This window comes from Camellia sinensis, chromosome 4 (assembly GCF_055761805.1).
Source record: "Camellia sinensis isolate YWXY chromosome 4, ASM5576180v1, whole genome shotgun sequence".
Lineage (NCBI taxonomy): Eukaryota > Viridiplantae > Streptophyta > Magnoliopsida > Ericales > Theaceae > Camellia > Camellia sinensis.
The window spans coordinates 38,055,247-38,127,335 of NC_138964.1; the positions used below are offsets into that span (position 1 = coordinate 38,055,247).

At 34.8% G+C, this 72,089-nt stretch overlaps 2 protein-coding genes across 3 annotated transcripts; one reads left to right on the forward strand and one right to left on the reverse strand.

The window, feature by feature from the left end:
* The first annotated feature begins 883 nt into the window (after window positions 1–883).
* Window positions 884–17,211, forward strand: LOC114292360 (uncharacterized). Of its 2 annotated transcripts, none has more exons than XM_082924638.1 (8): window positions 884–1,112; window positions 1,844–2,036; window positions 4,919–5,004; window positions 6,318–6,383; window positions 11,480–11,659; window positions 13,092–13,206; window positions 13,473–13,585; window positions 16,831–17,211. In XM_082924638.1, exons 2-7 carry the CDS (start codon window positions 1,961–1,963, stop codon window positions 13,568–13,570), a joined length of 621 nt encoding a protein of 206 aa, XP_082780764.1. In that variant the 5' UTR covers window positions 884–1,112; window positions 1,844–1,960; the 3' UTR covers window positions 13,571–13,585; window positions 16,831–17,211. The 2 variants fall into 2 exon arrangements, with proteins under 2 accessions (XP_082780764.1, XP_082780763.1); XM_082924637.1 differs by having other exon boundaries at window positions 952–1,112; window positions 1,864–2,036.
* Window positions 17,212–19,198: 1,987 nt separating this feature from the next.
* Window positions 19,199–25,326, reverse strand: LOC114292362 (uncharacterized). The gene is made up of 14 exons (XM_082923203.1): window positions 25,164–25,326; window positions 24,995–25,074; window positions 23,766–23,866; window positions 23,470–23,592; window positions 23,227–23,296; window positions 22,721–22,807; window positions 22,536–22,601; window positions 22,332–22,424; window positions 22,170–22,226; window positions 21,919–22,047; window positions 21,359–21,453; window positions 20,784–20,868; window positions 20,389–20,579; window positions 19,199–19,439 (listed from the first exon to the last, which is right to left on the reverse strand). Exons 1-14 carry the CDS (start codon window positions 25,324–25,326, stop codon window positions 19,349–19,351), a joined length of 1,431 nt encoding a protein of 476 aa, XP_082779329.1. The 3' UTR covers window positions 19,199–19,348.
* Between the last annotated feature and the right edge of the window lie 46,763 nt (window positions 25,327–72,089).

The window sequence follows — 72,089 nt, forward strand, 5'->3', positions numbered from 1 at the left end:
ACTGTTTGATGTGTAGAGTTTATCGAGTTCTTGATTCTTGTAAAAAAAATCATGATGATCAGATATCAATAGCCACTTGATCAGATCACATTTGTGCAAATAATTTATTTTTAAAATCATACTTAATATTGACACAAATTTAATTTGATTAAGTGACTATCGATATCTGATCAATATAATTTTTTTTAGTGATGGAATACTCGATGAACCCCATACATTGAACAGTTCGAAATATCAATATAAACTTCGAGATAAATCCACAAAAACCCAACAACCATGCTTTAGTTTGATTTCAAACAACAAAAACAGTTGAGCCCTTAAAAAAAAATAAAACTAACATACATATCACAAAATTCATACTCCTAACAACTTGTTAATGTGGTAGGTTCTAATAATAGGTGTTAAAATGTATATTCATAGAGCCCCTTAAATTACACTAGTTGGACCATCTCTAATGGTTCATCAATTCTGTTATCAAATTTGAATTTGATAAAAAAATAATATTTTTTCTACTCTAATGATTTTATCAAATGAGTATCAAATCGAGAATATCAAAAATCTTTCACTAAATTGAGGACACCTAGGATCTTTCATCAAATCATTGTTCATAGGCGTTGGATTTTTACTATTGGATGTCCCCCGGATATCTCCAAATGACCACCTTTAAGCAAAAATTTATGAAAAAAATATACCGGTCAACTGATATTTTGATAAAAGTTAAAATCTTCCGTTAGAGTACTTAATATTGAATAGAATTTTTATTCAAATTTAATTAAAAAAAAGAATGCTCTTATATACCAATTGGATATCATTAAAAACCGTTATAGGAATACCTTCTTCATGATTAGGGATTATATGACCTCGCAGCCAAACGGACACTGACGATCGAAGTCTTTTCCCTTTCTCTCTTTCCCCCAATTTCTCCTTCTGCGTCGTTCTTTCTGAGATTCTGTTCGAGTAGCTTTGTACTACTATACGTATATATATATAGAGAGAGATAGAGAGAGAGAGAGGGGGGGAGATCAGAGATGGCGAATCAAGGGGCGAAGAAGTGAAAGGAAGAGAACAGTCGTCGCCTGAAGAACCTCCTTGGCTTCATCATCTTTTCCAATGTTAGATTCTCTCACCTTCTTATCATTTCTCCATATTTCACTCTTCAATTAACTCCTCTTTATCATCAATTTCTTGTTGCTTTTCAATTACTAGAAATATTATGGGTCTATCATGATTGGATTGTTGCTGTAGTCAAAATTTCATCCCCAGCACATTAACAATCAATTTTCAATTTGTTTTTCCCTTTACACTTTCTCAGCTACCAAACGGAGCTCTGTGCTTTTTTAACTAGATTAAAACTGAAATCAGGGATTAATATGATAGTATTTGAGAAGTAAAATCGAAGAACTCTATTCAACCCATATGAAGATTTAATTTTTTTAAGTACTTTTCCTTTGTCCTGCCTTTTTTCAGCAATCAAACAAACCTCCAACTTTGTTTTTCCTTTTCTTTTTCTGCAAGTGAAAAGATACTGAATTACAACCATGGGATGGACTACTAAAGAAAAAATAGTTACAACTTCAAGTCATCAAGACTGAATTTTTAAGTTATGATAGTGCTATGTACATGAATAGTGTCTCACTTCTTGACTTGTTACTTTTTGGTTTCCTTGAACTTTGATGTTTGTCACTCGGCCTTGTTTTTTGAATCTTGATTTTGTTTTGTGACTGTTTTTAGTTAGATTTTTTATTCCATGAAATTGATTTACTGGTTAATTGTGCCTGTTGTCAATATAGTCTATTTTAAAATCAATGCACTTTGTTCTCAATCAAAAGTTGTGCTTATCTAGGTTTTTTATCTTGTGGTGAGGGCGGGGATCTTCCATTCTACTTTCAAGTGGAAGCATTGGGTTGGCTTCTTGTTGACTTTTTTCACCTACGTTATCCCCTATCAACAACTTGCCACGATGGCAAAACCTACATATTCTGAAAGTGGGGAGCTTGAAGATGGTGGGTTTGATTTGACTACTGATGGAGTTTGCGGGAATGTTTCCCTAATGTTATTTCTGCTTTTGTTTCTTCCAGGTTTCATATTTAATCTTCTCTGGTTTGTTGATATTTTGGTTCCATTTTTGTATTTGAACCAAAACCCTTTTGCTTATTTGTAAAATGAAGTTTTTGAAAAGTGCAATGAGTGCAAATCTAAGAATTTGAGTAGTGGAGAAGTTGCAATGCTTAGAATAGAAACGATGGTTGAATTGTGGAAGTGATGTTGATCTATCCTACACGGGCTTCTACAAATGAGGATGGAGGAAGAGAATAGAGAAAAGGGAAACAAGAAAGAGGAATGAGAAGTAATTAAGTAGGAGAACCTACCCACAAAAAAAAAAAAAAGAATGTAGGAGAAGAGTCCTGGGAGGGAGAAGAGTTGGACGAAGAAAGAGTTTTGAGAGATGAGGGTTAAGAGGAAGAGGAAGGTAAGAGAGGATAAGGGAGAAAGAATGAACAAGAGAGATAAGTGAGGGTAGGGTTATGTAGGTTGAGAGAAGCAGAGCATGCACACGTACGCGTGTGCAAGAACAGGCACACACAAAGAGAGAAGCTCATTCATATTTTTAGTTTTGGTATCTTTGTTCTTTCATATCTTTTTCTTCAAGCTTTAGAAAACCTAAATCTTTAAGGATAATGACGCAATCAAATATACACGGGAATTGGATATTGTTCTAGTAGAAGAAAGGGGCACTCAAATCCATGAGGAAGACATAATCTCAAATACACTAGCAAGAGAAATTTTTGTAATATTATTGATAAATGTTGTCTTTGCCTCAAGGCTTATGTAGATATTTATATGAACATCAACTAGGGAATCTAATATTTATAATTTATTCCATGCCAAATTGCCAGATTTCTAATAAAATAATAATTCCAAAATACTAAAATTAAAATATAGAAACTCCGAAAATCTTGTCCTACATCGTACTCTCCCTCTATTTATTTATTTATTTTTAAAAAAAAAACCCCTCATCCTTGAGTTCAATTGTTTGAAGTAATTTGATATGCTTACACTTGTCGCATTAGATTTGTATTCGAGATTAATCTTTTCCTAACTTGATATTTATGTGACAATCTTCCAAAACTAGTACAATATTAATTGGATAAATTACAAATATATCCCTTGAGGTTTGCTTAAAATACAAATTGTTCCCTATGGTTTGTACTACATCTTTTGATGTGTAAATTGATTCTCTTGTGTTTGTCCCATTTGTGGACTTGTAACATAATCTTTTGTTGCATGTGTTATTGAGGCATTTGGGGTGCTAACTGGCGAGACATTAGTTGTTTGAACTACTTTAAAACTTGTTGATTATCGTCATTAGTAAACTTCCTTACTTTCTTCTCAATCAAATAGATTTCAATGACCTCTTTTTTCATTGTGTATTTATCTAGATCTTCGTATTTTTTTAAATTTGGGAATGCGCGTAACACTTTTTTCTTCAATATTAGGCTGATCATGACAATTTTGTTGACCTTCAAAGCTCGATTAACTCAAACACGACGGACCTGCTATTTTTTTTTCTCGAATAATGTGTGTCCACAATGTATAATTGTTATGAAATTTTGAAAAATATTGGCAAAGTTGCACAAAACAGATACGTGACACAACACAGACACGCTGACATGAAGATTTTAAAAAATGGAAGGCATCGTATGTCTTGGACACGTTAACAATTTATATTTTTATAAATTTATTTTATGTCACATACATCAATAGTTTTTTTTTTTGTAATGAAAAAAAATAACATAATACTACTTTAAATTTATAACATGTATATGTATGCCGTATGTATGAGTGCCTTTGTGTAGTTACCTTTTCCAGTCTCTACTGATCAATAAAGATTTGAGTTGGCATTAGTTATTTAATGATACCTAAATTCTTGATATCTCAGTGTTAAATCCGATTAGAGAGCTGTGTCCAGACTTGTCACTGAGGAAACAATCAGGATACTTTGGTTGTCTACTGGTATTATGTGTGTTACTTTTTGGTCATACGACAGTCACTAATGTTGGCAAATGTATTTTTAGTGGCCTGATTTTGAGATCATTGTAAAAGTATTGAGTGAACCCATGTTCTTCCATTCAAAACTGATATATATCATGTCTTGACACTTGAGGACTTCAGTAAATTTTATGTTAGTTTCATTCATATTGTAGATGTATTTTTTGGAATCAGTATAGGCATTTATTTTTGGTGCTATTGCTAATACTAACAAAAATTATAATGTCTTTACTTCCTCAACGATGCTTCCTGAAGAGCATATATGCAGACTTCTTGTTCCTTCTACCTAAAATTAACATTTATGAATATCAATTGTTGGGTGAGGTTGGGGATTATAGAAGCTTTTCACCTTTGATGTTATGTTGAAGTAACACACATACACTTCAGTTTTGGATGATATTTGCAGTTTGGTGGTATTGTCCATTTTGAGTAAGTTTTAGAGTAAAGAAAATGTTTAATATTTTTCAATCTTACTTGTTCCATCTTACTCCACCTGGAAGTCTAGAGCAGAAAAGAGTTCCTTATTGCAAGTCAGTGGTTTTGTAAGTTATGAATTGATAATAAATGATAATCTTTGTTGTTAAAATAAATGGTTTTTAGTTTTGTGGTCATAACCTTTTGGAAGAATATCACTTCTTGGTTTGAAATGTGAAATTTGTAGTACTTTATGACCCTTTTTTAGGGTTTCCTATTTGATATGAGTTACAAGATTTGTTTACATTGTAGGGAGATATACATCATTCTCTAGTACATGCATATCGTCTTTCATATTTATAAGATGCTTTGTAGCTACAATTGAATTAACATGTATTTTTTGTTTATAAATGTGATAAAAAGAGTTTTACCTAACCAATGGTTTTATATTGCAGATATTTGCATGATGTAATCTACATTACTGGCTTTGTGCAGCTCACGACTATCATCTCTGAAAAATTTTGGTACATTTATTTAGTGGTAAGATCCATTTCCTGAATTGGTTTGCTACCTGCATTAGCTGACTTATTTTATAGTGTTGTCAGGCTTTTGAGTTACTGATTAACAAAAGAGGCCAGCTTGTGGTTGCCTGGCGTTTATATATATATAAGTATGCAAGTTAAGATTTGGGATTCTAATAAGGAAATGCCCACACTATCACAAGGAAAGGATCAACTTATATGTTTTTGCAGCTTATTCATTCAAAGAAAAATCACTAAATTAATGGATTGACTTGAAACTATGTTCTTCATCTACTTAATATGGTGGCTCTTGAGGACTTGGATTCCCTAATGAGCTACCTCATCTTACCACTAAATGAAGAGTAATGCTAGGGATCATTAAAAAAAATCATGAAGATCATGAAAAATTTTCCACCCTTAGATTACACATATAATAAAATACACTAATCAAAGGATGAAAAATCTTCATGAAGCATTTGATGATATTTTTTTCATGATTCCTAGTATTATTCCTAAATGAATTTGTTATTATTTGTACCACTGTTTTTGTTTTTATTGTTACTATTCAATATTATGTATTGTATTGCACTGCTTGTGTGAGGACCTTGCTATGCTTGCTTCTTGTGTTTCCATCATTTTTATTTGTTGCCATTGAAATTTTGAGAGGGTTTTTGATGAATACATCTAACTGCAAGATGGTGATGAATAACTGCATCTAGAAACATTTTGGGACATTGTAAGGCATATGATAATTAAAATTCTCATTCATTCAAGAATTTGGCTTGAAAGGGTTTAGGCTAGCACACAAGGTTTGATTTTGGAAGTCTGCCAAGCTTTTTGAATAATTTGTTTTATTCCCTAGCTCTTTGAAGGTCACAATCTCAAGAAGAGATTGGTTAGCATGCGATTACCAGTTGAGGTGGTCATAGGTACAAAAGTGCATGATGAAGTCTGCATCAGTATGAAATTAGAGAAAGGTTGCACTACTTTCAGTGAAACTGTCATGTGTGGTGAAAAGAATAAAAAATAATTAGGATTTATTACATTGCTGGAATGATCGTTTGACCAAATAAAGTAACGGAGAACATTATTATTGAATGTGTTTCCTTTTAAACAGATGTTGCTTGGACCTGTACAATGCGTAAGTTAATCTTTTTTTGGAGTCTACACATGATATATTTGAAAGATTTTACATTGACTTGATATTTACATTATAAATTGACTAGGTTGTTGCTTTTATAGTGAGGATTATTTAGGTCTGTATTGGTGAAAGAACCCAATATTGTTGAAGCGAATACCTAAACCAGATTCTCTTCTGCTTTTGCTTTCCAGATACCAGCGTTTGCAACATACAAACTCCTTGGTTTTGTGAAAGGATTTATGTCACTTGGTTCAGAGGTATTCTTTCCACCAGATATATGTTATATCTTTGTAAGCAATACAAAGCATCTGTAAGAGTTGGTGTGATAAGTTGTTCTCACTAGTATGGAAATAATGTTCAATAGGGACCTGAAGAGGATGAAAAGTCGAGAAAAAAGAGAGAGAAGATGGAGAGGAAAGTTTCAAGACCCAAATTTGCACGGACAAGAAATTGATTGTGCTCTTTTGAAATGATAGACTAGCTCTTGGTTAGATCTTAATGTCTCTCTTGAGTATGACAGACTGCTTTGTTATCTCCAAGTAATGTGAAATCAAGTTCGGCTGTCTGGTTTTGGATGGGAAGAACTTTAATGTGCTTGTCATTTTGGATGAAAGGAACTTTATGTTCTTGTCATGGATGCGTATTCTCGATCTAATGTGTTTTCATTGTCATCTTTAAGTATTTTTATTGATGTACTTAATTTTCCTGAACTAAATGAATCTTTTTTGGTTTATCCTAATGTCGTGTTTGGTCTCAGAATTATGGAGAGATTTATTGATAGAAATAAAAAGGATTTGTTGAAAAATGATAACATTTTTAATATTTCCATGATTTTTTTCCCTAGAAATTTAAAATCTGAAAATCCAAAATGAAAAGGGAAGAATGAAAACACACGAAATTGCACCTCAACATCATATGAGGAATTCTGATTCCTATTTTGAGGAAGTTATGAAATCAAACTCTATATGTCATTCAACGGCTAACCAGAAGCACAAAACAAATAGTGGATGATCACTAAAATTACACATTTAAAATTTTATTCAAAAATATCAATGCATGGTCTAGTTTTAATCTATGCATGAGTGTCATGATACATTATTTTGAATCTCAACCCTTCACTTTTAAAAGGAATGGGTGCCCTGTAAGTATTTCTGAATGATTTGTATATTCAACTTGTACATGTTACAAACTAGTCATCAGTTTATATAGCCCTAAGCTATGGCTGAACAAGGAAAGATTAAAAAAGGAAATGCGCCTATATGCCTAATTTACACCTAATTCCTAATATATACAATGCCATATATACGCACAATGCACGATATACTTTCACACCCCCACTCAAACTCAAAGTGTTTTAGCAGAAAACACGAAGAGTTTGCTAAGAAGAAATTGAAACCGAGCGGTAGTGTGAGCCTTGGTGAAGAAGTCCGCAAATTGCAAAGCCGAGGAGACGAAAGGAAGTGAGATAGAGCCAGACTGTAGATGTTGTCGGACAAAATGACAATCAATCTCAATGTGTTTCGTCCGTTCATGGAAGACAATATTGTGGGCAATCTGAATAACACTGCGGTTGTCACAATAGAGACATGTCGAAGAAAACTGTGGGACATCTAAATCAGAGAGAAGATAGCGAAGCCAAACAAGCTTAGCAGTAGCATGAGCCATAGTATGGTACTCAGCTTCAGCAGTAGAGCGAGTAACAACAGTTTGTTTCTTGCTTTTCCAAGAGAGCAAGGAATCGCCAAGAAACATACAAAAAGTAGAGGTGGACTTGCGATCATTACCATCACCAGCCCAATTAGAATCAGCATAGGCCACCAACTCTAAAGAGGAAGTAGAGGACAACAGTAAGCCCTGAAAGATAGTTCCTCGGAGATAGCGAAGAATCCGAATCAAGGCAGCCCAATGTGGAGAGCGAGGAGCAGAAACAAACTGGTTAACCACATGCACAGCATAGGCAAGATCAGGACTGTCAGATAAACTAAGCAACCCACAAGCTCGCGATATAAAGTGGGATCATCCAGTGGGACACCATCAGTAGAGTTGAGCTTCACATTAAGCTCAGTAGGTGTATCAGAAACCTTAGTATCCGTAAGACCAGCACGGTGAATGACCTCATTAGCATACTTAGCCTGAGACAGAAAATAGCCTTTTGGAGAATAAGCAACTTCAATACCAAGAAAATACCGCAAAGGACCAAGATCCTTCATCTCAAAAGTGCGGAAGAGATGTTGCTTGACCTCAAAGATAGCAGAAGAGTCAGAGCCAGTGATGATCATATCATCTACATACAGTAATAAGGCAACAAATCCGACTGAGGTGTGGAGAAGAAATAAAGCAGAGTCTTGGGCACAAGGATGAAACCCAATCTCAGTAACTTAAAAGGCTCATCAACAAACCATCAAAAAATAAAATAAAATTTTCTAACAAGCCATAATCAATAAAATTCATGTTGTATTTGTATAATGTTCCATACATGTAACCCATGAGCAAATTGCTAGTCTATATATATATATATATATGAAAAAATAAACAGAAAACAGAGAAATTTTCAGGGTCTTTGGTTTGTCTAATCAGAGTGTAATTCATTTTGGATCAATCAAGACAAAGATTTTTCTTAATTACTGAATTGGAATTATCTTAAGAAACATTATGATTTATGAAAGCCTAGTAATAATCTGTATAACAATATTTGTATTCTTTTCGAGTTTTGGCTCTGAGGGCAACTAGGGTCTAACAAGTAAAAAACATTCATAAAAATTTGGAAAAACTACATGAGACTACAATTCTATGAAGCTCCAAGATATACAAATTCTTTTCCTCAAACCAAAATACCATCGTCTGGCTTACTGTAAGCATATCCACCATCTGTTTCATCTAGTAAATAGAGATATAAATCTCCTTAATTTGACTAACCAAATGGCCTTTGATAGAGACGAGTGGAGAAGAAGGATTCATATAGCTGACCCCATTTGATGGGACTTAAGGTTTGGTTTAGTTTGGTTTATTTTCTTCTGATTGGCTATATATATTCAACACAAGAAGTTTTGAAAGGTCATTGATAAGAATTCAAAAATTGACAGACAATTGTGGTAGAAGATATTAATGCCACAAGGAACCCATTATTGAAATCAATGGAATTGAGAAGTTAATGTTCTTGTTAAAAAAAAATAAAAATAAATAGTAGATTTGAAACTAGAATTTCACTGATGAAGTCCATTGGAAAGAGAGAGTTCTAAGTTTTTTGCTTTTACTGTATATTCTAGAAGGGATGGGTGTTTAGAGAGGCTAGTTGGAATTTGAGGATTGCTTGTTACAACATCCTAATGGAAGAAATGTGGTAGTGCAAGATTAGGCTCTCTTGCTTCCTTTTGTGCTAACAATATAGATATAGATACTATGTGTATATTCCTTACTGGGGGTAGCAAGGCCTATCTTGTAGAACAATTACTTCTGAAATGCATCAAACTCATGTTTTATGCCATGGTAATGTATAAAATATACTTGCACAGATACATGTCGCCATGAATGTGCATCATACAATATTTTAGCCGCTTGAAGAAAATACAAACTGATAGCTATGGCATGGTGCATACCTAGGGATGTTTGAGGAAAAAAAGAAAAAAAAAATGGTTTTTTTATTTAAACCGATGGAATCAAATTATGATGGTAGTTTGGCCACCTTACTTGTGCCACACTTGGTACTTATTGCCCTATCATTTACGATGTAGTCATGCAGTCATTTCCCCATTTCTTGTCACTCTTCTTCCTTGCAAGATACAGATTTCACAGGAAACACTTGCTATCGTTCTAGTATACTGTTCTGTTTGAGGATACTCCAACAAATAATATTGACATCATATTTTTTTTACCATCTCATGTGTCAATACTTCATTGGTTTAATGAGGTCCACCACTCATCTTTGTTATCAATGCAGTGGTGACACATGACATGGTAAATAAAATATGGTAAGAAAAAGTGGTCATTATAATGTTATTGCAGAAGTATCCTCAAACAAAACAATTATTTGTTTATAATGTAGTAGTGACGCATGAGATGATAAACAGAATATGGTAAGAAAATATGGTAATTATAGCATTATTGTACTTCTTCACAGCTAACATAGATTTCATTTTACTTGGAGGCAGAGTTGTAAGATGAAGAAATCTAGTCCAGTTGCTTGAGACCATTGATACATAAACGAGCTGAGCTAAGTTCCACTGTGAAGTTGATTGATTTTTTAGTAAAGCTCGAATATAACTTGATTAGTTTTTGGCAATTGGAGTTTTATGTGAAACAATAGAACCAGTTCAATTGAGAGCCATACAATTGTGCTGAATATTGAATTGGTTTGCAAGTGTGAATGAATTTTATGTCTGTTTTTCTTTATCCAAAGAAACCATGCCGTCGACTTCAATCCAAAAAGCCCTATGTGGAATACTTCTTCCTTTTCTTTTCTACTTTTTCCCCCTTTTTCAAAGATGCTCGTGAACTTGTTAAAGTGTTTGGGTTCAAGATAAACCATTTTGCAAACTTCTATAAAAATTTTTTTTTAAAAAAAGTCCATGCTACAGGATAAACTAAGCTACTGCTGCATTCAAGAAATTATTGAACCAAGCTCAACAATTTATTTCTTGACCTGCCTACAAACCTTCTCCCTGCTTGTTCACAACCCTAGTCAGCCTGTCTGGATTTGACAATTGCCATGTCAAAACGTGGGCATGCAAGAAGGCACTTGTGAAAGATGGTCATTGTTTCGAAGCAATAGAACTTGTTATGCCACCAGGGGAAGCTTTCTATAATAAATTTAAAAGTTGAGGCAAGAGATCTTTAATTTGAAATTCTCATTTTTATATTGATTGCAATGATTTTCTAACTTTTGCATTTTTTTATTTTTATTTTTATTTTATTGGATGTAAAGTAGGAATGCCCACCTGGACGTTTCCAAACTCAGTTAAGAACGGTGATGACATTTAAGCATGCTTGTTTACAAGTATACATTTACAGGTCTATGCTGCTTTATTTTATTTATTTGTTTGTTTATTTTTGCTGATAAGTATATCTACAGGTCTATGCTTGGGAATCTGATTGGACTGCTGATTTGTTTGTTGATATTTCTTGATAAATAGATGTTTAAATCATGGAATTATTGTTCTTCTTTCGATCCTATTTCATAGATAATGATTAAACCATGAGTTTTTAATATTTGAGATGTTTGCTTACCTTTTTTGATCTTGATATATGTCTTTTCAATGGATTGTGGTTAGTGAAGCAGCTGGTCTATCGTGCATTGTTCTGTGTAGCATTATAAGGTTAAACTTATGAATCTTTTCTTTTCTTGTTTGTGAAGCAGAAAGCGTTGGTTGAAGCAAATGATGCAAAATTGGATGGTAATAGACTATTTGGAGATGGGCAGTATGAAGAGGCATTGGTGCGGTATGAAGTTGCTTTACAAGTTGCACCAGAGATGCCCTCATCTGTTGAAATACGTTCAATATGCCATGCAAACTGTGCAATATGTTTCTTCAAACTAGTATGTTCTCTGGTCATGGATAATCATTATGCTATGGATTATTTTACAAAATCAATTTTTCAATTGAGTTTTCTGTTTTAGATATGTAGGATACCGCCTCTAGGTACTGCTAATGAGTATGTTAGACACCTGACATAATGCAATAGTCACATATTTTTATTTTTACTTCAGAATAACCTTTTTCTTCTTTAAGAAGGAAACAATAAATAGTTTTTAGTCAAAGGCAAAGGAAGGATGAAAAGACAAAGAGTAACATTTTTCTTTTCTCTCTCTCTTCTTTCTTTCTTTCTTTCTTTCTTTCTTTCTTTTAATTTTAAATAAGTAAAAAAAGGTAAACAGGGACATTGAATTTTTCAATCTGAATCCTGAAGGAAAGGAAAGAGATCAATCTCCACCACCTTGAAAATACCTAATAATCCTAGAAACACCAGCAATTGGAGAAAATGGATCAACAATATTCTAACTCAATTATGAGGGCTTGTCAGTGGTGGTTTCTTTAATGTCCAACGCCCCTTTTGACCCTGTAGAGTTCAAATTTGATGTTTGTTATTGTGGAAGTTTGGATCAACTCGGTATTGGTGTCTTCTGATGGACAAATGATTATATTCTTCTTAAAATTCAATGAGGAAGCTGATAAAGTTGAAGAGCAATTCGGTTTGCTTGAAGAAGATAAAAACGCTGAGCTGTGCTAAGATGTTTAAAATTAGCCTAGCTCATCGGGGTTGCTAAATGCTAACAGCTGTTTTTCTAGCCTAAAAAGCCTACCTTGCGTGAAAATAGTTGAATTTTGTAATTAAGGCAATAAGGTTGAATATGGAGAGAAAATAGAGACAGGAAAGAGAAAAGAAAGAACACAAAGTTTTAACATGGTTCGGTCAAAATTGGCCTACATCCACACACAAAGCCCTACGAGGATACATCTTTCATTCACTCGACTTTAATACTCTTGTTTACATGATACACCATATGTATAGAGTGGGAGATACAATCAAATCCCTTTAATTAAGGAATTGAAATAAATCAAAGATACTAAAAATCATAGTAAGCACAAACATGGGATCTCTATGTATTCTGATATCTTCCTTATCTTCTGATATCTTTGACAATATAATTTTTTTCTCCAATAAAAATGGCATTATATGTTTACAATAGTTATCCTTTGAATTGTTTGTGTTGTTCCTTTAAATTCTGGGGCTGAAACTTTGTTTCCCATATTTTATTTTTTTTAATTTTTTTTTCTTTTTTTTTTAAGGGAGAAAAGAAACTGTTTTTAATTCTTTCAAATCCATATCTGTTGCAATTGCTGTTTCTTCTATTATTGCTTTCTTTTGTTTGTTCAGTCCAGGTTGTTTGTCAGGGCATTTGTTGGTTTTCTGTCTAAGATTGTTTCTAATTTTTTTGGGTGTGTGACTTATCTCGGGAAAAAATTGAGGACACAATAAAGGAATGCACAAAAGCATTAGAACTGAATCCTAATTATGTGAAAGCTCTACGTAGAAGAGGAGAGGCTCATGAAAAACTTCAACACTTTGAAGAGGCCATTGCTGGTAAATTTAAGTTCAATACTTGTGCACTATTATCAATATTTAAATTTTAAATGATAGCTACCTGCAGGTTGCCTTCACTTTAAATCTGACATTTACAGTGTCATTCTCTCTCTCTCTCTCTCTCACACACACACACACACTGAATAACTAACTACACATGCTTGCTATAGTGACAGAATATTGGAGCCATTTTCTTATATTCCTATTCCTTGGTATTTCTTTTTTACCATTTCATTTTATGTTTTTCCCCCCTTATTGTCCTACAGATATGAAGAAAATCTTCGAACTGGATCAATCAGATGTCCAAGCTAGGAGAACCATTCAACGTTTGGAGCCATTAGCTGCAGAAAAACGTGAAAGATGAAACAAGAGATGATTGGTGAGTTCAAAAAATAATTTGTGTAGTAGGTTTTTCATTTTTGCTTCTCATGTTCATGTGCTTTGATTGATAGAGTCTGTTAGTTCTTTTGTTTTTTCCTCCCTATTTCCTCTTCCTGATTTTAGAAAAACAACTGCTGGAACTAATAGAAGTAAGATGAATTCCTTCATGGAACAGAAGGGCAGGTCAAAATGGATTAGAATCATACCATCCAAACTAACATGAGCTCCTTTTCGCTTTTTAAGTTGGCTATCTATCCTCCGTGGGCTTAGCTCTGTTAATAAGCAAATGAAACAAAGTTTTCTTCTAAAAGTCTAACAAGCACGAACGCTACTAAGAAGGTGGTGTATCCGTGTCGGACATTGTTGATATTCATTGGACACTTCCCGACACACGTCAAACACACGTCAAAGCATGTACCATTATTTTTTGTTTTTTATATTTGACCCGAACACATTTCGGCCAATTTGGGGACACACTTGTCCACTTGAGCACACATGAAACACATTACAAGTATGAACAAAAATAACTTACAATTCAATGATAAAAGAAAAACTCCGTAGATTTATGATAAATAGTGTTACGTTGTATTTTTTTCTTAATTATCTTTGAATGAAATATTTATATATATATATATATATATATGAAACTATATATTTTGTGTGCGTCCCTCACATGTCATGTCCTACATTGTTTAAACGTTGTTATGCCCGTGCCATGTGCTTGTGTTCGTATCCATGTGTCTATGTTCGTGCTTATTGGCTTGGTTCCAATATTAATGAAATAGGAGCTTTCAAATCCCATCGTTCTTTTAAAAGAAGGAAAAATGTTATGTATTATTGCATAGGCAAGATGAATATGTACAGATGGGAGTATATCGTTTGCAAAGTCCTCTTGGTAGTATAGTAGACACTTAAATGTTGTGAGACCTCTAGAGGTGGATGGTAAGAACTAAGGCGCTCATAAAGGGATCAAGAGATCAAGTGGCAAGGGATCTGTGCTCAGTATGACATGCTGGCAAGGGATCAAATGGCTCACCCTCCCTAGGTTTACAATTCGGAGGTAGAAGACTACTATTGGTAGTGGCTCCAAAATTCTCAGAGGTTGCAGAGGTAGTTGAGCATGCTCCAAGTATAGGCAAGTATGTAGTGCACAACATGTCCTTGTCTACACTTGGAGAATGTCTTCTAGTGAAGATCTTTGTCTTTGTAATGCTGGTGTGGATGCTCAACTCTAGCCGCCAAGCCACATATCATTGGAGGTCTTGTGTATGGGGTCAATCGAGCACCCCATGGTTGTGTCACCAACGTTGAGGGGTTTCCTTGACCCTACCCCAACTTAGACTTCCGTGAGATCATTTGTGTGTCTTTTGGAGCAAACATTGGAGATAAGGGACTGAGGCATAGAAGAGACATGCTCGGGGAGAATGACCGAGTTAGGGGTATTGAGTGTGTCTTAATGTGCAGGGGAAGTGGCGCACTAGAGAGGAAGTTAGCTCAGCCAACCCGAGGGGGTGCCTTTAGCTTGTCTAGGCAAGTGGACAAGTTCTTCTGGATAATTGTCACTGAGTGTTTAGGCTTGAGGTATGTTAACCTCAGCAAGCGCGGCTTGACTCCGGAGGGGGAGAGCATGTGGACATATGTGATTGGTCTAGGTATCACTTTACAAGGCTGACATGAGGGTTTCTAGTTTGTGGAGATGATGATATGACAGTGGCATACTGTTGACATAATGTGCAACCTTGGAGACACATGTACCACAATAGCATGGCTAGCTCTTTTATAACACTACTTTAGAAGGCTGCTAAAGTGAGTGAGTAAATATGCGTGATCACTTTTGCTTCATAATCTGCATAGGCCATGAAGCGGGGAGTTGGGATCAAACCAAGTGAAGTAGGTTGCCAGGCCAGTGTCGCAGAGGTGATGATTTTCCACACAGAAATGATTAACATTTGCCAAACTAGTAAAATATTGAGTAAATTACATTGACACCCCTTGAGGTTTGGTTCAATTATTACCCACCCCTGACGTTTTGAAAATTACATTTCCACCCCCTATAGTTAATAGTCTTATTTCAAAAACCCCATTCCTTATATAAAAGGTAATAACTCCTAGTAGAAAAACGGAAGAAATTACATCAAAAAAAAAAAAAAAAAAAGTAGAGGAAAGGGAAAAAAAAAGAGAAAGTAAAGCAAAGCCAAGCAAAAAAAGACAGAGTATATGAGTTCAATGTTGTCATTCCGTCTAAATAATTACAATGACAAGGGGGTTAGTGTAATTTCTCAAACGTTAGGGGGTGTAAGTGTAATTTACCCTAAAATATTAAAAAAACAACACTGCCTTCCTGTTCTCCAAAATAATTCTCAAACTGATGCTCTTGTTTACTTTCAACACGTATTCTCTTGCTGAAGTTCTCCTTAAAACTTATGGGCTATTATTTGCATCACTTTCTCATCTTCACATGATTGCAAGAATGAAAAGGAACGAACAGATAATTCTGATGTTTCAAAAACTGGTATTCGTAAGTCTATTTTCTGAAAACAGTTTTGAGAATGACAAACCAAACAAAAATGCTTTGATCCTCACTCACCTTTTTTATTGTCCTGGAAAATGATGAAATGACTTTGTCAATAATGTGCTCCAAATCATTTCACCCTTCTGTTTTTCCAGCATGCTTGTATCTTGCACATAGAAGACCTCATACTCTTTTCGGTTAAGTACTTGTAAGTTTTGGTCTCCAAGGTTGCATGCACTTCCCACAATTGCATTTTCAAATTTTGTACTTTTCTCTAATTAATTACTCTGGTGTTTTGATGTCTGTTAAAAAACACACACAATGTTTGCCTTCTCCTTGGGAAAAATATATCTTAATTATTTGCTCATGAGCCATTTGGAATCATTGATAGGTTCAAGAATATTTTCTTTTGGTGTTTTCTTTTTCTTTTCCGTGTAGCTGGAGATGAAGTTTTCACTATAATTTGATGATGCTACCCTTACAAACTTGTGTATGATAGAATGGTACTGTTATATTCCATTCTACACACATTTATAGTCAATGTTAAAAGTTAAGCTTGGGCAAGTCTTTACAGCTTCTGGTTTTTTGTTTCACTGTTTATTATTTTTGCTCGGGTTGGGAACTGCAAGTCTTTGATGAAGACAACATTTTGCTCCTCCACATGACATTTTGCAATTCTACAGTTTCTCTTTATCTAAAAAAGCTAACTTACGAAGTTTTATGTGGAGCAGATGAGTTGAAAGAAATGGGAAACTCTGTTTTGGGCCGGTTTGGGATGAGCATCGACAACGTCAAAGCCATTCAAGATCCAAATACTGGTTCCTATTCGATTTCGTTCCAACGCTAGTTATGGTCTGTTTGTGTTCATCTCAATACACGCTTGTCATTGGAAGAAACACTACAAGGAATGTGGAGGTGTTTGACATGATGATACAAATATGCAGTGCTTGTATTTGCAGGAATTTAGTTAAAACTGCAGATGCATTTTAGGGTTCCACACTTCAATGTTTACATGGCTTGGTGTTTTAAGGTGGATTAACAAAAACTCCTCATTATTTTTTGATTGGTTGCAAGTATTTATATGATGGAATGGCAAATATACTCTTCACGTATAATTGTTTTTGATTGGTCAAGTATTTCGAATTGGCTTGATAACAACACCATTCAAATTATTTTTGATAATATTGACGAAAGTGAAACTTATACACTTGACCAAAAAAAAAAAAAAAAAATTACTAATTGATCTTAATAGTTGGATTTAATTTTTGCCAAGTACTTTCATTTGCAAACATATTATTTTAGTAATTTTTTGACTTTAAGTAGAGAGAGTGATGTGAAAATTTATAGTGAATTTTTAGCTTTTTGGTTAAAATATTTCTCCAGACGTGGAAGTCCCAGTAAAATCGTCGTTAACAATAATTTTTTGTAACGATGATTTGCATGACTATAAAAATTAACAATTAATGATTTTTTTTTATCGCGATTTTTATAAATTGTCGTTAAAATTTACAATTAGTGATGTTTTTCTATGGCGAATTTTTTAAACTATTGTCAAAATTTATAATTAGTGACATTTTTTACACTGTCATTAAAAATTAACAATTAGTGACTTTTAATAGTGTTTAATGGCACTATTCATTAAACACTATTAAAAGTCACTAATTGTTAATTTTTAAGTCTCCCAAAAATTAACACCAATGCTACAAATCCCAAAAAAAATACGATAAATTACTAGAAGATTCTAATAGTTAGATTTAATTCACATTAAGTCTTATCAATTCATTTTTGAAAATTGGTCCTAACAGAATCTTTGCTAAAAATTGATAATTAGTTACAATTTTTGTGATGTTTTTCTAAATCTGTCATTAAAAATTGACAATTATCGACACTTTTCTAAATTTGTTACTAAAAACTAACAATTAGCAATGTTATCCCTGTGATGAATTTTTTAAACAATTGCTAAAAACTAACAATTAATGACTTTTTTTATTTATTTATAAAGATAGCACTAATTATTACAGGACCTATTGAACAATAAATTCACCGATTAAAATCTGCACATAAAATCCCCCCCCCCCCCCCAAAAAAAAAAAAAAAAGAGAAATCTTCTCTCAAGTTTTAGATGGCTCTCCTACAGAAACTTTTGGTGTTTTAATTTTCATCTGATTGAATACTCATGGTTGGTTTTTTGGACCAAAGTGTTTGTCACTTTTTTTTTTTTTTTGTTTTTTGTATGACCATGTATTTCCTTTTCAAATTCACTCTCAAAACTTTTATTAACCCTTCAGAGCCTTCTCTTGCCCAACCTTCATCTCCTCTATTACCTCTCTCTGTTTCATTCAACGTTCCTATCATTCGCATACACTCAAACATCACTCTATTTGGTTGAGTTTTTATTAAAAAAATTATAATAAATATAATAATTTAAATTTTAAAAACTCGTTTGGTAAAGATATGAAAAAATTCAAAGACACTTCCATATTTTTGAGGTAGAAATATTTTTGAAGATTCAAAATTATATTTTTTAGTATTTATATCAAACTTGTTTTTAATTATGTAATATAACAACCAACTAGCATTTTTTTCATCCAAAATTAAATGGTACTTCATTTTTAAAGTAAATTGAGAAAAATTACAAATGGAAGAGTCAAAGTGACAAAAACAAAAAAAACTTTAAAAGCCAAACAGAGAAAATGGTGAAACTCAAAGGGCCAAAGCATAATTTATCTTTTTTATTACCACAAGCCATTTTTTGTTCAAAATTAGATAGATATTTGTTTTGGGAGTAAATTTGGGAAAAATTACTAACATTAAGGACTAAAGTAAAAAATAAAATAAAACCTTGAACCTCAAAGGACAAAGTGTAATATACCCTTTATAACAGTTACAACCCACTGCTCACAGCTAGTCCACGGTTATCATCCATTGATTTTTGCTTGGACAGTGAGTGTCATTGATGAAACAACTTGAACATCTCTTCTTTCTTTCTTTCTTCTTTTTTATTTATTTTTATTTTTATTTTTTTATTTTAATTATTTATTTATTTTTTGAGGAATTAACTTGTATTACATTTATTCAACAAACAAAATTATTAGAGCTTCAATTATATGAATATCCGGTTTGCCGCCAAAACCACTGAACCTCAAGCCATGTAACATACAATCTTACCGACAACAATGGTCTTACCGGTATTGGAACAATATTTAAGTTTCCTCTATATCATGCTTGCTCGGAAGGCGTTCTCATCAATCACAACATCGATATCTTCATGCCAGAGCTGCTTCTCAACTTAGCATGGCAGAATGCTGCAAAGTATTCTTTGCTATTCATATCTGTCAATCTGCAATATATAATAGTTACCATCATTAGTCAGAATGACAATATATGTGCATCTACTATCCCGATTTGACTACTCTTACAAACCCCAAAACTTCTTTTTTTCTTTCTTTTTTTGGGATCAGGAACTGAAAACAATACTAAATGGGCTCAAAGTAACCTATGTCAATTTTGTCTTTGCTATATTCGAAGTAGCTGGAATTAAACCGACGCTTGAGCAGTTAATGAATGAATCTTTATTGGTCATTCTAAGTAAGGCAGATAAAAATAAAAGAAGGATACAACAACAGAAAATTGAAATAAACCGGATTTTCCAAATGCAAGCCAATGTTCAAGGGCTCTCTGAATACATGGGGCAAATTCATTTTCTTCCAACTAAAAACTAGGAATCTATTTCAGATATGAGAAAGCAGAGAGTTTTCCAACTGTCTCCCAAATCTAAAGCTAGTTCTTTTTTAGAACTTTCTTACGTCTATCTCTTGAATAGCGTGCTCCCGATAACTACAGAGCTACTGGCTTAGGGTTCTGAAGTTTAGAAAGTAAGTTTCAAAATAATTATATTTCTTTTGAGCACATGTTTCGTTGCAAGGACATTTAAGAAGAACATAGTCATATTGTTAAAAACCCTTTTTTTTTTTGAACTATTGTTAAAAATCTTGTTAGATAAACAATTTCATCTATGTTAAAAATCTTGTTAGATAAACAATTTCATCTAATTTTTAACTGTTGTATCAAGCATTTCACCAATCAACCATCTTTTATGTCCTCCGACCCCAAATGAAGTAAATTGTTTTAAGAAATACAACTGCATTAAATCTATCAAAATTTCGGTTGGGGAGACCAAATAAATGGCTCAAAGTAAAGGCTATAGAACGGCCACAAGAAGGAATTCTATCTATATAAAAGTTATATGCTATATCCAAAAAGAAAAAAAATATTGCAAAACATCATACCTACTAATAGTGTGATCTTTTGCAAAGCCCAACTCATTGTCCACGCAAAGATCCAAATCATCATTTTTCCTCCATCTTGAAGAAGTTATGGGAGCCATTTGTTGAGCATCAGAGATTGTCACAATCTTCTCAAAAAGTTCAGGAGTCCCCTCAGCTGTACACATCAATCTGGCTTTGTTCTCATACATCACCTGTAAATATAAAAACACAGAAGCTAGTTGGAGATAAAAATATGCTTTTAACATTATAATATTCTGATTTTATGCTATGTCCCTTCCAAGAGGTGTAAGGTTTTGTGGAGATCTAGGGCATAAATGGAGCCCAAGTAACAAGTATTTACGTCTAAATTATTAAACTCATAAATAATCAAACAATTTGGAAGAAAGGAGACTAACATCAACTAGAATGACAAACTGATATGCTGCTGTCCTATTGTGGAGTCCGAAAATTGGTAAACCATCCAAAGCCAGCGTATGAAACCTCTCCGCCAGAAAGGAATACCATTGGATAATAATTTATTGTAACAGGAAAAAAAAAACAAGCATAATAACTGATAGGTACAGAGATTTTGCAATAAATGTAAAATCGCTTAAGTTTAGAAAGAGCATCATGGAAGCTATTAGCCTAGTACTTAGGAGACGTATTTGTTTCCTTCATCTTATTGTATTTTTTATTTTTTTATAATCAAGAACCCATCATAGGCAAGGCCCTTTAGACCCACGTCAGGAAGGTAAAGTTGGGGTTCAAAGGCCACCTTCTAAGCCAATGAACCGGGCAAACTGGAGGGGATTTGAACCCTCATCACTAACATGGGAAGCATACCCATTTTCAAAGTTCTATTGGACTTTATTCTTGATACTCAAACACTTAAGTAAACAAAATAGAGCTTCATCCCAACAATTTGGTTTGGGTATTGAATTTTAAGGAGAAGATGAATTTGAGGTTTGAACCGACTCAAGCTAGAAGTGACTTACAGAACAATCCAATATAGTCCGCAGCACCAAGTGGTTTGTCACACAGTTCTTCAAAAGGAAAATATGCGCATCCATTAGCACCCAATGGAACCTGACAGTGGAAGAAAAATAAAATAAAACAACTGCTCTCCCTGTCTTATGACTTCATAAACCAAGGGTGATGTAGAACGGGCACACACCGATTGTTGGTGAAGATTTTATTTTTAATTTTACAAATTGTAATATTTATGTTTATCTATTTTTTCTTCTTTAGGCTAATTAGAAATTTTATTGATATTTAGTATTCTATTTTTATTAGGTATTCGGATTCCTTTTTCTATTAGGGTTAAGTTTCCAAATAATATTAATAGTCAGTTTCCTATTTTAAATTAGGCCTTCTAGCCTACAAATATTAATTCATTGCATTGTAATAGTTAGCTTTGGATTATTGATATTGAGTAGTTAAGGTTGTGGCCATTTATGTTAGGATTGTGACCCCCTTCTTCTTCCTATCCCTTCTCTATTCTCTTTTCTATTTTCTGTAGTGTACTACATCAGAGGGATTTATATCAAATACCTGTAATGTCCTCCCCATTACAACTTCCACCTGCTGTGGATGTGCTGTGTGTTCCCCAACTAAATGTTGAAACTTTTGCTTAAGAAGGCCAGTTAACTCTTTCCCAACAAAGTAGAAACCTTGCGCAGCCTAAAGTTCAAGTGAAATATAACAAGAAGAATTTACATGAGAAGAAATTACAAGGTGAAAATTCAAACATGATGTTTTAACAAGTAAAAGAAAAAAAAGAAGAAGAGAGTTAATAACGTTACTGAAGTCATTTTCCGGTAATCTGTTGATGATCCAATCTCATGAACTACACATCTTTCCTACATCAAAATAAATTTCCAAGCTTAACTAAATAAAAAGTAAAATAAAAAAATTCAATAAAGACATGGTCAATAAGGCCTTAAGTTTCTCATCTACAGGCATACCTTCAACGTGGAAATGAATGGTAGAAAAAGATCTCTCTGCAATCCACCTTCATAAAGGTTGTCCGGAGAACGTTTTGAAGTAGCAACCAGAATCTATACTTGCAGCCATATGCAAGTTTTATTTCTCAGTCAAAAATCCACATGTCGAATGCATAGAGCCTAGAGGCTGAGAACATATAAAAATTAGTAGATTAAACTACTTACCACGCCATTGCTGAATAAATGTCCAAATAAACGGTTTAATATCAATGCATCAGCAACATCAGTCACCTATGAAAAAAACTTAGAAAAATGGAACTTAACAACAGGAACAGAGTAAAAGGCTAGTAGATACCATCCATGATGATAAAAAACAGAAATGATGCTGCTATTTTCAAGTTCCAACATACCATAAATTCGTCGAGGCATAACAAAATTGATTCATCAGATATCTCCCCTGCTACAACTTCAAGGGGATCCGGCACGCCCTTATGCTTCTGCAATTATACAATACTATAGCATTAAATTTATACTTCAGTACACACCACCTATTTCCAAGTAAAGCCGCCAAGAAGAAAATGAAAATTGGTCCAAAGGAAGATATTTTTGACTAATTTGAAAGTATTTTTCAGGATAGAGCCATAGTCCATGAACTCTAAGATTTAGCTATCTTGATCACCGATTCAATGAAATGAACGGCCAGAGAAGAAGATCATATATCCAAGATTTTTGTTGTATGACATTTAGATGGCAACTCATCTTGGAGACGCTCACTGGCTCATTAAAAACTCTGACCTAATTGTTAGTACTAGTGTCAATTACTTGTGGTGCAAATGACAAGCGGGAAACAAAATAGTCAATTTGTAACAAACTTTCTATCTTGTTTGCTGTTAGAAGAAATATGGATAATTCTTACTTGCAAGCGGCTGTGGACATCCAACATGAAATCATGAAAATGAATCCTCTTTTTCCTCCAGCTGCTAGGCCTGAAAGTATAAATACAAATTACGAGGAAAAAAAACAGTGAATAATATTTGCATAGTATTCCCTCAGCATTATGCTTATGATTTGCAATTGATGGTGGGTAGCTCATGTTCTCATATTCAAGTCAATTTTAAGGTCACCTATAGGGCAAATTAATTATGCACATCAAACATACAATTGATCAAAAAACAAGTCCATCAGCATGGTTTTTCCTGTGCCTACTCCTTCATAGAGATAGAGTCCTTTCACAGGTGAGTATGAAGACTGAGGAATGAAATGGGACCACAACCGCCTACTCCTGAAAATGAAAGAAACAGTGAATCAATGACAATGAAGTTATAAACTCTATTAAAAATTGACAACTCCAATTCATAAAAAATATATATATATATAGTAAAACTCAAACAACAAGATCATGATATGCCTTATGAGCAAGTGATTCGGGAATCCGGAAACCAAATGAACAATTACCTGCCAGCTTTCTCAGAAGCTGCATACCGATCTAACCAGCACGCTTCAGCTGACTTGGCAAGTTCATCATAGAGTCTCTGAAGTTCTCTTATGCTGCCTACCTACACAATCACCCAATGCATTTTAACCCCTCACGAAGCAAGGTGTATGTTTCAAGGCATCAAGGCGTAAGCATTTTTTAATTTTAAATTTTTATATAGTACATATAGAAAATATTTTACGATAGTAAAACAAAAATGTTAAAAATTAAATATAAAGGTGTGAATACATTTTTCTTCAATACATCGAACATTTCACTACAAATAAAGAAGCTTGCCCTCATCGAAGGTAAAAACAACATTCTTAGCTTTAGTTATCAAGCTTCTCAATTAAGCCTTAGCTTCATTTTTTTTTTTTTTTTTTTTATTGGTCATGTAATTGATGTTTTCCCCATGGAATATAATTACAAAAGAGGTTCACTTTTATGTTTAAACCATATATTAGATTAAGTCTAACAATAGCCCAAAACAAGTTCTCCTTATACGTACTCCTCACATGATTATAAGTAAAAGACATACCAGGCGTATGTGAAGTGTACGCCTCAAACTGTGATGTACAAGCCTTTGGGGAGTGTAGCCTATACATGACTCAATGCAACCTTCATAACACTTTTAAAAACTTTGATTCTCAAATAAAGGAAAACCAAACAAATTAGATAATACATGTGGATTAATAAATCACTCTCACAATTTAGACATCCTCTGTGTAACCATTTAAAAGTACTTTTTCACATCCAAGAACCAAAGTTGCATTAATTCTAGGTCTTAAAAGCAAATCAAATGATACCTAGAAAATGCACATTAATTCTAACTACTACCCCACCAACAACCAAACTAATTAATGCTAACAAATACAAGCCATCTAAGGGAGTGAGAGCATAATTTTTCAAACATTTACAAACTAAAGAAAATTTTGATCGAAGATGAGAAACTTAACCTTCTGGGCTGGAGAAAATTCGGAAGAGACAAACAAACTACTAGCTTTTCCTTAACTAATTAATGCTAACAAATACAAGCCATCTAAGGGAGTGAGAGCATAATTTTTCAAACATTTACAAACTAAAGAAAATTTTGATCGAAGATGAGAAACTTAACCTTCTGGGCTGGAGAAAATTCGGAAGAGACAAACAAACTACTAGCTTTTCCTTTGAAACTTATAATCAAACATGAAGAGTGAATTGATTGCAATACCTGACAATTATCCCCATCCACAAGATCACCCGCTTTAATTCTACGCTCATACTCAACCAGAGATCCTGCTTTGCTTACTTCTACAGCCAAATCAAATTAAAACCAAAATCGAAATGTGAACATCATGCTAAAGATTATTTAACAAAATTGAAAAGGATAAAAAGGCAACCTCCATTAGCTACTCTAGCAACATCAGCAAACAGAGCTCTTGAGATCATATATGGATATGAATACCTACAAATTTCAGCATTGTAGGGGAATCTGTAGACAGAGCAAGTACTAGCCAAATAATTTTGTTTTCTTGATAACCCACTGTAGATGTCCCCGAACATCCGGAGAAGGAAATCCCGTTTTGTTCATTTGGACTCACTACAGTTCAGAACTCAATGTCACGGTCCTGTATCTAATCTTGCAGAGTTCAATGCAAGACCGATGAATCACCAAAGAGTTCAAATTCGGCAAATCGTTTTTGAAAACTGATTTTTAAGAAAGAAGTGCCAAACATAGACTACTTTGCCAGATACAGAGTCGCCACCTAAATGTTTTATTTTGGAAAATTTAGGAAACCCTGACTCATTGCCTAAGGCCACGTGTCCATCATCACCAAAGTTGCCTCGGCTCGGGAACTTGGGTACGATTGGGGAAGGTCAACCATGATATCGAGTTTTGAAAACATATGTGTTCTTATTCCGGTTTAGCCTAGAATTACTATGTGATGCGCGCAGCATACAAATATAGACCGGATCGCCTGAATTGGAACAAAACATTTCATGTTTGTTTTTGAAAGCGGTTTACTACTCGCAAGTAGGCTTTAAATGCAGATTTTGCCACCCTTGGGTGGGCTTAGAAAACATGATTTTGCTGACTAGCCCTTGGCTATGGAGACCATCTGCCGACCACCATTTGTGGTGGAGACCAAAAAAGGTGGTCGGCCTGCCAAAAAGCTGGTCGGCCGACCACTTTCTGCCCCTGGATTTTGGTTTTTTTGCAACAAAGGCAAGAGAGAGAGAAGGCAAGGTATTTTCAACAAATGTGTGCATGACCACTCTCTCCATCATTGCACAAGCTCTAGAGAGTGTAGTCCTCAATCCTCGTGCCACCAATCACGCATCTCGATGCATGATGGCTGAGGAGTCGAATTGCACGACTTAATATGAAATGAATGCACATATAAACACAACAAGGCCTAAACTCCATCATGGGTAATCCAGAGTGTCGGCGGCTAGAAATTGAGACACGTTTCGTTACTTTGAGTACGAAACGCCTCTCGTTTCCCGTGTTTGGACTAACCTTACTCCAAACACAATGCAATGAGATGGCATACACAATGCGACTAACATGCAACCCTAAATGCAATGCAACCTAATCATGCTGGCATGCGAGGGATGATATGCACACATGCAACCTAGCATATGCAATACTATGGACTAAAATGGCATACACAATGCACATGAGCTATATGGCATACACAATGCACACATACGAAGATGGACATACACAAAGGCATAATCAAAGTATACACAATGCGATGGTCAAACATGCAACAACATGAACCAAATGGCATACACAATGCAAGGTGGACTTAAACCAATATGAGTGGACCTCAGCCACACTCAAATCAGTGGCCATATGATGAAAATGAGACAACCGAAATACATGCAAACATGCACGAATGTAAAGAACCGATCCTAAGGCACAACATGCAACTCTACCAAAGCATGGCAAAGGATGAAATATGGCATAGAATGGCACATGATCCTGCTTTGAAATATGATGCACAATGATCCCGAATCATGCAAACACTTCACACGATGCATGCTAGATGGCCTGAATACCGAAACTAGTGAAGTGCGTTACACTAGAGGTACACAAAGCAATGCACAAATGGAAAAACCAACCCAAAACAGACCCTAGGAAGGTCCAAGATAGTGGGAAATTGGTCTAAAACGATGACTCGGAATGCATTCAAATGAAGCCCATGCAATGGTCGGTAAATGAGGCATACAAGTCCGACTCTCTAATGCACTTAAAGAGTAGAAATCATGGGAATATGGCATGCATATAAACTCTGAAATATGATGTGCAATGGCCCCAAAACATGAAAACACCTCAGTATATGCATGCGATGGACCTCAAAACTCAAAGTTAAGCATGGATATTGAACTACAGGCATGCAAAACAAACATCATTCGACCATGAGACCCAAAAAACAGAGCTAAGGCAGTCCAAAACATGCACAAAATCAGTTTAAGGCATGGCCAAAATATGCTAGGAAAGGCGGCCAAAACATCATGCAAAACAAGTTAGTGAACCATGATTTTCACTACAACTATATGAAGCACATGAGAGATCACAAAAGCAACCAAAAACAGAAGTATGCCATGCCAAAATATGACTAAAAACCCACTGAAACTCAGTCAATGCATGCAAGAATGATATGTCCCTTTGAAAGGTCAATAAGAGGGTTATTCTACACATGTATAATGGACATACAAAATGGCAAAACCACCTTCGGAAAGAGGTTATGAGGGCCCTAAAACTCACTGAAAAGGGCCTAAAATGAGGCTAGGAAGCATGCAAATGAAGGTTCCTTTGAAAGGCCATGAAGAGGATTACTCTACACATGCAAGATTGACACCTAACATGGCAAAAACAACTTTGGAAAGAGTTCATGCAGGTCATAAAACTCACAAATAATGGCCTGAAACATGCTCAAGAAGTGTGAAAATATGGGCTCCTTTGTAAGGCCAATAATGCTAGAAAACAAGACAAGGGGTGAGAGGGTCACCCCTCTCTGATTTTGATGCTCAAAACACATAATAACCACTGAAAATCCACTGGATTTCAGTGGTCAAAAGGGCCAACAAATCTCAACACAAAGGCCCTAATGCATGGCTCAAAACAAAGAGAAATGAAGCATGCAAGGGGGTAGATGACCCCCAACAGAAAAAAGGTCTTAAACAAACATGTTAAGAAGCTTAAAACAAGACTTTTTTCAATTTATGACAAAGCCCAAATATGCTTGCAAACTAGGCTAAGATATGAAGCAAAACAATGCTAAAAAGGGGGAAAATCAGAGTTACCCTTGTAGTCAAAAGAGCCAGCAGCTTCTGGACCAAAACAGTAAGCCTTCAACCTCTGAAAACCAGCTCCAAGGTACTTAGAGTGATGGTGGAGGTGTAAGGATAGGAGGTGTAGTGCAATGGTGCAAGAACAATGGAGCTTTGGAGCTTGGATGTAGAGAGATAGAGAGATGTGTATGTATATGCCTTAGCCAAAATTTCCCAACCCTTGCAAGTGGAGAGGAGGGTCTCTCTTATAGAAGAAGAGGTCCAAAGCTTCTCTTAGAAGCTTAGAGCAAAGGGGCCAAGCTTCTTAAGGAAGCTAACCAAAAGGGTCAAGCTTCTTGAGGAAGCTAGACCAAAGGGGTCAAACTTCCTTAAGAAGCTAAGAAAAGGTCAAGCTTCTCTAAGAAGCTTAGAGCAAAGGGTCCAATTTCTTTAAGAAGCCAAAACAAGAGGGTCAATCCTCCATACACGTGCATGGAGGATGGAGCAAATGCCCCCCAGCTGGCACAGCTGGATAGCACTTAGTGAGACAAAAAAAGAGAAAGCTGGCCGACCAGTTCAGGTGGTCGGCCGACCCCTTTCCCTGGTCAACCGACCAGGTTCAAAAGGGTCAAGCTTGAAAGGTGGTCGGCCAGCCCATATTGGTGGTCTCCTAGGTGAATGCAACTCAGTGGTGGTATGGGAGACCAGAAATTATGGCCTAGAAGTGAGGGAGACCAGCTACCTGACAAGAAAACCGGCCGGCGGGAGAAAAGGTGGTCTCCCACCCTTGTACCACCTTCCAAACAATGAAACTAGGGTCCATGCCAAAATGAACCCACACCGATGCAAAACGAAGGTTCAGGGGCAAAAACGCGCAGTCGGGGGCCCCGAAAACTAACTGTTAAGCACCGGAAGTGGCGTGTGACCACAAAGGTGGTCTCCCGGGCCACAGTGTCCCTCTAAAGAGAAGAAACAAGGTGCGTGCCAAAAACCAGAGCAAACGGAGGTAGTTAAGCGGTCCCGAACCGAGGCGCACGGCCGACGGCTCCGAAAATCGGAAACTGGTCTCCAAACGGGAAAAGTGGCCTGCGACCACGAAACGTAACCTATGGCCATTGAGATATGGTCTACGAGACCTCTCCCTCCCTTCGGGAAGAGAAAACAGAGAAAACAAGACCTGGTTCGCAAACCGAGGCAAAGCACAAAAAGTCTCGAAGTCCGGAGACAAGGCTTTCAGCCGAGACTTCGTGACCTCAGGACGAGCACAACATGCGCGATCACCGAGCGCTCAATCGATGACATCTGAGTCTTAAGGTCGGTCAAAAATGGGGTGTCTACACCCACTTAATAAGCTTTAGCCAAATAATTTTGTATATCCTCGACGCCAAAACGCTGATTGAAATTGTCAAACAGATCGAACAATTGTTCTCATCTTCAATCAGAACGAACCAATCCAATGTTTAAGTGCTTCAAGAGTAATTCACAAGAACCTAAATGCAAAAAGGTTCTAAAACAAATAGGACTCAAATATTATATTTTGTTACCATATTAATAGAATATAATATATTCCTACAACTATACACAATTATTAGCCCTTTGGACAGTTTTGCAACACAAAAAAGAGCTACTAAAAAGTAATATCACACTAAAAAAAGGTGACAATTGTTAAAAAAATAAATAAATGTAAAACAGGGGATAGATAAGAATAAAAAATTACATAAGAAAAATAAATTAAATTTGAACATTCACGACACCAAAGAAGATAAAATAAAATAAAATAAAAAAACCTAGATTATAGCAATCTAAATTCAAGATTACAAAAACCCAATTGGAATTTCGAAAAATAACACACACACAAAATATCAAAGAATGATTATTGATTTTCTTTACTATTTCCAATCAAAAGTAAAACCAATATTTTCACTAGAAAATAAAGTATTTTTTAAAGAACTAATGAAATTTACAGTAATACAGGAATTGAGAGAAATGAACGTACAGATCTTTGCTTTAGCTGAATTAGGAGAAGAATCCTAAAAAATTGAAACACCCAGAACTGTGCTGAACTTGAAAAAAGAAAACAAACTAATCTTTCACAAATTGAACAATCCTATACCTATGAATGAATGAATTTATTGTACAGACATGGCTATATATTTATGTATATGTGTGCAATGGATTTGGAAGCAACAAAAATAGAGAAACCTAAATCGCGGGAGGTGACTCGATCAAAGAGGAGAGAGAGTGTGAGTGAGAGAGAGAAAATTACAGAGACTGTGGTGTGGGAAATAATTTGAAACTAAATCAAATAAATAAAAATAAATTACTTATACCAATAAAATTTCAAAACATTAAGTTGAGTGTGTGATACTTTATTTTTAAGACAGATTTGTCCCGTTATGTTACTTACGGATAAATGACGTCTATCTTGCAGGATATAATGATCTTCATAAATTGTAGTAACACTCCAAACAATTTGTACGATGAATCAAACCTGTGTTCTATACTCTCAAAGTATTCCCTAAAAATTAATATGAAGAATTATGCAAAGAAGGAACAAAACCGAGAAGGGAACTGATTTTTCGGATGTTTTTGATGCTCCAAAACTGCTGGAATTGGGTTTCTATTTATAGGCAACATGACAGACCCAAACAGGTAGGAAAACAAACCGAACATGTGCAAATTCAAACAGGACAGATTCAGTTTGAATTTCAAATAGATCTACAACAGTTTCAAATTTGAATCTGTCTGAAAAACTATTCGGAACTGCTGGGAACTGTTGGGCAGTTTCTGGCAGTTAAAATCTGTTAAAAACCAGTTTATTTGTCGGGAATTTTGGACTAGAAGTGGCACAATTATGGACAAAAAATTTAAATTCAAATTTGGTGCAAAATTTTGAATTAATTTTCCGCAATAATTTTTTAAAAAAATTCAAATGAATTTTGTCCAAAAAATTAACATTAGAACCGACTCAACCCACACCTGCGCCCAACTCGGCTAAGATGATCGGACGGCGGCGACGCCCGCGTGTAGTGGTTTGAGCCAAGGTTCCATTTGTTCCATAACTCCTCCCTTCTACAAACTTGGGCTGTCCCTTGGGGCCCAACATAAGTGTTGCTACCTAGAGCTTATATACATACACAAGCTCTCTTAAAGTTTTAATGCGGGATAAACCTTACAAGGAAACCCACATTGAGTTCTTTAATTGTCCATTCTACGAACCCGAAAACGACATCAAGTTCCTATTTACTCATAAATGGTTTTGACGAACAGTCTTCACCATGTGACTTGTCATGCGGCAGGGAACACGTCACCTCTTCGGACCTATCTCAAAAGACGTTTGGGACCCACTCAAATTTGGGCTCAAAATTGGCTCGAAAAAAGCCTATAAAAACCAATTTTCCAACAATCCCACACATGAATGGAATTTGATGGAGAGAAAATGCAACAACATGATCTAATTACAGAGAGTACATAAATTGAGAATATTTTGCAAAGGATAGGTAGCTTTTGGTTTTGAACTTTCCCTTGTGAGACGCTATTGGATTTACTAGCTAATCAGTGAAAATGATGTCTTGAACTGTTCAGCCATTTGTGTAAACTAAGACAATAGAACTCACACAGTATATTACTAGACACAGTTTAGTTCTCACTATTATGTTCATTTTGGCCTTGAACAACTTGGTCTTTCATGAGTGCTCTAGAGAATTGTAACCCTTCACAAATATCATAGAATCGGCCCAGTTCACACTCATATAGGTGATTCTTATGAAGAGTATCCTACCATACTCCACTAGATATATTTAAATATAAGAATCATTAAAAGTATTACTTAACCTAAAATGCTGCAGACATCACTATTTCATTATAGAAATGGATAGGAGTTTGACTCCCTAGTGATCCTTATGAGTCATACACAACTCAAATGTCCCTTTGAACCTAGATCTTGAGATCTCCAGTCAACTAGGTTGGGTTGCCGTTGTGGTAACTCTTATTTAATAGGCTTAAGTCCTATTCCTCTTGATGAATTCTCAGCTAACTCTCTTGCTAACCCTTTGGTTAGTGGGTCCGCTATGTTGTTTTTAGACTTCACATATTCAATGGAAATAATTCCATTAGAGAGTAATTGTTTCACGCTGTTATGTCGACGACGAATGTGTCATGACTTACCGTTATACATATGACTTTGTGCTCTACTAATTGCTGATTGACTATCACAATGTATGCATATAGTATGAGGCCCTAACTTTTTGTAATGTTCCCAAATGCTTAAAGTTGAAGAATTTCAATAAGAAACCTTATTTATCCATTTCTCGCAAATTAAACCCTAGAAATCAGAAACGACTGTGCGAGATAATCAACAAACCCTAATTGACTCTGAGAACTTAAGAAACATTTTAAAACCTTGAATTAATAATTTAGAAACCCTAGAATGAAAAATTATAAGAGAAAAACTATAGTTTTCAATAATCGCAGTTTTAGCCTGGTATCTTAGCTTTGGTTGCAAATCGGCGTCACGTGGCCCGAATTATTTTTCCTATCATTATTTTATTAATTATAGGGAAATTACAAACACCCCCCACGAGGTTTGGTAAAAATACAGATTCCCCCCTAAGGTTTGAGAAATTACAAATTGCCCCACGAGGGTCAAATTTTCATAACAAATTAGGGAAAATTAGGGAGAAATCTGTATGAAAATAAAAACCTCAGGGGGTAATTTGTTATGAAAATATAAACCTCAGGGGGCAGGATGTAATTTCTCAAACCTCAGGGGGGAATCTGTATTTTCACCAAACCTCGAGGGGGGTGTTTGTAATTTGCCCTTAATTATATGACTTAAACATATGTTTTATTTCAAAATTTTAGATTGTATCCTTTTCTTTCTTAATTATTGCATTTTGGCCCTAAAACTTTAATATTTTATTCAATAAAGGTACAACTAATATTTTATTAATTTATACAAAATATCCTCTATATTTTATTAACAAAAAAAAAATCAAATTTTCACATGGGTAAATAGGGTAGCCGATTGTGGGTGGTGAAAAGAACCTAGAATTGTATTTTTTATACGTAGCAAATCTTGTACAAATATGCAACAAATCTTTGACCAACATGGAGGAATGGAGGGCATTTATTGCTATATCTTTTTTGTCTCCCAATTAACTAGTAAATAGGATTACTTTCTCTTAATCAAGATTAATTAACACAAATCTTAATTGGATCAATTACAAACCAACCAAACGTGAATAGTTTCTATTGAAAACCAACCAAACCAAACCAACCCAACCCTTCTCTCTCCTCTTTGACCTAAAAATACAAGCCTTGCTAGCTATTTTATTTCACTCCATACACACACAACACATAGCTGAGAGAGGAGGAAGGGGAGAGCAAGTGAGCTTGAGAGAAAAAGAGAAGAAAAGAGAGCAACAAGTAGGAAAAAAAGATCTAGCAAACCAAGGTAAATCTCATATACCTCTTCTCTCAATGAATCATCATGTTTTTCCCCTTCATAATATATGCTTAAAATATATTTCCCATGATACTAAGAGTTACTACATTATTAGATGATGTATGGTTTGAAAATGAAATGTTCCTCTTCTTCTTTGCAATTTTCAGCAGCTTTTCTCAAGGTTTTTGATTTTATTTCCATAACAAACCTTCACCAACTCAAAATCTGTTTTAACGGGGTATTAATTGACATATATAGAGTACGTGAAAATTTTGGCTAAGACCATGGATGTGTTTTTATGACTCCTTTTATTTTTCTAAATACTTGGTGTAAGAATCTGTTTGAAATAAGGAATTTTAAGAAATTTTAGAAAATTATAGAAAAATGATCTCATGTTCATTTTGTATCAAAATCTTCTTCTGAAGGTTAGCTTTTAAACAAAATTTGTTTCAATAAAAATGAATGAGTATTTTAAGAGAAACATCAAATTTTGTAACATTTGTCAAATCTGTGTAGATCTGTGTATTTCTTAAATATCTAAAAATCAAAAAGGGCCACCCTACTTCCGTAAAATGATTCTAAAACTAGACTTGATTATCTACAAATTCTCAATAAGCCACCTTTCTGAAACCCTTAGAAAATATTTTTTCTATATTTATTTTTGAACCAGTACAGTGCGGAAAATCTGATAGTGTGGTTTTTGTTGTAGTTAGTGTTTTTGTGCTATCATAACATATTTGTTGTAATATATGTTATACTTGCATGCTTGAGTTTCACCTTGAATGGCCTTATTTTGCTCTTACTTGTGCTAACCACCAATGTGTACTGAACTTAATGTGAAAAGGGGAAAACTAAATGGGTTGGTAAAGAGGGTTGACGACCACACTAGTTATACATCATAAATGATGAGAATGTTAAGTTGATATTAGTAGTGGATTAAAATGAGCAAGTCTTACGCAACTGGTTGTTTCGGAACCCTTGAATGGAACAGTTGTATTCGGACCCTAGGTAGTTTGGTGTAAGGAGGGATTTGGGCTAGACCCATCATTACCGTCTCTTTTAGGCCCTTGGTTGGCGCTATGTGGTATATAATTGTTGGTAGGCATCCGAGGTAAGGTCTGTAACAAAGCAGCAAAAGAGGGGGCATACCGAATAATCTGCGTCCAATTCTTGATGTTAGGAGGACGTAATCTCTTTGGGGGATTTTTAGACTGCTGACAATTAACCATATAATTTGTGCTATGAACTTAAATGCCATGATCCTTTCCTCTGTCTTTTTGTAAATGTTGTTGTGTATTGGACTAGAAAAAAGGGTTGAGGTGTGTGTGTGTTTATTGGACACTAAAAACTCACAGCGTATCATGTTAGGTGCCAAAGAGGAGCTTACAGTAGAAGACGACGAGCCAGAAACCTTCGAAGACATTTGTCTATCTTAGAAAAGTTAGAAATTTCCTTTTGGGATGTAATGTTAATGGAACGAGCTTTTGTAATTAAGGATATTCGTAATTATTCTATTATTATGTACTTATATTCTAACACCAATATAACCCCTGACGTCACTTATAAGACCTTGTGTCAATGCCTCTTAAGATCTGTCAAAAGGGTAGTGCGCTACCTAAAAAAGCTGGACTTAGAAAGGAGGCTAATTTGACTCCTCCGGCGACCTGGGATCTTACTTGGTTATTAGCCATAGGACTCATTAGTGACTTTCCCTTGACTACAACCATTAGTGTAGATTTGGGGCGTCACATACAGCAGGCACCGGTTTTGGCCACATTGGAATATCTTCAAGGAAGTGACGAAGCCATTCTGCTTCTTCTCGAGCTTTATCTAAAGCTATAAACTCGGATTTCATAGTAGACCTACCTAGCAATGCAAGTCTGTTTGAAAGATTTCCAAGATACAGCCGCACCACCAAGAGTAAAGACATACCCACTAGTGGATTTTGAGTCTCTAGTATTCGATATCCAGTTTGTATCACAGTATCCTTCAAGTACTGCTGGATATCTAGTATAATTTAACCCAATAGTACGAATAAATCGGAGATATCTTAGAATCCTTATAATTGCTTTCCAGTGTTCTACTCTTAGATTACTCGTATATCTACTTAATTTACTTACTGCATAAGCTATATCTGGGCGAGTACAGTTCATCAAGTACATTAAGCTTCCAATAATTTGGGCATACTCTAATTGAGAAATACTTTCTTGTACATTCTTAGAAAGAAACAAATTAATATCCATAAGTGTTCTAGCAAGATGATCACCATCTTTGCTAAATTTGTCAAGTATTTTCTCAATGTAATGAGATTGTGACAAAGTATATCCTTCTGATGTTTTGGTAATTTTCATATTAAGAATTACATTAGCAATGCCTGTAACGCCCCAAATTTCTAACCCAAATGATAATACAACAATCATGGCTTTTTCAAGGAAAACCGAATATAAATCTCCAAACTTACGTTACATGATACAATAGTTCTTCATGCAACAATACATTAATCCAACAACAACTAAATAAACAAATAAATACCCCCAAGGGTTTACAAGTTTCCAAGGCTTGAGCCTGGTTACACAAAACGGTTATTCAAATCCACACACATATAACCCTTGACTTACACACAAAGTCACAGCAAAATGAGAGTCTTGTACTCTCAACACACATTTCCTCGCCTTTAGTTAGGCAGCATCATCACATCTTTTCCTGCACAAAAATCCCGTAGGGTGAGCATAAAATCCAGTAGGAAATCCTTAAGAAAGTATATACATTTTATACAAGTCTCAAGAGATGAAATGCACATGCTATGCTATGTCCTTTTTGAAGATAAATCACATTTTCATCTTTTAAAAATCATCATGCTCAATGATGTCATGCAATTTCAATTGTTCAAAACGTAACAATTTATTTCAAGGGCGGTAAATATGACTCTGGTAATTCCTAGGCTGGTGCTTGCAAGTAGCCTATACAAGTACTACCAATTTGTCATTTTTACCAGTATTAACTGGAAGGCTCGACATTTATCATTTATACCACATTTCAAGACTTACCACCGTATTTACCCCAAAACCATTCTATGAAAACTTGTTTCTCAACATTTTTTTCTCAATGCAAGTTTTCAAATCAACTTTCAAAGTTTAATGTAATCAAATGAATTGATATGTCAATTTCACAAGATGAATATAAATACTTTTATTCTAATTCATCATCCAAGGAATAACACAATTCCCTTTTCTCAAGTATCCTCAACAACTAGTCATTTCAAGACTATTTCAATGTTTTGAACAATAATTTCGAAAATGAACAACAATTCTCATATTCTAGGAAATTCATTATTTATATAAACATAAATAAGAAAATTTTCAAACATCCATTTATTTTGACACACAAAATAAATATAACAATATCATTCATGGATTTTCAATCTCTTTTAAAAATCCCCAATTTCTAGGTTTTCTCACCAAAACTGTACAATTCAAATCTTTTGAAAGAAAACTTTTCAAAATCATATTTTCTTCAATCAACGAAGATTAAAACCCATAAGATCATTTTAAAAGAACAAGAGACAAACCCACTTTCAAAATCGCTCAACTTCTTGAATCAATAATCAATTTTCAAAGCTATCGAAGGATGATTTCAAAAATCGCCTAGATCTTACAAATATATATATAACTCTAAGAAAATCCCTACCTCAAGTTTTGAAGAAGAAATGAGACGAAACCCCCAAAATCAACAGTGTCAAAACTCGATCTTCACCGCACACAACGAAGCCCTCGAGAAGTTAACCAACTTTGATGAAAAACCTATGGCAAAACTCTAATGAATCTTGAGAAATCAAGGTTCTGATCCAATTTGGCGTAGGAAAATATAGAGAGAAGGGAGAGGAAAGAGTTTTTAGAGAAAGAGATACACAAAGTGATCTGAAAATGTCAAATTCACGAATTGATATAACATGGTCTGCTCGAGCGTGGAAAGTCCTGCTCGAGCGTCAAATACACTTTCTTAGTACTTTTGTAGACAGGTCAAACTTCTGGAACAAAACATTCTCCGCTCGAGCACATAAAAGGCCGCTCGAACTGACAAGCAACTTCTAATGCATTTTGCATTTTTGCTTCGGGGGTGTTGCCCTTCAACCCCGCCAAGGGGCGTTGCCCCTTGAACCTCCACGAGCTGACCATGCAGCTCGATCCCCGCCAGGGCGCTGCCCTTGGATCCGCCAAGGGGCGCTACCCCTTGGACCCCCGTGAGCTGACCGGGCAGCTCGATCCCCGACATACTCAGCGAAGTGGCAAAACTAGAATCGCTACAGTATTTATCTAGATCTTCGAATTTTTTAAAACTTGGGAATGCTCGTAATACTTTTTTTTTTCTTCAATATTAGGTTGATCATGACAATTTTGTTGACCTGCAAAGCTTGATTAACTCAAACTCGACAAAACTGCTATTTTTTTCCGTTGAATAATATGTATACATAGTGTATAATTGTTATGAAATTCTGAAAAATATTGGCAAAGTAGCACAAAATGGATATGTGACACGACATAGACACGCTGAAACGAAGATTTTCAAAAAATGGAAGGCATTGTATGCCTTGGACACGTTAACAATTTATATTTTTATAAATTTATTTTATGTCAAATATATCAGTAGTTTATTTTTTTGTTATGAAAAGATAACATAATACTACTTTAAATTTATAACATGTATATGTATGTTGTATGTATGAGTGCCTTTGTGCAGTTACCTTTTCTAGTCTCTACTGATCAATAAAGATTGAGTTGACATTAGTTATTTAATGATACCTAAATTCTTGATATGTCAGTGTTGAGTGCAGTTAGAGAGCTGTGTCCCGACTTGTCACTGTGGAAACAATTAGTATATTTTGGTTGTCTGCTAGTATTTGTGTGTTACTTTTTGGTCATATGATAGTTAGTCACTAACGTTGGCAAATGTATTTTCAATATCCTGATATTGAGATCCCTGTAAAACTATTGAGTGAACCTGTGTTCTTCCATTCAAAAACTAATATATATCATGTCTCGACTCTTGAGGACTTCAGCAAATTTTATGTTAGTTTCATTCATATTGTAGATGTATTTTTTGGAATCAGTATAGGCATTTATTCTTGATGCTATTGCTGATACTAACAAAAATTATAATGTCTTTACTTCCTTAACGATGCTTCTTGAAGAGCATATATATAGACTTCTTGTTCCTTCTACCTAAAATTAACATTTATGAATACCAATCGTTGGGTGAGGTTGGGGATTATGGAAGCTTTTCGCCTTTGATGATTTGTTGAAGTAACATACATACGCTTCAGTTTTGGATGATATTTGCAGTTTGGTGGTATTGTTCATTTTGAGTAAGTTTTGAAGTAAAGAAAATGCTTGATATTTTTCAATTTTACTTGTTCAATCTTACTCCACTTGGAAATCTAGAGCAGAAAAGAGTTCCTTATTGCAAGTCAGTCGTTTTGTAAGTTGTGAATTGATAATAAATGATAATCTTTGTCATTAAAATAAATGGTTTCTAGTTTTGTGGTCATAACCGTTTCGAAGAATATCACTTCTTGGTTTGAAATGTGAAATTTGTAGTACTTTATGACCCTTCTGTAGGGTTTCCTATTTGATATGAGTTACGAGATTCGGTTACATTGTCGAGAGGTATACATAATTCTCTAGTACATGGATATCGTCTTTCATATTTATAAGATGCTTTGTAGCTACAATTAATTAACATGTATTTTTTGTTTATAAATGTAATAAAAAGAGATTTAACTAACCAATGGTTTTATATTGCAGATATTTGCATGATGTAATTTACATTACTGGCTTTGTGCATTACTGGCTTTGTACATTACTGGCTTTGTGCATTACTGGCTTTGTACATTACTGGCTTTGTGCACCTCACGACTATCATCTCTGAAAAATTTTGGTACATTTATTTAGTGGTAAGATCCATTTCCTGAATTGGTTTGCTACCTGCATTAGCTGACTTATTTTATAGTGTTGTTAGGCTTTTGAGTTACTGATTAACAAAAGCGGCCAGCTTGTGGTTGCTTGGTGTTTATATATATAAGTATGCAAGTTAAGATCTGGGATCCTAATGCAGTGGTTAATGTTAAGGAAATGCCCGAACTATCATAAGGATCAACTTACATGTTTTTGCTGCTTATTCATTCAAAGAAAAATCACTAAATGAATGGATTGAATTGAAACTATGTTCTTCATCTACTTAATATGGTGGTTCTTAAGGACTTGGATTCCCTAATGAACTACCTCATCTTACCACTAAATGAAGAGTAATGCTAGGGATCATGAAAAAAATATCATGAAGATCATGAACATTTTTCCACCCTTAGATTACACATATAATAAATTCCACACACTAATCAAAGGATGAAAAATCTTCATGAAGTATTTCATGATATTTTTTTTCATGAGCCCTAGTATTATTCCTAAATGAATTTGTTATTATTTGTGCTGTTGTTTTTTGTTTTTGTTATTACTATTCAATGTTATGTATTGTATGGCATTGCTTGTGTGAGGACCTTGCTTTGTGTGCTTCATGTGTTTCCATCATTTTTATTTGATGCCCTTGAGATTTTGAGAGCGTTTTTAATGAGTACATCTAACTGCAAGATGGTGATGAATAACTGTATCTAGAAAATCTTTTGGGACATTGTAACGTGGATGATGGAGTTTCATTACCTTTTTAGTTAAAATTCACTTTCATTCAAGAATTTGGCTTGAAAAGGTTTAGGCTAGCACACAAGGTTTGATTTTGGAAGTCTGCTAAGCTTTTTGAATAATTCATTTTATTCTGTAGCTCTTTGAAGGTCACAATCTCAAGAAGAGATTGGTTAGCATGCGATTACCAGTTGAGGTGGTCATAGGTATAAAAGTGCATAATGAAGTCTGTACAATGCTTAAGTTATCTTCTTTTGGAGTCTACACATGATATATTTGCAAGATTTTACATTGACTTGACATTTACATTATAAATTGATCAGGCTGTTGCTTATATAGTGAGGATTATTTTGGTCTGTATTGGTGAAAGAAGCAAATATTGTTGAAGCGAATACCTAAACTAGATTGTCTTCTGCTTTTGCTTTCCAGATACGAGCGTTTGCAGCATACAAACTCCTTGGTTTTGTGAAAGGATTTATGTCACTTGGTTCAGAGGTATTCTTTCCACCAGATATATGTTATATCTTTGTAAGCAATACAAAGCATCTGTAAGAGGTGGTGTGATAAGTTGTTCTTACTAGTATCAAAATAATGTTCAACAGGGACTTGAAGAGGATGAAAAATCGAGAAAAAAGAGAGAGAAGATTGAGAGGAAAGCTTCAAGACCCAAATTTGCGCGGACAAGAAATTGATTGTGCACTTCTGAAATGATAGACTAGCTCTTGGTTAGATCTTAATGTCTCTCTTGAATTTGACAGATTGCTCTGTTATCTCCAAGTAATGTGAAATCAAGTTCGACTGTCTGGTTTTGGATGGGAAGAACTTTAATGTGCTTGTCATTTTGGATGGGAGGAACTTTATATTCTAGTAATGAATGCGTATGCTCAATCTAATGTGTTTTCATTGTCATCTTTAAGTATTTTTATCGATGTACTTTATTTTCCTGAACTACATTAATCTTTTTTGGTTTATCCTAATGTCATGCTTGATCTTAGAATTATGGAGAGATTTATTGATAGAAATAAAAAGGATTTGTGGAAAAATGATAACATTTTTAATCTTTCCATCATTTTTTTCCCCAAAATTGAAAATCTGAAAACCCAAAATGAAAAAGGGAAGAATGAAAACATACCAAATTGCCCCTCAACATCATATGAGGAATTCTGATTCCTATTTTGAGGAAGTTATGAAATCAAACTCTATGTCATTCAACGGCTAACTAGAAGCACAAAACAAACAATGGATGATCGCTAATATCACACATTTAAAATTTTATTCAAAAATATCAATGGATGGTCCAGTTTTAATCTATACATGAGTGTCATGATATACTATTTTGAATCTCAACCCTTCACTTTTAAAAGAAATGAGTGCTCATGAAATTCCTAATCCCAGTAAATTAAAAGGCTCATCAACAAACAATCAAAAAATAAAATAAAATTTTCCAACAAGCCAAAATCAATAAAATTCATGTTGTATTTGTATAATGTTCCATACATGTAACCCATGAGCAAATTGCTAGTCTATATATATATATATATGAAAAAATAAACAGAAAACAAATAAATTTATGGGGTCTTTGGTTTGTCTAATCAAAGTGTAATTCATTCTGGATCAATCAAGACAAAGATTTTTCTTAATTACTGAATTGGAATTGTCTTAAGAAACATTATGATTTGTGAAACCCTAGTAATAATCTGTATTACAATATTTGTATTCTTTTCAGGTTTTGGCTCTGAGGGCAACTAGAGTCTAACAAGTAAAAAACATTCATAAAAATTTGGAAAAACTACATGAGACTACAATTCTATGAAGCTCTAAGATATGGGAATTCTTTTCCTCAAACCAAAATACCATTGTCTGGCTTACTGTAAGCATATCCACCATCTACTCCATCATCATCATCTCTTTCATCGAAGAAAGCCTGCCCAACTCTATATTTGAATCCTTTCCAGTTCTGTTCTCATTCTCATTCTTTGTGAGCCTACCGTTCTACCAAGGATATAGAAGGGTCTGGATTGCAGGATCAAAGAAGTCCTCTACCCCATGAACGATCACGTGTCCATCGTTATAGATATCCCAATATGTGACCTTGACTCCATTAATGGAAGTGCGATCGCTATGATGGCGTGTTGTAGTAACCACAGGTGGGTGTTAGGAAAGGAGATTATCAAACTTGGATTCGTATGGAACAGTCGACTGACGAGCCTCCTTATCAAGCTTTAGCGATGCAACGTGGTACTGAAGGAGAGTGAATGGTGGCTGCAGGTAATTGGAAGACAAGAAATCCCTATCAAGAGGGCAAAATATAGTGATTGTGGTATTGTGGGTAACTTTAGAAAGTATCAAAGTGAGAGGGTTTGTTCGAGAATTAAGGACATGGCTGTGCAAACCCTTGTTGGATAGGGCACTTGAGATCATCCCAACATTCAACCCATGATCATGATGGTTTGTTTGCACAGCTATTGAAATAGTAGGTTGTGAAAGGATTGACAGAAACACAAGAAGAAGAAAGGCAAGCGAAAGCTTGGAGGCCATGAAGGAAAAATAGCATATTGATGAGGAGAAGTTGAAGAAGAATAGAGAAAGGTGTAAAGCCACTAAGAGCGATGTTTGTATTGTAGAATGTAATTTGTATAGATTGAGAACCCTAACTGGGACTTATATATATAAGTATATTGAAACCTTGTCCCATTGGAATTAGAAAACCTAGTTGATTAGAGTTTTCAAAAAACAATCACACGTTTAGAAACCTACCAACCACCGTCCAATAGATAAAAAAAAAAAAAAGAAAAAAAAGAGGAAAACTTTAATAAATGGAAGGGTTTTAATTAATTTGAACTTACTATCTTTATGTATCATAAAAACATTCTTTTATTTTATTTCTTGATTTTTAAAATAACCCAAAATTAGCTCAATTTTTAGGTCCCTTGTGGCATAAGTTTGCACTACAACAATCCATTTTAAATCCATAAGGGTATACTTACTCTTTAGCAAAACCCAATCCAAATAGCATTAGAGATCTATGTAAGTGTGTGCGCATACATAGAAAACTACATAGGTTTAGCCAAGTTATAGCTTTGTAGAAACAGTGGTATTTAGCTTGCTATCTAGTATTCTCTCATTCCTGTCATGGCTTCCAAGCTCGCAATCTCCTTTGTTATTTTTGTTGTTCTTCTTTTTCACTATATTCTCTCAAGCTTTCCAATTACAAGCGCAATGAAAGAAAAAGGCCTTCATGGCTTAGAAGTTTCCAAGATCTCAAGTGCTCTCTCCAACAAGGGTTACATAGCAATGTCGATGATATTAGAGCAAACTCTCCAAACCTTTACACCTTCTGAACTAATCAACAACAACAACAACACCCTCACCATATTTTGCCCTATCGAAAACACTTTATTCTCTCTCAATCTATCATTGCAGATCTTTCATTATCCATGGCATGACAACGATGAAGTTGTGAAGAATGAACAGAAGATCAGCAATACTATTAAGGATTCAGTAGATGAAAAGGTTGAACTTAGCATATCATTGACGTTGTTCATCCTCCTTATGGAATTTATTAAGATCTGCGTATTACTATTTCTATAGATTATTTCTAGATTTGATAGTGGAGAGCTTCATTAGAATCAGGTCTAAGATTTTAGGATTGTTTCATGGAAGAAGGAGGCATATTGGATTGTTTTCATGATTGTTTATTTTTTGTTTTCTCACGTTCTGTTTTTCTCCTGCAAAATGGTAGTAGATTGTATATGTAATATTACAAATAGGGAGTTTACACATTTTTTACTATAATAGTTATCTGTCTCTTTATTTCAGAATACTTACAATTAGTAAATTATATAAGAATCTCCATCTCCATATATCACAATACTCAAATATTAATTTATGTAAAAATTTCAAACTCCAAGAATATCTCAAAACATAATGCAATAATCTAGTAATGTAGGCTCTTGGGATTGAGGGATTAGATGGGGTTTTTGTTACATCCTTTCACATCCTTAAAATAAATTTAGGCTAAGTTTGATACAATTTTTACTTATATGGTAAAAATAACTTAAATATGAAAAATGTAACAACCCCGATCCATGATTAACTGATAAACTATGATTAATAATGCCTAATAAGTAATTAAGGTGGAATTTTGCATTAATTGCGTGTGTTATATACTATTTGGGGTTCTATCTATTTTGCGTAGGAATAGCTGTTTGTGTTTTGCTCGGTTCTGGGAATTGAAGTCCTTATCGGCATCCGATCATGAAATTAACTTGATTTTTTGTTAGTTAGAATTTTTAGAATTTTATGGTGGGTTTAATTAAAATTCGATTTAGAACAAATAAATTAGAATAAAATGACCCCACTTAGTTATCTACAACTCAAGTTCATTAAGTTTCATTAGTTGAGCCTATATATGGCCTCTACACCACCTAGACTCATCTTTTCTACACAATTTTGAGTTCTTACATGTGAGAGAGAGAGGGAGAGAAGGAGGAATTGAGATCAAAGAGGAGGTGAGAAGGAATTGGTGAGATTTGAAGACAATTTGGAACTTTGAGCTAGTATTACACTTAACATCAACCTTAGGTAAGGATTCAACTCACATTTTGTAACCTCAAGTTCATTTATATGTGAAATCAAAAAGGAATTAGAGTGTATTGCATGAATTCAAGAGATTAAAGTGTTTAACTTGAGAATTGAGCTAGGAATGAAGGAATTTGACTCATACATTTTATGCATGTGTAATTCTCATGAATTTGTAGTTGATTCCAAGTAATTCTTCCATGCGTGTGCTTCTCCTACCTTTGTTTTGAGAATTCATCTTGTGTTGTATCATTTTATACCAATTGATCATGTCTTGGAAGCCTTGAAGCCAAACCATCCCATGCATGTTATGTTTTCAAAGATTTGAGTTTGTTCTTGATCAATTGACTTGCTCTTGGGCCTTGATTTTGCGAAATGGTTTTGAATTCATGATGTTTTCCAAGCTTACACAAGTTTCCTTAAGTTTTTGGCCCAAGAGAGTTTGATTTGCAACACTGAATTTGAGTTTTGAGCTTGGGAGTGCAATCTAGAAATTCCAGAATTTGGCCTCTCCGCTCGAGCGGTAGACCTTGCATTGGAGCAGCACTCTGTATTTTGCATTCACGCTTGAGCGACCTAAAGTTGGCTCGAGCGTAAAATTCATGCTCCCAGAAGTTTAAAAGTTTTGCAGACTACTCGAGCGACCAGAGTTATGCTCGAGCGGATACCTCAGTCTTACGCTCAAGCGACCGTCGAGCGAAAAATTCATGCAACTAGTATTTTTGTAGAGTTTGCAGACTGCTCGAGCGACCAAAGTTGCACTCGAGCAGCCACTCACATTTTTGGCCCTCCACTCGAGCGAAGGAATTGACACTCGAGCGAGGCCCCTATTTTTAGCATATTTGATTAAGTGTTTTCAAGTATATTTTAGCATCCTCATTTCATCTTTGGCATTTCTAGGCCATTGTTAAGACAGAACAATGAGGATAAGATGTAGAAACACACTAAGAACAAAATGAAATAAGTGAAATACTATCCGAACGTGTATTTCATTATATGTATCTGTTATGTTGTGTTGCGTAGGTCACGCGCCGTACGCTATTTGATCAGTTTATTCTGTCTGTCTGCTTTTGGAGCCAACTGTGAGTAATAACTTAGTAAAGTTATGTTCAACTTAATTTATTTTCTGTAAGACGAATTAAGATTCGTTTTATGAAATGTTATATTTTGTACAATGAATGATTGTCCAAGTTTCTAAAATATATTCGTGGCATCCTTAACACAAGGCCCTTGCTCAGGGGTAATAATACCGTGGTCTCATGGCCCTTGCCCGGGGTAACAATACTATGGCTTACGTATGTTATCTATTCCCGGTACCGAAGGTTCGTTTATGGAACGGACAAGTATGACCCCTAATGCTTTGTATTTGATCTGCTAGTGTTATTGGATATACCACATATGATGAAGCATGAACTCTGATTTCTGTATATGGTCCGAACAAGGATATGAACATGAACTTGTTTCTGTTTTCTAAATTTGTTATAGGGCATCATTTATTTAACCCTTTACTCTGTTATTATTCACTGGGCTCTCACTATTTATGTTATGTATGTAGGTGATCAAGCGCTTGACCAGACTCAAAGTTGATGACCTAGAGCATGTATTTTGTTAGCCAGCCTTTGTGCCTCCTGGAGAGGTTCCCGTTGGTAGAAGTCAACTTTTGTGACCCATATGAAAGATGTTTTTGTTTTGTTTTGTCTACCTGTATAATGGGCTAAGTCCCTTTTTGGATAAATCTATAATGAATGTGACGTAAAACTTCTGTATATATGTAAATATATTTAATTTTTAAATTTCTATTCCATGTATGTCAACATAGCTCAATGGACTACGTATATTTTATATATTTGCTTCCGTAGCTCCTAATTATATATTATTCTGTTTAGAGGCCTTTGGTAATCTAAGGATTTACGACGTTAAACCTATAGGGGCGGGTTTGGATCGTGACAAAAAAGATTATTAAGAAGTTATGTGAATGATGCTTTTAGGTTTACTTTCTAATTATTAGCATTTAGCTTATGAAAAGTTGTACCAAATACGCCTTTAAAATTTTAAAGAACCTAATAAGGAGATGTTTGGCAGTTAGCTTAAATAGTCAAAAAGTTTTAAAAAATTAATATAAAAAGTTAATCCATTCTTCTTTATTTTTTTACATGTTTTTTTGATAAAAGTCGAAAAATCACTAAAAAAGTCAATTTTCAAACAAACCTTAAATTCATAAAAAAATTGTTAAATATACTTTCACACAGTACCATGTGACATTTTGTCTATGTGATACTCTTGTGTACTGAAATACCACAATACCACAATAGAAAAAAAAAAATTACATTTTTATTTATTTATTTTTTCTTTCTAAATCTCTATCCAAGCTTATAAACCAAACACAATATGTGGGAATCCATGTAGATAGAAGTATGCTTTTATATTTTATGTTTTCTGGAGCACCCATTACTTATATAATTGAGATAGAATAATGCTATATGTATCAATTAGTGTACTAATTAGTGTATTAGTTGATGATGTGGCATAATTTAAGAGGCTTTTAGTATTTATAATGTGATTAATAAGTGGGGTCAATAATAATATCATAACTAGTGTTGATATATTAGTTAGTATACTAATTAGTACATGTAGCACCATTAATTTAGATAGCTTCCCTTTATTTATTGTTTGGTTGATTTCTCATATATGTTGCAATATTTGAGGAATATCCAGATAGTTTTCTCAAAGGCCAGCTCATTGGGCTTCCACCCACCCGATCCTAAAATGTATTAGTTGGGCTTGGCTGTAGGAGTAAGGCCCATGGCCTAAAGTTATGGGCTTTTTCGGCCCGGCCCAACAAACGTTAGAATCTCTCATTTGGTCAGGTTTAGAGTCTCTCTGTTTGGTAGTCAAGTTCTTAGTCAGGGCTTTGTTATTTTTATTGGCCAAATGTTTCAGCTACAAAATCTCTGTCATTATAATTATATAGGGCACATTTATATGTAAATTCTATTAAGTACACTTATTGTTCAATAGATCTTATAAAAATTAATAATTTTTTTTTTATCAAATACTATTAAAAAATGTTACTAACTGTTAATTTTTAGCGACACTTTAAAAATTGTTACAAAAAATATCACTAATTATAAATTTAATGACAGTTTAAAAAAATCGTCACAAAAAGTCACTAATTTCAACTTTCAGTGATAGTTTGAGAAATTTATCACAGAAAAATATCACTAATTGTAAATTTTAAAGACAATTTACAAAAATCATGACAAAAAAGTTATTAATTGTCAATTTTTAGTGACATATGCAAAACAATCGTCACAAAAAATTATTTTTAACAACGTTTTTACTAGGACTTGATAGGAATTAAATCTAACTATTAGAACCTATTAATCATTTACCATTATACTTAAATGTTCAACGATCAAAATTTTAGTTGTCAAATATCAATTTTCACTAGCAAATGATATTTTGTAGTTGTACAAGAGTTTTGCTAGTCACGGATCTACACCAAAGTGATAACTAAAAAATTTGTTGTAGAATGACTTTAACGACTAAAAATGAATTTTTTGCAACCACATTTTTAATCAATGAGTTCGTGTATTGAGCTCATATTAGAGGCCTATATATTCAACAATATATATGTATGGGTAAATTACAAATAAAGTCATGAGATTTGCTTAAAATCCACTATGATTTTGAAAATTACACATACCCCTTTGTTAAAATTTGTCATTTAACAGGCGTTGTAGAAAAAAAATAATTACCCCCCAAAAAAAGACATGATAGGAAAAAAAAAAGAAATTACTGACTATCCTCTTATATACCAATGAAATTACCAGAACTGTTAAAATATATTGCTAACATCATTAAAAACTGTTAATTGACTTAATAATTGATTAATGAAAAGATTATTTATTACGAGATTAGAGATTTTAAAGGGCATGATAGAATTTCTAGAACAATATATATTTTAAGCAAGTCTTATAGGGTATATTTATAATTTATTCTTTTTATTTTTATTTATATATATATACATATACATATTTAATATAATATTAAGATAAAATTGAGAAATTAAGAGAGTAGTAGACCAACTATGAAATTTGTAACTATGGGGCAACACATGTCCGTCTAATGGAACCAAGGCTGAGATGACTTTCTCATCAAAATGACATTGTTTCGATGAGAAAGAAATTTTTTTTGGGTTTAAGCACGCACAGAGAGAGAGAGAGAGAGAGAGAGAGAGAGAGAGAGAGAGAGAGAGAGAGAGAGAGAGAGAGAGAGAGAGAGAGAGTGACAAATATTCAAAGAAGTGAAGAATTTTATTTTTCATAATATTATCAAAAAAATAAGTTACCATGAGCTAATTTTTTGTTTGACAATAATTATCATCCCAATGAAAATATTCACAAACTAATATAAAAAAATTAGATATCTCTGAATCAACACAGAAAACATGGAAGAAATCATGTAAAAATTCTCAAATCAAAACCCTAATATTTACCCAAGAATAGATTTAAAAGAAATCATGTAAAAAGCCCCAAATCAAAACCCTAATTTATACCCAAGAATAGATTTGAAAGAAATCATGTAAAAAGCTCCAAATCAAAATAATATTAGGTGTTTTATTTGCTAGGAATCTCTCAATCAATACATTCAACAAGCTTATATTATCATTACCATTCAAAAAAAAAAAAAAAAAAAGGCTAAATTTTGAAATAAAAACCCTAATTTTTCAAGTTTGGAGGATGAATTTGTGTTTATTTCAAATCTGTTGAAGTTTCTGGAAGAGTAGATTCGGTGGTGGCGAAGCGACGGTGGATGACGCAACTTTGTTGGCACCAACAACAAGGCGTCGATGAGCGAGCTCAATCGCGTTCTCTTATCTCTCTCTCGCTCTCTATCCTTCTCCTTATCTCTCTCTCTAGATCACTCTTAATCGCGTTCGATCTACTTGAATCCAAATTATCTTTTATTTTTTATTTATTTAATTTTTGCCTTATCAAAACGACATTGTTTTGATGTTGGTCCCATTAGGGGGACATGTGTCACACTCTAGAGGTTCACTCTAGAGGATCTAAATGCATGGTTTAGGGACACTAAAAATAAGCCAAAAAGCAAAAAACTATACAAGTTGTCAAATCACTCTTTCTATTTTTTTTTATGCATCTTTTTGTAAAATGTCAAAAAGTAAAAAATAAATAAAATAAAAAAACCCCCAAACAATATTCCAATAAATAAAGTTATGTTTTTCATTTTTCATGATTCAATATTATATTCTAATTATTGTAATGTGCTTTAAAATTTTGGATTATAATTTTTTTGATTTTTCTAATATATTTTGAATATAATAAAATAAAGCCCAAATTAAAATAGGGAAATATCATATTACCGGGTTTTTAAAAATAATTACAAATCAATGAGATAACTTTATGAATATTAATAATTAAAATTATAAACTATTTCATGAATGTGTTTTTTTTTTTTTTTTTTAATTTCACTGGGGTGTAATTTAGGAGTGAGTAGCGGATATTTTGATCCGCCCAAATCGATCGAACCAAACCAATTCGCCACATTTTGGATGGATGCGTGATGACGAGCGGACGGTTACAGATTGATTTTTTTTCAATCCATCTAGTTTTGGGTGGATGGTGGATTTGAAGTTCCTTTGATTGCAACCAAACCACCAAACTGTGAGCACCCTTAGTAATTTGTAAGATTTTGTGTTTTTAATTTGTTTAGATATTCTGTTATTTTTTCAATTTAGAAATCCTTTTATCAAATGACATGTATTGATATTTGGTATTTTTGTGCAAAAAATATAAGACTTAATTTTGTTATTTTTTTAAAAAAATAAAATTAAATAGTTTTTGAATAAAAAAAAGTAATGAAATAGTTTTGATAATGCATGGTTTTCTTATATGTATTTATTATTAGCATTTGACAATTTACTTGATAATGTTTTGGTTATGTTGAGTTGGATTGTTATAAAAAAAAATGTTGACAAGTTGTATTATGTTCAAAATTTATAAAAATTTAAACTGCCAAATCGATTCGCATCCATCCATCAATCCGCTAATCAGCTCAATCCGCATTCGTCAATCCAATGGACGGATGGCGAATTGAAATTTTTTTGACCTCAATTGAACCGCGAACACCCCCAAGGTTTGTTTGTTTGGACGGACTGGATAAAGGGGGATTGGAATCTACCGGATTGTTAGTCCTGGGATACATTGTCTGTAGTGGCTCGGATTCTAGTACATATCGGATTGGTGTAAATTGGTGCTCGTCACCTTAAAACTTGCGTGGTTGTCGGACTCTTGGTATTGATGGGTTGACAAATGAACTTTATATTATAATTGAGGACCCTTGGGTGATGTTTGGAACCTTGATTGAAGTCTTAACAAGATATTTAGGCAAGATTAGATCAAAAACCCCAAGTTTGAATTTTTATTTTTGACCAGCCTTCACTCTTTTTCCTTTTCTCTTTCCATACTTTGAATTTGGATGTGAGGTTAGAACCATTGGAAAGCTTGTTTCCGGGGCTTCGATTCGGACATAAGAACCACCTAAAACGGAGTCCGAACGAGAGAGTTATGCTTATTTCAATTTTGAGTTTTTGTGCTGGAAGCATGCTCGCTCAAGTGAGATTTTCTTCGCTCGAGCTAAGAGTGCATTTTTTAGAGAATCTTAGAGCTTCTTTTCTCCACTCGAGCCAAGCTTCCTTCGCTCGAGTGAGGGGTATGAACTAGGGCTGCAAACGAGCCGAGCCGAGCCGAGCTTTAGTGTGTTTGGGCTTGTTTATTAAGATTTTAACGAGCTCGAGCTGAATAAAAATTTAACGAACCGAGCTCGAGCCGAGTTGGCTTAGGCTCGACTCGAGCTCGAGCCTGTTCACGAACCTTAACGAGCCAAAAAATTTATAAATTCATACTTGCATGTGAGACTAAAATTACAATTAAAACTTTGATTATACAATTATATATACAATATATATAAACGTACTAAAAAAAAATCCATATTTTACTAAAATAATACTGTCTACTGCCACTATTATATAAATGTACTATCTATAGTTAAGTATTATTTACATTTATATTTTTTAAACATATAAATAGCATATTTTTCTTATTTTTTATACATAATTTTATATTATTTAATATATAACTAAAAAATATTAAACGAGCCAGCTAACGAGCCGAGCTTACGAGCCGAGCTTTAGAATGTTTGGGCTTGTTTATTAAAAATTTAACGAGCTCAAGCTCGAGCTCGAACGACAAAAAAAATTAACGAACCGAGTTCGAACGAGCTCTTACCGAGCCAAGCTCGAGCTTGTTCACGAACGGCTCTGTTCATTTGCAGCCCTAGTATGAACTCAGCATGTTTAAAAATAATTTTTTGTCCACTTTTTCTCTATTCTCTCTTGCTCTTTCTCTCTCTTCTTCCTCTTTTCCACCATTGTTGTGGGTTTCAAGCTTTCAAGCTTGAGTTTCATCTCCTTTCTTTCACTTTTCACCCCATGTTCCTTATATCAAAACGAAGAGCACGCCAAGGGCTTTCAATCTATCCCAACGAATCGTGTTTTTGTTGAAGTCGAAATTTTGGGTTTCTCTCTCTTATTGCTTAAGGTAGGGATTTTCCTTGCTTCTCTTCAATTTTTTCTTGTGGATAGATGAGTGATACTTTGTACTGCATAAAACCCTCATTTTGAGGAGATTTTTAGAAAAAGGCATGTGAAGGGAGCTAGGGTTTTGATTTATGGAATTTGAATTGATGATTGAAGTGGAATATGTGATGTTTGGGTCATGAGAATGTGGTTTTGTGTTAAATAGCAAAAGCCCTAATTTATGTTTAACCCTAGTTATGGAATCTATGTTGGGAATAAAGAAAGCTTCAATTGACATTTGATTTATGGAATTAAGTTCATGTTTTGTAGAAGATGAGAATAAATAACGATGAATAATGGTTAGAAAATAACTATTATATAGAAAGGTTATTTTGAAGAAATTAAGATGAGTAATTAAATTAATTAATTAATTGGGGATAATTTATGATGATTATTGTGTTATGAAATTGAGTATGAAGATTTGATAATTTTGTGAAAAAGTTAAAAGACCATTGAAATATAAGAATTGAGATGCTTCTAAAAATGCACCTAATGCTCTTAGCGGATGTGTTATTGGATGAATTTTGTGATAAAAATAACGAATGTTATTATTGGTTTTGTTGGGATTGTAACAACGAATGACTTAATGAATACTAGAGAATGGTGGAAAATAATGAGTACGTGTTCTTAAGCTAATAAGTAATGGAAATGATGAATGAATGTGTTGGCTCTGCCCACAATTCATAATGAGCAATGACTTAAGAAATTAATGGATTGTAATGTTGCCTTGGGGTCCGTTTCCCGCCGCATTTGAGCCAATAAAGCATGGCACTTAATAAAGGTTCCGCCTTCTTTCTGGAGAAGCGCTCGGTAAAGCGTGTGGGTTGATGAAATGTGTAAAGGTTCCGCGTTCCTGCCAGCTTGTGATTGGTAAAACGTGAGGTTTCGCATTCCTTCCGGTTTGTGACCGGTAAAGCGTGTGGTATGATGTTAACGCTTGGTAATGGAGCCGGTGTCCAATTTGGGTTGTGTGGAATCACTACAAGAAAAAACACTTTTAGCGACCACCTATTTTTTTTGGTCGCAAATAGTTCACTTTCTGCGACTAAAATTTAACTTTTGGCGACCACAATTTTTTGGTCGCGGAAAATCACCTTTTGGCGACCAAAAAAAAAAGTTGGTCGCGGAAAGTATACTATTGGCGACCAAAGGCTTTTTTGGTCGCGGAAGATAACCTTTTGGCGACCAAAAAAAAAGTTGGTCACGAAAAGTATACCCTTTGGCGACCAAAAAAAAAAGTTGGTTGCGGAAAGTATACTATTGGCGACCAAAGGCTTTTTTGGTCGCAGAAGATTACCCTTTGGCAACCAAAAAAAAAAGTTGGTCGCGGAAAGTATGCTATTGGCGACCAAAGGTTTTTTTGGTCGCGGAAGATTACCCTTTGGCAACCAAAAAAAAAAGTTGGTCGCGGAAAGTATGCTATTGGCGACCAAAGGCTTTTTTGGTCGCAGAAGATCACCTTTTGGCGACCAAAAAAAAAAGTTGGTCGCGGAAAGTATACTATTGGCGACCAGAGGCTTTTTTTGTCACAGAAGATTACCCTTTGGCGACCAAAAAAAAAAGTTGGTCGCGGAAAGTTATGGCGGGATAAATTTAAAAAAAAATGATACTACAGTAATTACATGCTATTTTTCTATTTAGGCATTAAAAGTTTTATAAAATAATATATAACCCAATTTTTATGGGTTATATATTTTTTTTGCCAAATATGAACAAGAAGTATGTTATTGGCAGAGTGGCAGAGTGGATTGGGTGCATGGTGACTCCTTGGTCAGGAGTTCAAGTCCCAGGGAGAACAAAAGAATTATTTTTTTTGGGTCAAGGCGCTGACTTTTGGCGACCAACTTATCTTTAGTCGCTAAAAGTTTACTTTTGGCTAATATGAATTGGACTTTCCGCGACCAAAAAAGTTGGTCGCAAATGGTCACTTTTAGCGACCAAAGGCTTTTTTGGTCACATAAAACTATCTGTGACGAGGCTTTAGTGACCAACTTGCGACCAACATATTTTGGTCGCGAAAAGGTTTTAGCGACCAAATATAGTACTTTTTGCAACCAAAATGTTGGTCACGGAAAGTGTTTTTTCTTGTAGTGAATGATTATAATGAGATTTGTACATGTATTTGAGATAATGGAAAGTGAATAATCTTGCTTGGGTAAAGTTGAATATATGTAATTGTATGGGTTCTTTTTATGTGGATTATAATAGGTTATGACGTATTGTGACATGTAGGAGAATGACTCGTTGCTATGTTTATAACACTCTTTAGCATTTCATGACCTCGTGTATCTAGTGACGTTATTGTTTAGAATCAGGGAAGATTCCTGTTGGACTTTGTGTTTATCCAAATTATTTTAACCATTTTTCAGGAACGAAGTTTAGAATGCTGGATTAAGGATTGAAGAGTTTATTTTCTATTGTTTGGTCATAGAGTATATCAGAGATGCTTGTTGTAATGAGAGATTCATGTGTATTTCAATGTGAATTTTATACATGTATTATTGTTGTATTTATTCGAGAGAGAATAATAGTATTGTTACTCTATGTAATGAGTACTTGTAATTATAATTGTAGTTAATAAAATGGACTTGTATTAAAAGTTTTAGTTATAATTGTAGAGTAATAAAACTTGGGGTGTGACATTGTCCCCGAATTATTTGGTTGGATTAAATTTGTATCCTATGTTTATTTAGTTATGAGATTAGATGTTAGGAAATGACTATTTTGTTGGATATGATATAAATCTTATGTTTGTTTGGGATATTATGGAGAAGAATAAATGCTCAAATGACTATTTTACCATTTTCAATTATTTACTAAGTAATATCAATATTAAACATATCTTTAATATTTTAATTATTTTTAGCTAGATTAAATAAAAATTTATTTTATTTTATTTTTTACACAATTAACTAAATTTATTTTTTTAAAATTCAATACATTAAATAAATAAAATATCAAAAAAAATATATGTTATTTTTTAATTAAAATTTTAAATAGATTTATTTTAAAAAATAATAATAATTAGATAATGAAATTAAATAAAACATCTATTAAAATTTAAATAATGAAATTAAATAAAATATAAACAAAATTTTAAAATAAATCGTCAATAAAATATCTATAAAAATTTATTTTAAAAAATTAAATAAATAAAACATCAATAAATATTAAATAAAATTATTTTATTTTTAAATTGAGACATTTAAATTTTATTGAATTTTACTAAATATAATACATAATTAAATAGTAGAGGATCAAAATGATCATTTCACTCTCTAATCCTATATCCCCTTATCCCCCATTTGTGTCTCACCCCCCCATGGGACACAATAGTCCAACAGATTTGGGATTAATAGTCTGGTGCAAAAATTTTAAACCTAATAATATACTATTAATCCAAATGGACTATTAGTCCAATTTCATGACTTAACCCCTCAAAACAAACACCATCCTAATGTAATTACCTGAATAAAATTCATATTAAGCCCATACGGGCCACTCTGATCCAAAATCATAACTTCATAATTTTAAGTCCGTTAATAGGGTCTGGGTTTTATCACAAAACAGACCCGGACCGACCCATTCACCGTGCCTAGTCCTGAAATTTTATGGCTAGCTTATGCCTCACTGAGCAAACTACGGCCACAATTTTTTTAAGATTTAAAATTTTATCTTTGATAGTTGAGTTAATTACTCATACATCCAATTATAAGTACTTATGTCACGACCCCATTCCACCCGTAGTAGAATGGTGTCGTGATGGCCAGTAATCCGAGATTACCAAAGGCCAACTTACAAAGATTCACACACAATCAAAGTATACATATGGGGCTTACATGTGCGGAAGCAATAAATTTAAATCTAAGTAGTCCATAAGAGCTGTGCATAGATCAAATGAAATGACATACATCTTAACGTGGTTTACAACTTGAACACAAATAAAATAAAGTACATATTACATCTTGATCAAAAGGCTTCTCAAGCCAACATATACAAAAGAAGTGAATTAAAACTAAGAAACATAATCTTCAAGATGATACAAAACATGAATCAAAACATCTTGCACATAACATCTTAGGCGTCACCGCCTTCTTGCTCGCCACCTACATATATATAAAGGGGGGGGGTGAGCTTGGATACTTAGTGAATGATATAATTAATAAAGGTTTGAATGAATGATATCCGAGATCTTTATCAAAACAATACATATCATAGCTTGTAACAAAACATGGAATGAATCAAGTTCATCAATCAAATCTTTCAAATCTTCTTGGGATGTTTAATAATATCTACATAATACATGGGGGATGACATTCCGGACAAAATAAGAGAATAATCGACCCGAAATCGATTAGAAAAATCCACCCGCACAAGGCCGTCGGTGGGGCCATCAGTACAAAACCGTCGATGGCAGAGATCTCTCAAACATGGTGCTACATGGGCTTAAAGTCCCCTTGTATGGGAGGACTTTCCAAGAATGTCATCAAAACAAGATAATACTTGATACAAAAATTAGAGATAATCATTCATGCTTGATCAAATACATTTCCAAAACGAAACAAAGCTTTATCAAAACTTTATAACATAGCTTTATTAAAAATACCACTTACATAGCTCTTCGGGTGTAGGGATTAAGGCAAGGATCCAAGACCTACAAATACATAATAAAGTCTACTGAATGCACTTCAAGAAAACAAGAAGGGATGCTCAAAGATGGTTGTGCAATGCATCCTTAAAACAAGCTTTGCATGAATGAAAATGATTCCGGCATTTCTTTCCAAAACCAAGTCAAGACAAAGTAAAACATGCTGGGAGTTAAATCACTATTTTTCATCTAGGGAAAACATGCTGGGTACCAACCAGGTCTTGGAATGGATGTACAGAAGTGATCTAGGCAAAAATGACCTAGCTGGGTGAACTTAGGAGGTCTTGGCCGAGGTCCCACACCTCTTGGCCGAGGTGTGGTTACCTAGGCTTCGGTGTGCAGCTGCCTGCCGAGGTGTTACAAGGTGTCGGCAAGGGTGTACCATGGTCGGCCTAGGTATGCATGCAAGATAGACTAAGGTGCAAGTGATCATACAAGGTAGGCCAAGGTGAGATACGATATTTGGCCTAGGGGTAAGATCTAGGCAAGAGTGGTCTCGGTGACCACACCTAGGAAAGGTGAAGTCTGGAAATCTGGGTTTCCTCCTTGAAGGACATGAAGAACATGAAGAACATGAACATGAAAAACATGAATGCTAAAATCATAACTTCTTTATTCAAAACCTGAGATTTCATGATATGAGTTCGAAAACATGGACCTGGGTACCCATACTTGAAGATCTTATGAAAACAAATACAAAAACTTAGATCTTGATACAAGCTTTCGGATCAAAACATGGCTTTTCTTCAAGAACACGTGAACATCACTTTCTCTTTCTAAAACAAACTTTAAATCAATACATGGCTCATGAATCATTCTAGATCATGCAATGTGATTAGATCAACATAAAGAATAATAAGAGTAGATCAAGAATCTAACCTCAAAACACGGATCTAACGGTTCAAAGTGTGAAGATCAAGCTTGAAATCTAGCTCTCTCCCTCTAAGAACTTCTTTCTCTTTCCTAGAGCTTCTCTCTCTTCAAAGGCAAATTTATGACAAATGATATGTTTTCTCTCTCTGTTGGCTGACTTAACCCTCTGCTGGGACACGTGGCACTACCGGATTGGGTTTCCTCAAAAAGGTGACTGAATGACAAGACAAGAGCATGACAAAGGGTGTACAACAAGTAAAGTGGCATAGGCACTCCGGCAGGTAATGATCTCGGATTAGGACATAGGCTTCGGCAAGTAAGGTCTCAATGATCTTGGCTAGGAAGGATAACACTTGACCTAGCTGTGCCACACCTCGGCCTAGATGTGCCACACCTCGGTCTAGGTCATACCAGTCCAGGAACAAGATCACTAGGTGCAAGGATCAAAGATCTAGGACGCCTAGATGATAACATCTTGGCCTAGATGATGCACATCTCGGCCTAGATGATTACATCTCGGCCAATATGTCAGGGTGAAGGTGGAGGTCAACCAAAGTGGTTCCAAGATGGTCTTTGGTGTAAGAGGTTCAAAGGTGTGACCTAGGCTTAAGATGACTTAGGCTTGGCATGACCTAGGCTTAACATGACCTAGGCCTGGCATGACCTTGGGTTGGTATGACCTAGGCTTAACATGACCTACACTTGACATGACCTAGGCTTAACATGACCTAGGCTTAACATGACCTAAGCTTGGCATGACCTAGGCTTGACATGACCTCGGCTTAACATGACCTAGGCTTGGCATGACCTAGGCTTGGTATGACCTAGGATGAACATGACCTAGGCTTGGCATGACCTAGGCTTGAGACAGCAAGGAAGGAACAAAGCATGCATACAACACTTAGGCAAATCACATAAGCACAAAACAAGACATGGATTTTTACCTAGGCAAAACAAGTCTAAGTCTACAAATGCAAGCTTATCAAGATGAAATCATGCAAAAGCACATGAACATAACTAATACATGAATGTGGGTTATTACAACTTATGCATCATTAAATCTCACAAGTGTTTCTATATATATATATATATATTTCCCATTAAGTCCTATCAATTTGTCTTTGAAAGTTGGTTCTGTTAGAATCGTTGTTAAAAATAATTTTCAGTGATGATTTTATGAATCTATTGCTAAAATCTGACAATTAATGATATTTTTTTATGACGATTTTCTAAATTTATTGCTAAAAATGATAATTGATGAAGTTTTTCTATGATAATTTTTTAAATCTGTCGCTAAACATTAACAATTAATGAAGTTATTCTTTGACAAATTTTTTAAACAGTTGCTAAAAAAATAGCAATTAGTAACATTTATTTATGAAAACAATGCTAAAATGGATTTTGTTGTTAAAAGTGAACATAGTTTTCTAATGCACCAAAAAGTCTAGAGGACTTATTGGTACACACATTTTCCTAATAGGATTTTTCAGTCAGTTCCCTTGCTATTTTTTAAAGGATAAATTATTAATAGGTCCTAATAGTTGGACTTAATTCTTATCAAATCTTATTGAAAATAAGTTCTAGTAAAATTGTCGCTAAAAATAATTTTGTGACGATTTTTTGCATATATTGTTAAAAATTTGACAATTAATGACATTTTTTTTGGCCATAGTTTTTACAAATTGTCACTAAAATTTATAATTAGTAATGTTTTTTTGTGACGAATTTTTCAAATTATCACTGAAAGTTGAGAATTATTGACATTTTTTTGGGATGATTTTTTTAAACTGTCGCTAAAACTTATAATTAGTGGCAAAATTTTCAAATCATCGCTAAAAATTAACAATTAGTGATATTTTTTAATAAATTTTGATGAAAAATATCATTAATTATCATAGAACCTATTGAATAATAAGTCCACTTATTAAGACTTATACATAAATTCCCATTTTAAAAAAAATCTTATAAAAATTATTTTTGTTCGAAGGACCTACAAACTAAAAAAACTAATCTATCAGTTTTATTATTATTTTTTTAATTTTTTTGACTTATTTTAATCTTTAATGAACTTTTTTTAAAAAGCTTTTAGTTTTTAGATTCAACTTGATAAGACGAACCAAAAAATTATATATATTTTTCAAAATATTTGAAAAAAGACATAAATAAGCAAAAAATAGTGGGGGGTTTTTTTTTGGTTTATTGACTTTTTCATTTTATTTTTTTTGAAATTTTTCAAAACAAATGTATTTTTTGGATTTTTTTTTTGAAAAGACGGATTGAAAATGAAAAAAATTTTAATATAATTTCAAAAAAAAATCACTAAAAATTTTAAAAAATTGAATTTTTTTTTTTTTTTTAGATGTTAAACCACTAACCCTCAAATAAAAACTTATTGTTCATGGGTAATTAATCCTAAAGGCCTAACAAATAAAAACTTAATTGTCTGATAATCCTCCAAGAATAAAGATAGTAAAGTTCAAAATCCCAAGCAATCAAAGACAGAATTGATAACAAATATTCTTCTTTCAAATTAAACACGATTCAAAACAACCACTATACTGAAATAACAACTTAGTGCTCACAAACATGATAAAAAGCCAACTAATTTCTTGTAATCTTTCTGATAAAAAACTAAATAACTATATAATTGTCGAAAAAGTCTAATACCATTCAATGGATCACCACAAGCACAAACAACAAATCGTGGATGATCGTAAATATTACACATACGAAATATTATTTAAAAACATTGATGTGTTTCGTAACGTTTACGTTTTCAGTTTATATTTACAAAAATTTTATAAACTGATTTTTGTTTATTTTTTGTTTATTTTTAGAAAAACATAAACTACAAACGCGTTTGGTAATTGACAAAATATTTAAACAATTTTAAAAATATAAAAAAAAAAGTGAGAAATGGCAAGTAGTGACAAGTGGCGGCGGAAAACGGTGATGGAAGGTGTTGATGGTGGGTGGTGGGTAGCTGGTGGTGGCGGGTGGTGGCGGGTGGGTGGGTGGGTGGGTGACGGTGGCGGGCGGTGGGTGGTAGCGAGTGGGTGGTGTTGGTGGGTGGTGGGTGGTGGTGGCGGCAGGTGGGTGGCGGATGGCGGGTGGTGGTGGGTGGTAGCGAGTGGGTGTTGGTGATGGTGGCGGGTGGGTAGCGGATGGCGGGTGGTAGGTGGTGGTGGTGGCAGGTGGGTGGCGGATGGCGGATGGTGGCGGGTGGTGGTGGTGGGTGGGTGGATGGGTGGGTGACGGTGGCGGATAGTAGGTAGTAGCGAGTGGGTGGTGGTGGTGGTGGCAGGTGGGTGGTGGGTGATGATGGTGGTGGTGGTGGTGGTGGCGGGTGGATGGCAGGTGGCTGGTGGTGGTTGGTGGCGGCAGGTGGCTGGTGAGTGGTGGTGGCAAGTAGGTGGCGGGTAATGGATGGTAGTGGCTGGTGGCGGGTGGATGGCAGATGGGTGGTGGGTGGTGGTGGTGGTGGTGGCGAGGGGTGGGTGGTGGGTGGCAGGTGGGTGGTGGCTGGTGGTGGGTGGGTGGTGGCTTGTGGTGGTGGAAAGTGGTGGTGAGGGGTGGGTGGTGGGTGGTGGGGGCGGAAGATAGAGGTGGAAAATGGTGGCGGGTGGTGGCTAGTGTTGGGTGGTAAAAAAAAAAAGCTCAAAACTCAAAACGGAAACACATTTTTTGTGTTTTCATTTTTTGGCCAAATTTATAAACTGAGATCACTGATTTATAAATCAAAAATTTTACCAAACAAGTTTTTATTTGAGTTTTTAAAATTTTTGTAAATATAAACAGAAAACTAAAAACATAAGTGTTACCAAACGGCAAGAGATTAAGTTTCTTATGATTATCTCGTAAATATAGAAAAAGTTTTGTATATTAATAGAAACATCATAATACATGTTCTTTCTCTCAATGAATACAATAATAATAATAATAAATGCCAAGCTTCTGCTGCGAAGGTACAAATAAATAATTACAAACAACAAAATACATTATTCATTCCTTTCACATCTATGATGAAATTATACATAAAAAGATACATGGACTCCATAACTCTTCGACTAATCAATCCGAATTTCTCTTCTTGAAAAAAAATAAAACAACGAGGGATGAGCACTAATGCCCAGTAGGAATCTCACAGTTCTACAACAATAGCTAACACATAGATAAAAATGACCATGCATGTAGGGTGATACCATATAGTAAGGTGACATGTTGTAAGTTCAAAACATTATACGAAGAGTATCTTTTTCTCAAAATTTATTTGAACGTTTTAAAGAAACCTTTCATCTTTAAAAATTATCCCTTATTATCAGAAAAATCATAATTCCTCTTTTCAAAACAAATGTGCCTAAGGAACAACAACATCATTTTAAATTTATTAACCCAATTTCAAAATATTCTTCATTTCATTTCCATTTTAATATTCCTCTTTTCATTCCCTTCTACAATTCACAATTATTATATCTCCATAACCTCAACCTCAAGGTTCAAGTTCCCTCAATACTCAAAAACACCCCTCATACACTCCATTCCCACTTGTCCATCCATTATTACTATAACTCTGTAACGTAAATATCCAAATCTCTTTTATATTAAAAAATAATTCTCCTACATTCAATTTCTACTTGTCTAACAACTACATCACATCAAATTTTGCATTCATAGATTATAATTCAACATAACATAGGGTTAATAAGCCCTTTCAATTTAATTTCTCAATTATTTACAGAACAAATCTCATTATTTTCCTTTATGGTCACAACCATTCCCGTTAGTTCATTATCACCAACCCCTAATCCAATTACCGTTTCATTTTCCGTTCTCTTCAAATAATTTCTATTTTCATGCCAAATTACACATCAAATTGAAATTTCACGAGTTCATTACATGTTAAATATATTATTACCGACTCAACATGTTCCTTAACACATTCCACCTTTAGCCGACTTGATACGACGGGTAATGGACTCCCAAAATCACCTTTTAGTTTGAAACCATCCCCCACATTTGCCGACTCTAGAAACGGCGGGGCGGTGGGCACCCAAAAACATCATAACCTTCCACATTTGTCGGCTCCATAAACGGCGGGGACGTGGACACCCAAAACCATCCGTTTTCCACATTTGTTGGCTCCAATAAACGGCGAGCTCATGGACACCCAAAAACATGTTTCCATATTCGTCTGGCGGTATGCGCAGACAGGGAAATTGGGCACCTTGACTTCCCGCGCTGGTTCACATCAACATTTTGACCTTCCACATTTGCTTGCTCCATAAACGACGGGGACGTGGACACCCAAAAGCATTCCTACGTGGGTACCAATTACAACTTACCCAACACCACTCAACATAACCCAACTCAACTCAACACAATCCAACACAACTCAACACAACCCAACTCAACTCAACACAATTCAACACAACTCAACACGATCCAACACATTCAACATGATTCAACGCAATTCACATAGTTCAACACAATTCAACATAATTCAACACAATTCAATTCAACATAATTCAACACAATTGAACTCAACATAATTCAACACAATTCAATTCAATACCACTAAATGCAATTCAACATCATTCAAGGTGAACTCTTAAATCTCCATTTCATCATTTTATCCCAAGGCTCATGTCATCCATACCATTACTAATTCTTACCCCCAAATTTGGTTTCATATAATAACATGATTTATAGGATCCACAACAAGAGTTCAATGGCAAATTTTTACATAATTTCCAAACACTTCCAAAATTCAATTAAACTTGTATATGTGCAATTCAGTACCTCAATTTCATGATTCTAGTTTCATTTTAGGCAAAACCATCAATCATCTTCATGTACCAAGTTAGGGTTTTATGAGAAATTAAAGCTTTTCACCCAAACACTTTTTATTCCAACCCTTCTATTAATTATACACTCAATTTCATAAGCCCATAATCATAACCCAAAAATTAAACCCTAACATTTCAAACCCTAAACCCCCAATCTCATGATTTATCATAATATGCTAAAAAATTTAAGGTCTGTGTTTATATAAAGAAAATATCACAAAGCTATCTATAAATGAGAGTATTGAAGGAGAACTAGAAACCTCTACCTCAAAGACCAAGCAAAGAAGCTAGATCAAGAGCCTCCTTTCGAAAATCCAAAATCCAATCGTTTGAAAATGTTGAGCTTCATGTATTCTTCACTTTTTGGTAAGAGATCTTGGCCAAATTTTGAGAAATTAAAGGTATTTGGGTCAAAAGTTTAGGGTTTTTCGAACTTAGGATGAGGGGAAGGAAGAGGGAAAAGAAAAGTGGAGAGAATGATATAGAAAATCACTTTTTAAGTTGCTGAATTCGCGCAGTCCGCTCGAGCGCCACTTTCTGCGCTCGAGCACACTTGTTTCTAGCATAGATACCAAAACTTCAAACGGGCGTAACCCTCTCATCCAGACTCCGTTTTAGGTCGTTCTTGTGTCCAAATCGAAGCTCCGGAAATAAGATTTCCAATGGTTTTAGCTTCACACCCAAATTCAAAGTATGGAAAAAGAAAAAGGGTAAAAGAGTGAAGGCTGTTCGTAGGAAAATTATCCGAATCAAAGTTTTTGGTCCAATCTTACTTTGCCATCATGTTACCACTCCGATCAATGTCCCAAGATAAAACAAGAAAGCTCCAAATACAATAATAAAAATGCCAAGAGCAATCCTACTAATCCCAAAAATTCAGACTCAACCAGGCATACCGCTCAAGCGTCCAATCTTGCGCTCGAGTGAACGGACCTACAAAGCCGATTGCTTGAGCGACCACTCCTGCGCTCGAGCAGAAATTCACAACTCTCAGAATTTCGGACAAACTGCAAAGTACTAGGAGCCTCACAAGGCCGCTCGAGCGTCAACTCTTGCGCTCGAGTGAAGGGAAAATTTCTGGAGTGTTACAAATATGTGATTCACATCAATCTATATATAAGATTCATAATACATTATTTGAATCTTAACCCTCATAATGATTCACTTTTAAAAGGAGGCCCATTCCCAGTAAATTAAAAGACTTCAACAAACCATCAAAAAATAAAATAAAAAATTTACAACATGCCATAATCAATAAAATTCATTTTGTATTTGTATAATGTTCCATACATGTAACCCATATGCAAATTGATAGTATATATATATGAAAAAATATACCAAAAACAAAAAACAAAAAAATACAGGGAAAGATGTTTCTTAATTGGAATTGTCATAATTTATAAAAGCTTCGTAATATCTCAATTACAGCGTTGTATTCTCTTGTAGTTTTGAATATGAATGAAACAATAGTCTAACAAATAAAAACATTCATAAAATATATGAAAAATTGCACAAGACTATGATTCTATGAAGCTCCAACAAATATCAATTCTTTTCCTCAAACCAAAACACCATCATCTGGCTTATTGTAAACATATCCACCATCTTGACGATTCCAGCGACGGAGGCAAGCAAGCGAAAGACATGATCCATCAAAGACAAGACTTGTTGCCATGAGGAAAACCTTTGCTCCATCATCATCTCTTTCAACCAAGAAAGCTTGCTCAACTCTGTATTTGAATCCTTTCCAGTTTTGCTCTCAATCTTATTCTCATTCTTTGTGACCCCACCGTCGTACCATGGATATAGAAGGGTCTGGAATGCAGGATCAAAGAAGTCCTCTACCCCTTGAACGATCACATGTCCATCATTGTAGATATCCCAATCTGTGACCTTGACTCCATTAATAGAAGTACAATCGCTATGATGGCGTGTTGTAGTAACCACAAGTGGGTGATGGGGGAAGGAGAGTATTGACCTTGGATTCGTATGGAAGAGACGACTGAAGAGCCTCTCTATCAAGCTTGAGCGATGCAATGTGGTACTGCAGGAGGGTGAATGGTGACTGAGGGTACTTGGAAGACAAGAAAGCCTTATCAAGTGGGCAGAATATGGTGATTGTAGTATTGTGGGTTACTTCGAAAGGTATCAATGTAGGGTGGGTTTGTTCATGAATTAAGGACATGGCTAAGTAACCCTTGTTGGATAGGGAACTTGAGATCATCCCAACATTTAACCCATGATCATGATGGTTTGTTTGCGCAGCTATTGAAATAGTGGGTTGTGAAAGGATTGAAAGAAAAACAAGAAGAAGAAAGGCGAGCGAAATCTTGGAGACCATGAAGGAAAAATAGTAGATTGACAAGGAAAAGTAGAAGAAGAATAGAGAAAGGTGTAAAGCCTGTGCTAAGAGCGATTTATGTATTGTAGAATGCAATATCTGTACAGATTGTTAACCCTATCTAGGACTTTTATGTAAGTACATTGAAACCTTGTCCCATTGGGATTAGAAAGCCTAGTTGATTATATTTTTCAAAAACAATCACACGTTTAGGAACCTACCAACCATTGTCCAATAGATTTAAAAAAAAAAATAAATTTAATAAATGGAAGTGTTTTTATTAATGTGAACTTACTATCTTTATGTCTCACAAAAACATTCTTTTATTTTATTTCTTGATTTTTAAAAGGATTCTAATTTGTTAGCTCAATTTTTAGGTCTCTTGGGGCATAAGTTTGCAGTACAACAATCCATTTTAAATCCATAAACGTGCACTCTTTAGCAAAACCCAATCCAAATAGCATTAGAGATCGATGTAAGTGTGTATAGATATAGAAAAGTATATAGGTTTAGCCAAGTTTTAGATTTGCAGTAACGGTGGTAGTTATAACTTTCTGTCTTTTAATCTTTCATTCCTATGATGGCTTTCAAGCTTACTATCACCTTTGTAATTCTTCTTCTTCTTCTTCTTTTCACTTAATTCTCTCAAGCTTTCCAGTTACAAGTGCAGCCGAAGAAAAACGCCTTCATGGCTTAGAAGTTTCCAAAATTTCAAGTTCTCTCTCCAACAAGCGTTACATAGCAATGTCGATGATATTAGAGCAAACTCTCTCAACTTTGATTCCTTCTGACCTAATCAACAATGACAACATCACTCTTACCATATTCTGCCCTACTGATAATGTTTTTTTCTCTCTCAAGTACCTACAACCTCCATTCACTCTTCTTCAATATCACATCGTTCCCACAAAGCTCAATAGGGAGGCTCTCGAATCATCTCATCCATTCGAGTCCAAGCTCAATACACTGCTCGCATTAGGATCCCGGTGTCCCATGCTAAGTTCGAAGTAGAAAAGTTTGATAGAAACAACAACTTCGACATGTGGAGATGCGAAGTTAAAGATATACTTGTCCAGATGAACCTGCACTTCTATAACAACCCCGACCCATGATTAACGTTAATCCATGCTTAATTATGCCTAATAAGTAATTTAAGTAAAATTTTGCATCATGTGTTCCCTTATTTATGTTTATATCTGTTTAACGTGGAAAGATCTGTTCATGATTTTGTTTCGGTTTGCGAATTGAAGGCTTTATCGGCATCCGATTCAGAAATTGACTTGATTTATGTGTTAATTGAAATTTTAAGAATTTTATAGTAGGTTTAATTGAAATTTGATTTAGAACGAATTAATTAGAATAAATTGTACTAATTTGATTAGTGGTAAGCTTAATTAATTGAACTCTCTAACGAAACCTATATAAGGCGAGTATGTGCATTAACGCTTTTGTTTTACACATCTTTGAGCCTATTCACACAAACAAAATGTGAGAGAGAGTAAGAGAAGGGAGAAGTTGAGATCAAAGCTAGGAGAGAGGAGAATTGCTAGGTATAATTGGAGAATTGAAGAGAATTGAGAGATGAACCTCTACACTTGTACAATCGAGACTCTAGGTTAGAATTCTAGTCCTTGGCTTTGTAATGTAGTTGATTAATGCATGGAACAAAGTGAATGAGGTGAATTCATAAGGGATTTGAGTTAGAATTGAAGAAAGTTAAGTCATTCCATACATGCATGCATATATCATAGCATCTTGAGTTTGAAATCAAAGAATTTTCACATGCATGTGTAATTCATGAAGTTTGGAGGTTGATCTCAAAGAATTTCAACTTGCATGTACTCATCCTACATGTGTTTTGAGAATTCATCTTGTGTTGCATCAATTTATATCACTTAATAATGTTTTGGAAGCTTTGGAGTCGGACCATTGCATACATGGCATGTTTTGTATATTTCGAGTTGGCTTTTGGTCAATTGACATGCTTTTGGGCCTTGATTTCATGAAATTATTTTCAATTCTTTAAGTTTTCCAAGTTTAGACTTGTTTTTCTTAAGTTTTGGGGACCAAAGGTTGAGTTTAATGGCTTTGAATTCAAGTTTGAAGCTTGACAAAGCAATCTGGAAATTCCAGATTCTGCCTCTCCGCTTGAGGTATCACTGTGATCTTGCACTTCCGCTCGAGTGACCAAAAGCTAGCTCGAGCGTAAAATGCAAGCTCCCAGAAGTTTGCTGTTTTGCAGACCGCTCGAGTGACAAAAGTTGCGCTCGGGCAAGGACATGAGTCTCACGCTTGAGCAAGCATCGAGTGGAAAAATCAAGCAACCAGAACTTTTGCAAAATTTACAGACCGCTTGAGCGACAGAAGTTGCGCTCAAGCAACCACTCACATTTTGCGTGTTTGCTTGAGCGAAGGAAGTTGCGCTCGAGCGAGACCCCTGTTTCCAGCATTTTTCCATCCTCATTGTACCCTAGGCATTCCTAGGCCAAGATCAAAACATAATAATGAGGATAAGGAGTAGAAACACACCAAGATAAAAAAGAATTAAGTTAATGTCTTCGAGTGAGTAATTCAGTACATGTTCGTCTTGTAACTGTGTAGGTCACGCCCCACAAGACGTCTGATTTGCCCATTTTGTCTGTTTGCCCTGGAGCCATTTGTTAATTGTGAGTAATAACTCTGTAAAGCTATGTTTGACTTTTATTATTTTCTAATGATATGAAATGATTAGCTTTCTGAAATGCTATGGTTTATATAAATAAATGATTGTCCATATTTTGAAAAGTATTCGTGGTAACAATTCCATGGCTCGAGGGTGTTATCCGTTCCCGATCTGGAGGTTTCTTTGTGGAACTGACAAGTTATATGTACTCAGCTAGAGGTTCCTTTATGGAACTGACAAGTTATTCGTGCTCGATCTAGAGGTTCCTTTATGAAACTGACAAGTTATCCGTACCCGGCTGGAGGTTCCTACATGGAATTGACAAGTATGACCCTTGATGTTTTGTATGTGATTTGTTAGCGCTAACGGATATGAGATTAAGCACGTATTCTGATTTCTGTTATTGACTTGAACAAGAATGTGAATCTAAATCTATTTCTGATATGAATTCTGATTTTATGACTATGTTATGGACATCATCATTCATCAAAATTCTTACTCCGTTATTATTCACTGGGTTCTCGCTCACTATTTATTTATTATGTATGTAGCTGAGCAGGCACGTGACCAGGCCTAAATTGCTGCCTGGCAAGTTTTGGTGCCAGCCAACTATCGTGCCTCCCGTGGAGGTTCCCTTTTGAGATCTGATCAAGTTTATTTATTTATTTATTTATTTTGAGTCTTGGGAATTTCTTTTGTACCTTCTTATGTTTATGTTTTGGAAAGTTCAGTACATGTGGCCTTGGTGACGTAAGACTAGTGCATTTATGACGTCACATACATATAAGTTTGTTTTTAAGACTTCTGTCTCACATACGTTAACATAGCTCTATGAAAAATGTATATTTCTATATTTGCTTCTGCAGCCCCTTATTATATGTCTTCACGTTAAGAGGCCTTTGGTAATCTAAGGATTACTGGCCGGTTACAACGCTAAACCTATAGGGGAGGGTTTGGGTCGCGAGAACTTCACTTTGGGAGACAAACCAAATGACTTGAACGAGATAGAATAAGAGAAAGTTAATCCCCTGGCCTATAGTTCCATCAGACTTTGCCTTGCAAAAGAACAAATGTACGCGTTCACATAATATGATACTGCAAAGGAGCTTTGGAAGACAAGTTCATGACAAGGAGCATTGAGAATCAGCTCTGCTTGAAGAAGAGGTTGTTTCGTTTCGACTACAAGAAAGGTATTTCGATGAACGAACACTTGAACAATTTCAATAAAATTCTTGTCGATTTGGAAAACCTGGATGTTTAAATCGATGAGGAAGGTAAAACATTGTTAATGTTGAATTCCTTGCCTGACACATATGATTATCTCATCACCACTTTACTGTATGGTAAATAACAGATCAAGTATGTTGATGTTTCAAATGCCTTGGTAAATAATAAGCTTAGAAGGAAAGATAAGTCTGCAAATAGGGACTTAACATCAGAGGCATTGATAGTTAGAGGTAGGACAAATAACAGAAGATATATAGGGCGGGGAAAGTCTCACTCAAAATCCAAAAAGAGATCATCAAACAGAAGACGTCCTGCAAAAGACGAGTGTGCTGCATGTTGCCAGAAGGGGTATTGGGTAAAAGATTGTCCTTATAAAGACAAGAAAGATGAAAATGTGAACGTTGCACGAGATGGAGATAATGGTGAAGGATCAGCGTTCACAGTTTTATCACTTGGCCATTATGATGAATGGATTCTAGATTTTGGATGTTCCTACCACATGTGTCCTAACAAGTAGTGGTTCTCGAGCTTAGGAGAGTTCGATGGAGGAGTTGTGCTGATGGGCAACGACCAAGCTTACTGAACAAAGGGATTGAAACAATTCGGTTGAAGATGCGTGATGGAACAGTCAGAATTCTTGAAGATGTTCAGTATGTACCAGATTTGACAATGAATTTCATCTTAGTGGGAGTTTTAGACTTCGAAGGTTACAGAGTAATTGTTGAATGTAGAGTTCTCAAAGTGGTACGAGGAGCATTTGTTGCAATAAAGGGCATTCGAAAAGAAAATTTACTAGTTCAGAGGATGATGTATCAGACACTTCCAAACTTTGGCATATGCGCCTAGGGCATGTCGACGAGAAGACTTTACAAGGGTTGGTAAAGCAAGGCCTGTTGAAAGAAGCCAAAACAGGGAAGCTTAAGTTCTGCAAGTATTGTGTACTGGGCAAGCAAACAAGAATCAAGTTTGGTATTGCCATTCATCGTACCAAAGAGATTTTAGACTACGTTCACACAAATATTTGGGGACCTTCCAAAAATGCTTCTTTGGGAGGTAAACATTACTTTGTGTCATTCATTGATGATTTCTTGATGAAGTATTAGACATCTTTCTTACGTAGAAGAAAATGATTGAGACCAAACAGGTAGGAAGATCAAGAAGCTTAGATCTGACAATGGCGGTGAATACACATCTGATCCCTTTTTTGAGGTTTTCCATAATGAAGGGATAGTGAGACATTTCACAGTTGGTGGGACATCACAGCAAAATGGAGTTACAGAACGCATGAACCGTACTTTGGTGGAAAAAGTCCGGTGTATGCTGTCACATTCAGGATTGAGCAAGGCTTTTTGGGGCAAGGCATTAAACTATGCTCGTCATCTTATCAACAGACTACCTGCTGCAACACTAGATGGCAAGACTCCCATAGTGGTATGGTCTGGAGCGCCAGCTACTGATTATGATTAGCTACATATTTTCAGATGTCCAGTTTATTTTCATATTACAGAATCTAAGTTGGATCCTAGAGCCAAGAAAGCTGTCTTCTTAGGCTTTAGTGACGGTGTCAAGGGATACAGGCTCCGGTGCCCTGAATCAAAGAAAGTTGCCATTAGAAAAGACATTACCTTTGATGAGTCTACAATGTTGAAACAACCAAATCTTCAAGAGAATGAGGAAGTATTGAAGAAGTCAGTGCAGGTGGAGTTTGAGACTCTGACAAAGACTATTTAGACAGTCAACAATCCTGAAGAAGTTTCAGCTAATAACTTTGAAGAAAATCCTAAAAAAAGTTCAGATGAGAATGAAGATCCAGTTCAAGAGGCCCCACAACAATCAGAACCTTGTAGCGCTCGACTTTCTTCGCGCGCCCCCCTTTTGGAGAGGCGCGAATTGGTCTCCTACAATTCAGACTCCTGTCACGGTTCTGAATCTAATCTCACAAAGTGCAATGTAAGACTGATAAACACCAAAGAGTCCAATCCGGCAAATCATTTAAAAAAATCAGATTTTAAAATCAAATAATGCCAAACTGGACTACTTTACTAGATTACAGAGTCGCCACCTAAATATTT

Excerpts from the sequence above, each read along its gene's own strand:
- LOC114292360 (XM_082924637.1), top strand. Across the intron at positions 11,660-13,091 it reads CAATATGTTTCTTCAAACTA|GACACAATAAAGGAATGCAC; the intron begins GTATGTTCTCTG and ends GAAAAAATTGAG. Across the intron at positions 13,207-13,472 it reads CTTTGAAGAGGCCATTGCTG|ATATGAAGAAAATCTTCGAA; the intron begins GTAAATTTAAGT and ends ATTGTCCTACAG.
- LOC114292362 (XM_082923203.1), bottom strand. The coding sequence starts at position 25,326 with ATGTTCGGGGACATCTACAGTGGGTTATCAAGAAAACAAAATTATTTG. Across the intron at positions 22,048-22,169 it reads ATTACCGGAAAATGACTTCA|GCTGCGCAAGGTTTCTACTT; the intron begins GTAACGTTATTA and ends CTTGAACTTTAG. Across the intron at positions 19,440-20,388 it reads AAAGATCACACTATTAGTAG|ATTGACAGATATGAATAGCA; the intron begins GTATGATGTTTT and ends TATATATTGCAG.